The sequence below is a fragment of the Medicago truncatula genome, chromosome 2 (assembly GCF_003473485.1).
Source record: "Medicago truncatula cultivar Jemalong A17 chromosome 2, MtrunA17r5.0-ANR, whole genome shotgun sequence".
NCBI classification, from domain to species: domain Eukaryota; kingdom Viridiplantae; phylum Streptophyta; class Magnoliopsida; order Fabales; family Fabaceae; genus Medicago; species Medicago truncatula.
The window spans coordinates 1,050,832-1,122,920 of record NC_053043.1 but is presented as its reverse complement, the minus strand read 5'-3'; the positions used below and the strand labels follow the sequence as shown (position 1 = coordinate 1,122,920).

At 33.1% G+C, this 72,089-nt stretch overlaps 6 protein-coding genes across 7 annotated transcripts in view; 1 reads left to right on the top strand and 5 right to left on the bottom strand.

Annotated features, from left to right (window-relative positions):
• The window catches only part of LOC11423581 (partner of Y14 and mago), a 2,528-nt gene extending 45 nt beyond the window's left edge, over positions 1-2,483 (bottom strand). Inside the window, exons 1-4 of the mRNA XM_003593047.4 lie at positions 2,252-2,483; positions 2,018-2,137; positions 1,486-1,707; positions 1-323 (exon numbers count right to left, since the gene is read on the bottom strand). The exon at positions 1-323 is cut by the window's left edge and continues 45 nt beyond it. Coding sequence (XP_003593095.1) covers positions 180-323; positions 1,486-1,707; positions 2,018-2,137; positions 2,252-2,422 — 657 coding nt within the window. The 5' untranslated portion in view covers positions 2,423-2,483 and the 3' untranslated portion in view covers positions 1-179. The remainder of the gene's footprint in view (positions 324-1,485; positions 1,708-2,017; positions 2,138-2,251) is intronic.
• A 5,302-nt stretch (positions 2,484-7,785) lies between these two features.
• Positions 7,786-12,685, bottom strand: LOC11425126 (transmembrane protein 87B). The gene is made up of 5 exons (XM_003593045.4): positions 12,262-12,685; positions 10,122-11,043; positions 9,871-9,966; positions 8,503-8,639; positions 7,786-8,236 (listed from the first exon to the last, which is right to left on the bottom strand). Exons 1-5 carry the CDS (start codon positions 12,468-12,470, stop codon positions 8,059-8,061), a joined length of 1,542 nt encoding a protein of 513 aa, XP_003593093.1. The 5' UTR covers positions 12,471-12,685; the 3' UTR covers positions 7,786-8,058.
• Positions 12,686-30,946: 18,261 nt separating this feature from the next.
• Positions 30,947-34,854, bottom strand: LOC11430341 (protein SUPPRESSOR OF GENE SILENCING 3). Of its 2 annotated transcripts, none has more exons than XM_024777569.2 (6): positions 34,704-34,854; positions 33,385-34,467; positions 32,856-33,147; positions 32,385-32,554; positions 31,575-31,729; positions 30,947-31,426 (listed from the first exon to the last, which is right to left on the bottom strand). In XM_024777569.2, the coding sequence occupies exons 2-6, from the start codon at positions 34,435-34,437 to the stop codon at positions 31,207-31,209; spliced, it is 1,890 nt and encodes a 629-aa protein (XP_024633337.1). In that variant the 5' UTR covers positions 34,438-34,467; positions 34,704-34,854; the 3' UTR covers positions 30,947-31,206. The 2 variants fall into 2 exon arrangements, with proteins under 2 accessions (XP_024633337.1, XP_003593089.1); XM_003593041.4 differs by having other exon boundaries at positions 34,718-34,854.
• Positions 34,855-38,176: 3,322 nt separating this feature from the next.
• On the top strand, positions 38,177-40,777 carry LOC112419299 (uncharacterized). The gene is made up of 2 exons (XM_024776787.2): positions 38,177-38,633; positions 40,008-40,777. Exon 2 carries the CDS (start codon positions 40,033-40,035, stop codon positions 40,690-40,692), a length of 660 nt encoding a protein of 219 aa, XP_024632555.1. The 5' UTR covers positions 38,177-38,633; positions 40,008-40,032; the 3' UTR covers positions 40,693-40,777.
• Positions 40,778-53,729: 12,952 nt separating this feature from the next.
• Positions 53,730-58,873, bottom strand: LOC11429229 (patatin-like phospholipase domain-containing protein 2). The gene is made up of 7 exons (XM_003593039.4): positions 58,246-58,873; positions 56,870-57,013; positions 56,023-56,095; positions 55,616-55,721; positions 55,428-55,524; positions 54,514-54,609; positions 53,730-54,427 (listed from the first exon to the last, which is right to left on the bottom strand). Exons 1-7 carry the CDS (start codon positions 58,768-58,770, stop codon positions 54,266-54,268), a joined length of 1,203 nt encoding a protein of 400 aa, XP_003593087.2. The 5' UTR covers positions 58,771-58,873; the 3' UTR covers positions 53,730-54,265.
• Positions 58,874-61,945: 3,072 nt separating this feature from the next.
• Positions 61,946-65,118, bottom strand: LOC11429228 (probable plastid-lipid-associated protein 4, chloroplastic). The gene is made up of 6 exons (XM_003593038.4): positions 64,721-65,118; positions 64,493-64,606; positions 63,377-63,475; positions 62,921-62,995; positions 62,467-62,534; positions 61,946-62,226 (listed from the first exon to the last, which is right to left on the bottom strand). Exons 1-6 carry the CDS (start codon positions 65,036-65,038, stop codon positions 62,154-62,156), a joined length of 747 nt encoding a protein of 248 aa, XP_003593086.1. The 5' UTR covers positions 65,039-65,118; the 3' UTR covers positions 61,946-62,153.
• Between the last annotated feature and the right edge of the window lie 6,971 nt (positions 65,119-72,089).

Here is a 72,089-nt window from a genome sequence, read left to right as displayed (position 1 = left end):
GTTATTGATGGGTAAGGTAACTCCCGAACAGTTATATACTAAAATATTGTAGCGCAAAGTGCCAGGTAAAAAGAGACGATGAAAAGAAAATCCTTGATAGATTACTGATTTGGAGTTTATATCTAACCAAGAAACATTAAGAACTACAAATTCTTATCATCCTAATTTAAACACTTTAATCAAGCTGCCGATATTTCAGCCTTTTTATCCTCTAATTGTTTTAGCTCCTTACGCCAATCTTCCAGCTTTGCTAGCTTCTCTAACTGCTCCGGCTTTAAATCTTGCTCTGCAGTTTTCTCCTGAAGGGCTTCTGTAAGTCGAATCTACACCCAACAGTCAAATGTTAAGTAAAAATGGTACTATTTGAACCCTAGTTATTCAGCAAGATGGGGAAAATTAAAATACACATACCATGTCATCATGACTATGATAGTCATCCCCATACAATCCTATCCCATAACAAAACAAGTTAAAAAAATAACCATCAAACTATGGGCAGTCTTATAAGTCCTTTGGAATAGATACAATTCAAATGTTGGCCACAGCTTAAAGCCACTAGACAAGAAGAATATGGATGACACAAATTTTTATTTGAGCTTCCAGCTAAGCATTTAAACACAGTTATTACCTATTTGCCATGGTATCCATGCATTGTTTCTAGCAAAAACTCTAATTTGGTAGACAAGAAACAAAGAAACTGAATATGTGAATCAAGGAGTGGGGATCCTTGTTGGCTCAATCTCAACGAATGATTCGTAGCCAAATATTTGAGTGAATCCAAGAAGTTGTTTAATAAGAAGTGAATAAATAAGATCAAGACAAATTGGTAAAATATCAGGGTTTAGATGTTTAGACTGCAATATAAGTTGCATTGCAAATGAGTTCTTCTTTTGAGACCATCACAAAGATACCTATAAAGGTAAAGAGGTGTACATATCCTAACCATAATAATACTGAAATACTGGATAGACAGCATCATTTTAAGTACTTCTATACCATGATACGATGCTGATATAGAGAGACAAGTAAGCATGAGTATCTAACTACTGTGCGTCTGTGCAACCAATGGAATAATCCATAACACAACCTATACTAGAAGAGTAGAAGGACCAAATTACGTCCATTAGCCACACTAGCAAAATTGTTATTCTCTAATTGCATGCCTTATTTTAAATATAATCTGAGACCGGAAAGTTTAATCGATATCATCTGCCTCACTCTAATTTACCAATGTGAAATCCGTATAATTTAATTCAGACATCAAATTTTATGCTGAAATAATATCCTAGCTGGATTAAGTTACTAAAACGTTGTGTGGAGAACACATAAAAAAGAGGATCATCAAGGTATCTAGACATGCATAGCAAATACTACATTTTTACCAAAATAAACCTCATCAAACGCTCAAAACCAATGAATTCTTATAGAATATTTATCACGTGCATGCTTGACATATGCAGAAAGTTAAAAGCATAGTATAGGCACCTTCTTTTTTAATGCTCGAATTCTCTTGTCTAAATCTTGAGCTGACCCAATTGGCTCCGAAGCTTCCACGGAATTGGTGGTAGGAGTAACGATGGATGTATCTCCAGAAACAGCTAGTTCATTGATCTGAGAAGTTAATGAATGAACAGAATTCTCCACAATTACATTTTCTTGCTTTCTGCTATCTTCAACTACAGTTGGTTCTAAGTTAGTTTCCTTTGCCTGCAAAAAGTAAATAACTCTGGCAACTTAATTTCTTTATTCACAATCACACCAATGTGATGCAATCTCAACATATACACATACACAATAGCTTAATTTCTAATATAATCCCCCATGCTGTCAATCGCAAATCACAAAAAATAACGAAAATATCAACTGTTTGTTCAAATTTCGCTATGCTACAGTGCTAGCCACTAATTGACAATACTTTGGCCCTCTTTAATTTTCAGCTTATGCATAAGCACTTATCATATATAAACACTTATTATAAGCTATTTCCATAAGAAAAGATAAAAATAAAGTTATATACCTGAAGGCGTTTCTTTTCCTTTTTTCTTTCATTCCTCTTAACAGCTTTGGTTTTAGGTTTAGAATCCAATTGAGGGTCATAACCAGGAGGACCAATGTGTGAGGCCATTTCCTTTCTCATCTGCACAATTTATTTAAATAAATAAATAAACATTTTTGAACACAACCCATTGATGGGGTTTGAAAATTGAAGTTAAAAAATGAAACTTTAGTTAGGTTGAGAAAGATAACATACGAGGGCGGGTTTAGGTTGATAAATAGCGACTTCATCTTGAGGGGTATAACCAGCTCTGATGCGAACTGGTTTTCGGAGTGTACCATCGGGTCGACGGGTCGGGGCGAGGATCCGTTCACCATCTTTTGGTTGCTTCTGCTTCACTTGTCGTTGATCTTCACTCGTCGACATCACTCTTTCTCTGCTACTATTCCTTTTCCACTCTCACTAATCAAATTTCCAAACAATTTTTCTGCTTTTCTATTTAAACCTTAATTTTTGTCATAAAACAATACTAGCACTTAATGTTTTTTTTTTTTTTTTAATGATGACGCCCCAAAAACAAACTTGTTTTTTTTTTTTTTTAATCCATCCAATCAAAAATCGACTAATTCAGTTATGTTTTATACTATTGAGTAAGAAAAGAAGTCTCACATATATTTATTGATCAAATACATCATGACTTTCGACTCTTTTTATTACTTTAACGTTTGAAAATTATGAACAATGTTTTTTTAATGAAATTTTGATTAAAACTAAAAATATAAATGTTTGTTGCTTTCAATTATAACAAATCAAACTAACCATGAATATCTATTTCAATGACACCAACAATATAACCAAAAAAATATATAATTTGAATTCTTTTTTTCTAATGACCTAATCATTAATCTTTATTATAGAAAAAATTGTTTAAGAGTATAAATGAGATAATGAAAAAGTATGTATAAATATAATCGTTTAATTTGTTACACTTTTTAAATGATAAAGGAAACAAAAATTAGATATATATATATATATATATATATATATATATATATATTTATATCGTGTTTGTTATATTTTTTTAATATTTAAATTTATTCTTATATATTTGTTAGATGTGTTATTTGTATTGAAAATTGATGACATTTTTGGAAAGAAAAAAAAGGCAGCCCAAAAGAGCTGAAAGATGTCGTTTTCTTTATATACAGTACTCCCTCCGTCCAGTGGCGGAGCCATGAATTTTGCGGAGCCTGGGCAAAATATTTTGCCAAATACTTTTATAATATATATTAAATAGTTTTACAAGATTAAGGAGCGCGCCTATCCGCTGCAACACCATATATCATGTGATATTTTGTGGATAATATAATAATTATAGGTAAGTTTTGACTACAGTGACACCTATGGTCTCTTATGAGATCCGGGACTGAGCCCGGGCGTGTGCCAGGCTAGCTGGGTGGTAAAACCGCCCCTGCCTCCGTCCCTCAACAAATGACCTATTTGGAAATAAACATTATTGATTTAACATACTTTGACCATATTTTTCTACTAATTCACAAAGATAAATAATATCATGTAAGATGTTGTTGGATTCGTGTTGATGAATATTTTTAAAATATTTAATTTTCATAATTTTTTTAGGAATTGTAGCAACACTCTTTTTTGAGCACTCTTTCTAACATTCACTCTTTTATTGGGTGAAATCAATGTAGGACATATACTTTGGAAATGGAACCCACATAAAGTGGTGGGACATACATTGATTTCACTCAATAAAAGAGTGAGTGTTAGAGAGAATGCTCGAAAGAGAGTGTTGCTAGCATTCCTCTTAGGCCCCGTTTGGATAAACAGCTTATATAGATGCTTATAACATCAGGGCTTATAACATTAGAGCTTACATTATAAGCTCTTGTACTTGATAAGCTATTTATGTTTGGATATGTATACTAAAGAGTACTTACATAAATTGAAGCGTTTGGATGTGACATTACATAAGTAATTATTGAAATTTTAAATATTTTTAATTTAACAAAAAAATCAAAGAATCGAACCACAGTTATCAAGATTTTTTTTGATAAAATTAATCAAGATGTAAAAAATAATATTATAATATATTAATTATAATTATATATATAGTATAATCAATATTCGTCCTTAAAAAAATATCAATATTCATAAGACAAAATTAACATTCGAGGTGTAAATAAATAGTCTAAACATCATTATACATTAATATAAATAGAAACTTGAGAAATTATGATTGTAAACTTACCATATATATAGATATTAATGTACAGTTTGTTACAAAAAAAAAAAAGTCTAGTTAAGTTTGTTTTTTTATTCAGTTTCATTTTGTTACATAACAAAAAAATAATAAAAATCATCCTTAAAAAAAAATCTTAGTTACGTGTGTTACTTTAGTATGATAAGTATATAGCAATTTTATTACTCATGCACAACCAAAGATAACTAACATTATAATTAAAATATATGTTTTTTTTTCTAAAAACAAAAAAATAAAATAAAAATAAATGTTTTGAAAAAGTGGATCCAGAGAGATGAAGGAGGTTACATAATATTGGAGCCCATGTACATTGCAACGGTTATGTTGACCAAAGAAACAAGAATTCCTAATCTGTTGCAATTACATTATGTATAATTATATGCATATCTTCTGTACCATTCGGTTACCAACTTACAGCATTTTATTTATTGTAATTATTATTGTATTTATTTGCATCAATTAGCACATACATCATTCTATATATGTAAAGGCATCTCTGTCAAATAATACAAGCTTTTGAATTACAATATCACACTCTCTTATATGGTATCAGAGCTGATTGGGGTGGCAATCCCGATGATCGCACATCCACTTCAGCGTATCTTATATTTTTTGGTGGTAATCCTATCTCTTGGCTCTCAAAGAAGCAACGAACAGTAGCTCGCTCATCCACATAAGCAGAGTATCGTGCGGTAGCTACAGCTACCACTGAAATCATGTGGCTCACTAACCTTATTTCAGAACTGCACATTGCAATATCTCAACCTCCTAAGCTTTTATGTGATAATGTTGGAGCTACCTATGTTTGTTCTAATCCAATTCTACATTCAAGAATGAAACATATATCCATGGACTATCATTTTGTTCGAGAGCAGGTTCATGCCGGAAAACTTTCAGTCAGCCACGTGTCAACAAAAGATCAAATTGCAGACCTTCTCACAAAACCATTACCAACATCACGGTTTCAAGAACTTACAAGCAAGATGAAGGTCATTGATGGTACCTTCATCTTGAGGGGGCGTATTGGAGCCCATGTACATTGCAACGGTTATGTTGACCAAAGAAACAAGAATTCCTAATTTGTTGCAATTACATTATATATAATTATATGCATATCTTCAGCTGTACCATTCGGTTACCAACTTACAGCATTTTATTTATTGTAATTATTATTGTATTTATTTGCATCAATTAGCACATACATCATTCTATATATGTAAAGGCATCTCTGTCAAATAATACAAGCTTTTGAATTACAATATCACACTCTCTTATACATAAATTCATAAGCTCCTTGTTAAGTCGGAGGGTAAGCTGAAAATTTAGGCTTATTAAAATATGGCATAAGCAACTTATGAAACTATGATAAACTATTTTTATTTATTTACCCAAACACCTTTAAAAAGGCTTATGGGAGTAGATAAGCCCACATAAGCTCAAAATAAGCCATCCAAACGGGGCCTTACTGCTAAACTTATTGATTAATTGGACTCTAAGTTGGCTTTGTTAATTGTTTTTGGTTGATTACACTTGAAGTGTTAGATCAGATAACTACAAGATACAAAATTTATATCTTATCAGAAACGGCTGTAGAATGATTGTCTCTTCTAGCTGATGCTAGTGGTGTTGTGAGGATCATGGAGCAGTCTTTTTTCTTGGTTTTGTTTTCTCTTCTCGTTTTATTCTCCATCGATAAAAAAAAATATAATAACATGAGCACAGTCATGACCAACTTAAGATGGAGGCAAGATTTACTTGCCTCTCGTTATTAAATACTGTACACATTAGTGTAAATTTTACATGTAACTCTTTTTTTTATACAAAGGCATAGCTCAAGAAGAAGACAAAAATAATAAATTAAATGCACATTTCTAGGCAAGTAAAATTCAGAGATGTAGTTAAAAAGGATACTTTGAATCTCACTTGCAGAAATTTGCAAGTCAATCTTAACTTATGTTTCCTTCACAAGTACTTTTACTCAACATGCAAGTCAATCTTAACTATGTTTCCTTGACAATTATGAGTTACTTGGATATGCCCACTCAAACTCATCAGTCTTTGGATACGACAAACAAAAGTGAAGTACTTTCACTCAACGTGCACCTGTTCATAACCATATCAATGAAACCTAGAGTCGCTTTCCACACTCAATCATGAGCCATCTATCATCAAAGTTACAGAGAAGACTGCCACAGCCAGCTAGCACACCCTTGCCTTTATTGGCTCCATCCTTGTTGATCTTGAACTCCCTTATTGGAGAGGTGTTCAATCAAGCACAATCTCAAATATAATATGTTTAGGCGCACTCATAAATATAAAAAACTTTAAAAAAAAATTATTAAATGATGTTAAATATTGTGATTAAATTATTATTATTTTTATTTGTATGTGCATCCCAAACTTTTTTTTTTTAATCTAGGGTTATGATTAGATAAGACTTGCTCTTCCAGACAATGTGTATTTTATGTTGGAGTTCATATGTAAAGAATTATTATTTGTCCACATTGCACAAGAAAATTTTAATGACTAGAGGATTGTATGTTTTTTTTATAAAATGATAAATTTAATATAATATTGTGAGGGGATCAAATTGGATCATGATTGTAATAATTATAATAAAGTGGTGGGACATACATTGATTTCACCCAATAAAAGAGTGGGTGCTAGAGAGAGTGCTCAAAAGAGAGTGTTGCTAACATTGCTTTAGCAGTAATATTGGTTGCAAGTTGCAATTCGTTTTTTAGCAACGAGATAAATCATTTTGAATTTTTTTTTATAAAACATTGTTATCTTTATCCAATAAAAGGAACGTATCATGGATCATATTTTCCCCCATTCTCCTTGATAAATAAAAAAGGTCAAATGCATCTAAAGGTCTTTAAGTTTTTTCGTTTTTTTCAAAGTGGTCTTTTAAGTTTCAAAAGTCCCAAACAAGTCATTTAAGTTTCAAAAGTCCCAAACAAATCCTTTTAGTTTTTGAATCGTTTCAAACAAGTCATTTTAGAGGATGATGGTGATGATTCAGATGATAGCAACAAAGAGCATTATTCACCATTTGTCATGCCTAAAAAGATGACTAATTTTAAGTGGGTGTTAGGAGTCAGATTTGGTACCAAAGATGAGTTCAAGGAAGCAATTACCAATTATGCTATCTACAATAGGACTTATTTGAAATGATTCAAAAACTAAAAGGACTTGTTTGCAACTTTTGAAATTTAAAGGACCACTTTAGAAAAAACGAAAAAGGACCTTTAGATGCATTTGACCAATAAAAAATAAATAAGTTAGTCATGACTCATGACCGTGCTCATGTTTAAATATCATTTTGTTTTTGACCAAAAGTTTAAGTATCTTTGGAAACTTCCTCTCAAAAACAAAAAAAATATCTTTGAAAACATTGGTCAAGAAACTTCTGATTTTAAACACAAAATGAATCAATTCAAAGTTCAAATTCATACTTTATCTCTGTTAGGGATGGAGAATGTGATTTTAAATACAGACACACTTAATTCCAATAGTCAATGGGATTTCCAAGTATGCAAGGGCAAAAAGAACGCAACAATTTTGATCATCATGTGCAACAATTGTTATACACTAATTACATACATGATATAAAACAATTTGGAACAAAGAATATGATGTAGTTACTAGTTAATTTCCAGTACAAAGGAACAAAATTTTACAACACCTCCTATTGAGGGTCGGGGCAGAAGTCTTGAGACTTGAAAACCAAGCAGGGAAAACAGTACAGACGTGGTAAAAGAAAGCTGTCAAAAGCTTATTCCCTTTTATCCTCTTCTGACTCGTCATCTTCATCATCAGAAGATGCATCAGTTTGGCCATTTTTCTCTTGCCGGACTAAACTTATTTCTCCTTGGCCTTCTTGCTTTCCCTTAGTTAGAGACATGGCTTCTTCGTCATCAGATTCTTCTCCCACTTTCTCTGAGTATGCGTACCTACGTGGTTCGCAGAGGCAAATAAAACAAACGAAGTGAGACTCTATCGGAAACCATCTGGATCAGACGTTACAATATGAAATGAGTCAATGACATACTGTTTTTTGCCCTTTTTTTTTTACGGCTTTACTACTACAAGTGTATAATTAGCCTCACCCACACAACATTGTAAATTTCAAAAGCTTGTAGCTTACTAATTGATGAGATTAATTTAAAGAATCATTTTAAAATAACTAGTAATTAACGACTTGAAAAATACAATGCACCTTTGAGAACTTTGGGAAGGTGCCCAGAGATAACATATAACACAGAGTAGTGCAAATGCTAGAATGTCCCAGAATGCAGTGATGATCCAAGCACTCTGCCAGCGCTCATTAAATGGATCTGTTGCTTTGAAGTAAACCTGTAAAAGTAAAGTTAGCATATGCTGATGGCGATCAAGATAAAAAAATTGAAGGATATCAGATTACAGTATATTTCCATAACAAAACTACACTTAGTAATTTATTTGAAATAGAGACAAGAGGTTTCAGATAAGTCAAACACAAATAAAAGCAGGGATAGAAACACCTCTGGATGTTTCTTTCAAACATATCCACAAAATGAAGAATCCCAGTTAGTCATCACTTGATTCATACATTTGATCAATTTTATTTTACATGCATGTACACTTCTCGTGTTCTCCTTTGATCATGCATTTTCCTCTTGTTCATTTGGCTGATAGGTTGAGTGGCACACATTTAGTTTCCAATTTTTTGAAGTTTCCTCGACAACGTTTTTTGAGCTCCCTCTTCTCTATTAATAATTTGTTTTCTTGATATTTGATACGGCAACAATAATAACCCTTATTCTAATAGGTAGAAGGTCAGCTACATGGATCAGCATCATTGAACTCTATTAAAAATCAATTTTTTGTAAAAACATAGATTTTCTTATTATTTTCTCAGCTCTTCCTCTCCCATTTCTAATCAGAAGCCACTTAGTTTTTCTTCTTCTCACATATCCACTTGATATTTACCCAGGAAAAAAATAATAAATAATAACAGGTGCCAACAGGTGCCATTCTACAAGTTAAGATTTCTTAAAGTAACGTTAGTTCCAAATGCTAGCAATTCTACACTGCAGATAAAAACAACATAGATAAACTCTAAAGGAGTGGCCAGTTTCCGAACATGAGGGAGCTAGGACAATGACAAGCTCATTTCAGAGGCTTAAGAGCCGTTAGCTGGGACACATACAGCCATACATTGACAACTGAATGTGTTGCATGGTATTTTGGTTTCTTCCAATAAGTTATTTTCACTCATTTCTCTCTTCTCCAGATGAATCACATTACTCTATTTTTACCACTTGACCACTTGTGAGAAATAGAAAATATAAAGGAACAGGCCCGGTACCTAGATGCAAAGGTGATATGGATTGAAAATAAAGAAAGCTTGAAAAGAGAAAGTAAATTAAAGTCGAGATTGGACTTTTTAATTTTTTTGGGGTTTCTTTTCTACTGCAGCAATGTAATATAACACAGTGAAACAGGAACATCAGTTTTTTCTTGAGATAAGACAATAATTTCAGTTACTAATACAAGAGGTCCATGTTATATTGCACAAAATAAATAAATTGATTGTAAGCCTTACCTCATAACCTATCCAGACAACTGAAGAGGTAACCGTCACTAATAGTGCATTTGAGAATTTCCTGTATATATCCAATTTAACAGAGCTCCGTTTTGCCTGACAAGGAAGATACAGACAGAATACCAAACATATTTGAAAAAAAGAGGATAGTCAGAAATCCATAACAGAAAAATTTAGAGGTAGGGTGCTGTAAAATAATAGGAACTCGAGCAAAGATAATAGGCACAGGACAAGTTATGAATTATGCATACCTGTAACTGTTCTAGTGTTTTTGACAGAGAAGTAAAAATCCATAAAATCAAAAATGCATCCAAGAAAGCATCAGGAAGAACTAGAATGAGCCTTGCCCTTCCAGATACATCATTAATGGTCCCCACATATTCTGTTATATTCAGCAACTCTGATGCAAGAAAGTAAGTTACTCCAAGCAAAAGAACCTTTGATGTAAGACCGCCAAGAGTGGGTCGCACAACACCATAACCCATGGAAACAGAGAGAATGAGAAGCCGTGCTATTGTTTTTCTTATAGCCCCAACAGTGACAACCCATGTTGTAAGAATAATAGGTCTGATTCCAGTATTGTTGAAATGGGCGTACTCAAAATACCAGAGAATCATCTCAAACAATCCAAGAACAATAACCGCTGAGATACAGTGCTGAAGTAGCAATACATCATCCCAAAACCTCACATACTGAAGGAGCCAAACAATGCCAAGGCAAACATAAGCCAGCGCCATAAATACATAAAACTTCTTTAATGGGGCCATCCTACCGGGTAAAAACCCATCAGGGTTTTTCCAGATTGTCTTCCCGCTCATCACGATATCCTTGAGCTTGGGGTCACAAGCTACAAAAAACAAATTATACATTCCAGTCTTTGTGATAGAAACTTCCTTAGAATCTAAACTGATAATTCGGGATTTCCCCTTGAAATATAGATCTATAATGACTGGCCAATTAGTGTCAGTTGCAGAAGGTCTCCTGATAACCTCTCCTTGCTTACAAGCTCCCATCTTAGCTAAATCAGAGGTGCAACAGATTGCCCGTTGTCCGCCATAAACAGAACCGCCTATATCATCACGATCAGCAGCCTCAAAAATTATAATGTGCATTGGCACGGTACCACGCGCCCTGGCTGCAGATTTTCTTCTCCTAATGGTTATATTCTCAAACCTATCACCCACAAGCAGAAAAAGTCAGTGTTTTCTGTTATGTTTGACATATCATTCAAATATGAGGAAATAATATGAATTATATAAATCCATATACAATGAGATGTAACATATAAGGTTGGTTTGCTGGTTCGGATGGAGGAGATAAGGAGTGGAATGATAAAGAGGGAGATGGTTCAATTCTCATCCCTAACATAATACTCCCTCCGTTTCATAATACTTGTCCATTTGAGAGAATAATTTTGTTTCACAATACTCGTCACTTTCAAGTTTCAATGCAACATTAATTATTGTCTTGTCAATAACACCCTTGCATATTTATTGTAGAGAGAAAAAAATAAAATGAAATAATAAATGGTTAAGGGTATTATAGAAAACACACACATATTTTCATCAAAAATAACAAAATTTATTTGGTTTCTTGGTTACTGCAATTTCTCCAAAATGGACATGTATTTTGAAACGGAGGGAGTACTTAACAATACTAATATCTGCCACAAAAAAATTGTAAATTCATGTGCAATTTTAAACATTTTAAAGAATACTAAAGATACACAAGTTTTTTGTCTCATACTTCAGCAGTCCCATGGTTCATGAAGATTGCAACACGCTACATTGACAAAAAAAGCAGATAATGAATTCACCAAACAGTTAACCTAACTACTGGCCCTTGGCAGCATCATCCATAAATGAATCTAAGATTCTAACTTTTTTAATAGAATAGATTAGTTCAGAGATCATATGACGAAACATCAAGTAAGAATATTAACAGCAAACACGGTACAAAACTTCTCATTGCGCATTTCACAGTGAAAAAACTAAATCCAAACATACATGCTTTTGGTTCTGCGAGGTAAAAAATTGATTCTGGATAAAAGTGAGTTATGTTTGTCTAAAAGTGGGTTGAACAATTTGAGTCTGAAAATCACTTTTAGAATCAAAAACACCAAATTCTAGTTTTAAGTTAGAATCAAATCAGGAGGCAAAATCAATTCTACTCGAGTGCAACCAAAAATTTCAAAATAAATTTTGGCTCTTCCAAGTATTATTTTGCCTTTTCCCCTTCATTTCAGTCTACATCAAATTATACAGTTCCTAGCACAAATGTTGATAAGAATTGGCACAGCAACATTAAAAGTTAACAGTTTTATGCCACTAAATGCTAGTAATTCATAGAAATTGACAAATCCATCTAAATTGTGCATAAGTGAAGTATTACCGAATGTAAGAGTGGCCGTCATGGATGGAATCGGTATGGGAAGCGGTGGAGATGGAGGAGGCGATGCCTTCGCTGCCGCCGGAGAGAAGAAAAGCATTGCCGACATCTCGAAAAGGTTCACGGTCGTAGATGTGAATGGATGCAAATGAGGTAAAGAGAAATGAGAATAATAGGGATAATAAGAGGAGGGAAGAAGATGCGAACAACATGGATCTTGATCTTGTTTGTTAATGGTGAAACTATGATTGGATCGCCGAAAATAATGCTGAAAAGAGAAGAAGATCAAAATTCAACTCAACTCGGATCAGTCGTTGCAACTTCACTCTCTTCGGTAGATGAGATTGGAACATCAACAACTACAACACATACATACACGCGCGGATATAGCTTCTCTCTCCCCCTCTTTATACCTTACTTCACAATTTAACTAATTAACCACAAATATTACGGTAAGGAACAAACATTTTTTGTTATTAAAAAGATTACACGTCTGAAAATTATAGATGATCTTATAGTAGGAACAAACATTTTTTTTTTATATAAATGGTCTTTTAATTATGGATAAAGAGAATTGTTGTTCCCATATTTGATAAGGTTGTGCTATACTAGTAAAATATGATTTTGCTCCCTCGGCAGTTAACTGCCGATGAATTTGAAATCCGGCTGTAGTTAACTGCCGAGGAAAATGTTTCATCAGATGAAAAAGTCACCTGCTCCCCTACATACTATTTTCATCATCAACTTCATTTCCACCTCCATTCAATCCCCAAATCCAATATTTTTTTTATTAATTCTTGATCCAAAATCATTCAAGCATCAAGTATAGGAGGTATCAACACACTTTTGACGTAATAAAAACAGGTATTGTGCATTTTATTCGATTGATTTTTTGGATATGTTATGGGTTTCTACGTCAGTTACGTAGAACTCTGTCATGGAAATCCTCGGCAGTTTCGGTAGTGTAGTGCCGAGGAAAACCTCGGTAGTAAGGTGCCGAGGAACTCTTGTGAAAAATTTTCACAACGAAAAAATGGCAGCTGCTGCCATATTTTCTAAAAATAATTTCTTTTGTTTTTGTTTTTGTTTTTTGTTTTAATTCATTATGGCATTGATCTTTATGCATTAGTTAGTTGTTAATTCATATTTATGTGTTCTATAATTATAGTAATGGTAGAGAACGCGGAAGATGTTCTGGAAGAGACAAAACAAAATTTTGTCGAAATTTCTGGAGATGTCAAACCGCCTAAGGTTGAAGCGAAACCAAACATTGATGAAGCTTTCGTCCATGTTGAAGCTTCAAAGTATGTTGGCGGCTCCGGTGTCCTCCCACTTCAAGCCCACGAGGTCGACACAGCTAGGTTTTTTTCAGTCGACGTTAAGTCGAAAGATAGAGATGAATTGCTTGAGTGGGTGCGTCGTCAAGCAAATAAGGCGGGATTTACAATTGTTACACAAAGATCAAGCTTGGTCAATCCAATGTTCCGCCTAGTGTGTGAAAGGAGTGGAGCTCAGAAAGTGCCGGAAAAAAAAACCAAAGCATGTGAGAATGGGCTCAAGAAAATGTGGGTGCTTGTTCATGATTAGTGGATATCAAAGTAAGCAAACAAAGGAATGGGGATTGAACATTCTTAATGGAGTTCACAACCATGCGATGGAGCCGGCTTTAGATGGACACATTCTTGCCGATAGATTAAAGGAGGACGACAAGAAGATTGTGAAGGTGAAAAACACAAGAAGGGGGGGTTGAATTGTGTTTTCTTTTTCTCTTAAAAAATACTTCTTCTGATAAAACTTCAGAAGCAGTTTGATTGCTTCTGATGAAATGATCAGAGTCAGATTGCAGCGGAAAAGAACAGAGCAGAGAAAAGAAAGACAAAGACACAAGCAGTTATCCTGGTTCCTTCCACAACACGGAAGTAGTCCAGTCCCCCTTGCACTTCCAAGGAGATTTCACTATAATCACAAAGATTACAACTGCTCAATACTTTCTAAGTATGAGACTTCACAAAAATGCTCAAGCACACACGCAAGAGTCTTCCAATGCTCAAGCACTAAGCAAGAGACTTCTAATGCTCAAGCACGCAGGCAAGAGACTTCTAATCAAACAAAAATACAGAGAATTGAGTTTGAATTGAACACTTGATATACAATCAGTGGTGTTCACAATACAATACAGAAAAGACTCTAGACTTTGAATTTCTAAGATGTATCAAATCAGTGCAGAAATTCAGTGTGCTTTGTAGAATCAAATTGACAGAGTTTTGGCGCTTTTGAACTTATGTATCTCTATCTACAATCTTCAAGTCTTCACTCCTTTATATAGAGGCGTGAAAGAGACGTTGAGATAATCAGCACGTCTAAAGAGTCGTTTGAAATCCTTTGATTATCCACCAGTGATCCTTTGCCTGATTTGGGTGTAGTCCTTTGAAGAATAAACTTCAAATTCATTCCCATCTTGAGTGTACAAATTCTGCAGGCATGGCTGTTGTTTTGTCTTGTAGCGTAGACAGAAAACAGAGTAGTGGAGGTAGTGGTTGTACACTTGTACTTTGTCAACTCTATTAATGAGAGACAAGTGCTCAGTGCTATCCATATATCCGTTGATACCTCCCTTTCAATTCTTCGTTCTTCTTTGATAAGACTGAATTGAGAATCAGCTACTTTGAATCTTTAGTTTGATTAAAGGATCAAACATAGCTTCTGGTGAAGATATTGCTTCTGATGAAAACTTTTGCTTCTGATGACCTTCTGCTTCTGATGACGTCATCTCTTCAGAAGCAGTTTTCTTCAGATGCTCAGAATTTCTTTTTCTTTCCATTGTTCTTCCAAGACCTATTGAAATAACTTGAGTAGCCTTTGGTCCTGTACACTTGAACAATTATTAGTAATAACCAATTGACAATTTTTAATACCTTGTTATCATCAAAACTTAATAAGGTTCATTGTGAAACACATTTTGTTCCAACAGATTGTACGTGACTTGACCGAGAGCAAGATGCTTCCAAGAAATATTTTGATACATTTGAAGAACAAAAGACCACATTGCATGACAAATGTGAAGCAAGTGTACAATGAACGTCAACAAATATGGAAGGCAAATAGAGGTGACAAGAAGCCGTTGCAATATCTAATCTCGAAGTTGGAGGAGCACAACTATACTTATTATTCAAGAACACAAAGTGAAAGTACTACAACCGAAGATATCTTTTGGGCTCATCCAACATCCGTTAAGTTGTTTAACAATTTTCCAACGGTTTTGGTTATGGACTCCACCTACAAAACCAACATGTACATGATGCCAATGTTTGAGGTAGTTGGGGTCACATCGACCGATTTGACATAATCGGTTGGGTTTAGATTTGTGACACATGAGAAAGAGGAAAACTTTGTTTGGGTTTTAAAAATGTTGCGTAAACTTCTTTCGTCAAAGAGGAATATGCCTAAGGTGATTGTTACCGATAGGGAATTGTCTTTGATGAAAGCGGTTGCAAATGTTTTCCCCGAAAGTTATGCAATGAATCGTTACTTTCATGTGCAAGCAAATGTTAAACAAAGGTGTGTCTTAGATTGTAAACATCCTTTGGGAAAAAAGGATGGGAAAGAGGTGAGCAATCGCGATGTTGTCAAGAAGATAATGAGGGCATGGAAAACTATGGTTGAATCGCCCACTCAACAGTTATATGCAAATGCATTAATGGAGTTCCAAGATTCATGTAGTGATTTCCCAATTTTCAAAAATTATGTCATGACCACCTTGAATGAAGTGAAGGACAAAATTGGTAGGGCATGGATAGACCATGTGTTGCATCTTGGTTGCAGGACCACCAACAGGGTCGAATCGGCTCATGCTTTATTGAAGAAATATTTGGGGCAATTCCGAATCATTTCGTGCTTATTTATTTGAAGAATGGTTGTCCACTACCTCCATCATCTACGGAGTGGCACAATCACAAGAAAGAAGATGCGGTGACTTGGGAAGATGAGTATTTGGATCAACATGAGTTGTTCCGAAAGCTCATGGCTATTAAAAGTGGAAACAAACCGTCGAAACCACAAAAGGAGTCAATCAAAGCGGCGCCTATTTTGTTGGACACTCCCGAAAAACCAAAGCAACAATTTAAATTTATTGCGGAAGATGAGGAAGATTCTATGTCACTTGATTTTTCCAATCACTTGCCCTTTAATGAGTGATTTTTTTGTCGGTGTTAGTCCTTTTTTTTTTTGTAGAAATTACACCGACGTATATTTTGGGGTCGAAATTGTAACGCCAATTTTTTGTGGTCAATATATAATTAACATTATGTAATTTATATTGATATATATGATAAAATGACTTTTATGTGGCGAAACTAGTGCAATACTTATTTATTCGTTATTAATGTTTACACATTTGATTTATTCGTTATTACATTTCATTTAATTTTGTTCTAATCTATGATTCTTTTCTTAAAGCTTTTGTCAAGTGAAATATGTCCGAGGTTGCAAAAATTGAAGGTCGTGTTAGGTACTCTGCTTTTAAAAAGACAATTAAGGTTATCATAACGCCGACGGACTCTCTTGATGATTTGAAGGCACAACTTAACACTTATTTTGAGCATTTTGGTGAAAATCAATATACACGTCACTTGTTTGGTCAAATGTCATGCATAGACCTAGGAGAAGATAGAGACGAATACGCATGGAAAACGGCAAGTTATATGCTTGGGCTTATTTGCGACGATAGCGACGTCGAATTTATGTTTCGGAATATGGTGGAAGATAATATATTATATATGTATGTTCGTTCCATATGCAATTGCGTTGAATGTAAGTAGGGATTTAATTTAATGATATGTAATGAGTTGTTTAATTATGAACACTTAATTATGGACACTTTGTAACGTTTTGATGAATTTCAAACGTTTGTGTAGTTTGAACCAAATGTCGGTTTAATTTAATTATGGACAATTGTAAAAGATACTGTATTTATCTTGTTTATGTCCGAGTTTTAATGTTGTATGAATTATTTTGCCTTTGGAAATGCTCTGGTTTAATTACAGGTAAAAACTGGCCGAAAAAATGGCTTGGAAATGTTTAGAATTATGCATAACCCACTGTCTTCATAATCAGTTTTCCTCGGCAGTTAACTGCAGCCGGATTTCAAATTCCTCGGCAGTTAACAGCCGAGGGGGCAAAATCGTATTTTACTAGTGTGCCACAACCTTATCAAATGTGGAAACAACAATACTCATGGACAAAAGAAGTATCTAAATTAATCTTTGACAATTATATATAGAGAACGTGTTAGCCGCTTGGTTAAATTTGACAAAAATTGACTTATTAATTGATTAAGTGTAAAGTTAGTGATGGTATGATAAGAGAAATGATATTTGTACAACTTTTGTATAATTTTATCTCTCATACTCACATTATCTTCCTATTATCTCTCTTTATTTTTCTCTTTCTATTGTTTTTGACCAATAAGAAGAGAACACAACAAAATTGTCCTAAAAGTTGTATCAAAAGAGTTGTTCAAATATCACTACTCGGTATGATAATTGCTTAAGCAATAGTGTAAAAATTGATATTTGAATTATCTACATTGATCTGTAATAAATTTGCGCCAGATCAAAGTAAAGCGATCCCATCCATAGTTTCTACATTTTGGGAAGAAAAAAAATGATTTCAAAGTTGAAACCCCACCTACAATGTTTTAGAACACATTATAATTCTTAATATAGATTGATGTTGTGTTTGTTTGAAAGTAAAATGTTAAAAAGAACCACATTGCAAACTATTCATAATAAAACACATCGTTTTGCTCTCTTGTTGCAAAATATTCAGAAATAGCTAATTGATGGAATGTGATGGAATTGAATGAAGAGAAATGATATTTGTACATCCATTTTATGACAATTTTCTCTCTCATATTCATATTATGTTTTTATTTTCTCTTTTCCTTTTTCTTTCTCCATTGTTTTTGACCAATGAAAAATGTAAAAAAAGAAATTGTACCATAAATTATCTAAAATGGTTGTTCAAATTTCAGTACTCTTGAATGAAATGAGTTAATGTTCCATTGTTTGGACACTTATTAAAAAGAAGGAATAGAGTGGAACTTTTTTTTTGAAAGAAGGAATAGAATGGAAGTTAATGTTATGCATTCCATCTCATTCCATTAGTAAGTTACATACATTTTGGTTTCCATTAGTTACATACATTTTGGTTGCCCTTCAATTTGGGCGAAATGGAATGGAATCGCTAATTACTTTATTTGTACGGTTATTAAATTACAAATATAACCTCATCATCTTCTCCCAACCTTACAACTTTATTCTTCTTAGCTTCTTTGTCATGCTTTTGCGTGGCTACTGACGGGTGCGGTTATGGTGCATAAGGAAGCATAAGTTCAGAAATGGTTTTGGAGTACAACTCACAGAAACCATTTCCACAGCAAAATGGTTTTAGCATAATTGAGCTGGGATTTATGCAGAGTGCTGGAAACCATTAAGTACATCTAATGGTTTTGAAATACAACTCACAAAAATCATTTCTAAATTTATGCAGGGTGCATAAGGAAATGCATAACCTTATGCACCATAACCGCAGCCGCTACCGACTACCATTTCTTTTAATTTTTTTGAGCAACCTTTTAATTTGTTTTGCTCATTATAAATATTAATTTTTCCACTAATGGTCGTTAGAAATACTTACAATTCAACGAAACAAAAAATATCACTTATGTTAATTTATAATATATTATATTTGATTATGTTTAAATAATTGAATATAGCATCCTTCTTCCTTTATTATACACAAAAGAAGCTTTCGATAATAATACTCATATATTCCAATACCGTAAAAAAGTGGATTTATTTTGATTTTTAGTTATACTTATTTTTTTTTAAGGATAGTTATACTTATTTTTAAAACGTATACAATTCACATGAAATACATTTATTTATTTTAAATATATCTCTGTTATGAAATTCATTTTAATACATAGTACGATATAACACTGATATGTCTTGTAAATACAACCTATATGATATATATTAGAGACATATTTGCTATAGAATTGTCAATATTTAATAGAAGAATATATTTTAGTTAAGGGAAACAAAAAGGTTATAACGCATTCCATTATGTCAGCTTTCCAAACGATGGAGTGAGGAATCAGTTCCGCTCCATTGTAAAGTAACCAAACAATGGAATGGTCTCTCTACTCCATTTCAAATTGACTCATTGAATTTGGTTCATGAACCAAATGAGTCGAACTTGAGTTGAAAATTAAGCTCGTTGAATAAATGAGTCGAACTTGAGTTGAGTATGGTTCGACTCGTTTGGATCATGAACCAGCTCGATATATATAAAATATTATTTTGCATATTGTTATATAATATGTAATTTATTACAAGCTTCTTCCAATAATTATGTACTTTTTCATAGGAATTATTACTAATTTGATTAATAATCAACGATAATTATTATGATAGAGGAAAAAAGTTAATATCTTTGGAAGGCTTTTAAACAAACATTTATACACAAATAGTCCCACATGTAAAACATGGTATGCGCTACATTAGTAAGTGATATTGCCTTTCTACCTTCATTGTTTTATTTAATTTATATTTTTGTTTTTTTTTTTAAGTCAAAGACATGTATTTTTGACAAAAAAAAAAATTTGAAGAAAAAAAGCTTTTGAAGTATACGATTCGAGTAGACGAGTTGAACCTAACGAGCCGAACCGAGTAGTTCGCGAACTTTAAACGAGCCGAACTCAAGTTAAAAAAAAGGTTCGTTTCAAACTCGAGTCGAGTCGAACTCAGACAGGTTCGACTCGACTCGACTCATTTCCAGCCCTAGTTCTACTCCTTTTCAATTTATTTCATTCCCTTCAACCGTTTCCATTTTATTTCATTCCGCTCCGTTCCATTCTATTCCATCAATCCAAATAGAGCCTAAGAGATAAAAAATGTCTAAAAAAAAATCTGTGAATATTAATGGCTTATACATCTATGTTATGTTCCTCACAAAAGTTGGGGGAATCAATGAATACATTTCCTCCCTTTATGCCTCTATGTTGTAAACCAGACATACAAATTAATTTGTCATAGCAAAACTAAGACAGATAGTTGATTCACATCTACCGTTATAATGTATGAGCAATAGAGTCTATGTTTGTACCTCGTTTGTGTGAATGATAACAAATACATTTTTGCTTGCGACAACTTAAACAACCATTATTGACGAAATACAAAATCCCAATGATGAGTTATTTACTATAGATAAAATACATAGTTATGTGATATATGTACAACAAGACACATTAGTTCTTTGCGACTTCATTGTCTCTAGTGAATGGTATGGGAACATCAAGAGCTACATTACTTTGTGATGGGACTAGGACCTCATATATGCATGCATAGAATATTTTTTTAATCACATTCTTTTCCACTCACGCCCTTCCTTTCTGTTTCATATTTCTCAATAATGTGAAAATGTATCAAGACATTACTTTAATATATTTTAGGCTAAAGTGTATTTTCCCCCCTTAACTTTTAAAATGTTGCAATTGTGATTCCCTATATACAAAAATTACAATTTTAACCCGCTAAGATTTAGCCCCTTTGCAATAGTGATCCTTTTGGCAATTTTGACTGAGTCAACCCCTATGTGGCATGCCGCGTAGGTAATTAAGGAATTAAAAATAAATAAAAAATTGCATTCTATGTTTATTGAAATAAAAAAAATCAAAAAGGAAAGAAAAAAGGAAAGGTCACGTGCTTCATTCATAAACACCATCATATTCATCATCCACCCAGCAAATTCATCTTTTCACCATTAATATTCATCATTCACCAAAAACACAAAAACCACCAAACACAAACTCAGAAATCATCTTCTTAACATCTTTATCATATTCTCAACCACAATCCAAAAAATACAACAACAAAAATAAATAAAAACTGACATTCATCAAATTATAGGTTACAACACACGACTCCTCCATAATTTAGTGAGCAATTTAGTGAGCAAGGGATTTCACAAAAACAGTTAGTATCAAGGGATTGCAAATACTGAAATTTAGTGAGCAATTACTTGTAAAAAAAATAATTAGAAACCAAATTAGGGTAATTACTGAAGATTACCCCCTTCCTTTTTTGATTTTTCTTCGATCATTGTTTTTCCACAATTGTTATTCGTCTTTCTTTGTCCAAGTTCCACAATACTATAGCCTCGATAGTAGTTGCTGCAATAAGTTTAATGGAGACAAAGAAACTCATTTGAGAAAGATATACGAGGAAGGGTCGGTGGATTTGGTGGCCTGTGGTTCCAAGTATTTGAGCTTTGCTAGCCTGTAACCTCCAAGAATTAATTATGAAGAATGATAAATATCGCAGTGGAATTTCTCATATCTCTTCATCAAAATTGAAAATAAACTGCACTGGATCTGAAATTCACTTCAAAATCTTTTCGATGTCAAGCAAGAAAACGCAAAAAGAAGAGAAATCTGAAAAATTGAAGGTGAAAAATGTGAGGATTTGAGTTTGTGTGGTGGAAAGAGAGTGATTTCCAGAGAAGTGTGAGGGAGGAAGATAGAACGTGAAGGAGAGGAAGACATCACGTGTTTTTTTTTTCTTGGTTTTTTTTAGATTACCTTTGAAGAATGGTGGATAATTTACCCACCAACTAATGAAAATGAGCAATTTGTTGGTGGGGTCAAGATAGTTCATGGATACCACTTAAAAATGTGTTTATGTGGCTAATATGTATTGGTTGGGGTAAATTACCCACCATTTTTCCATGGGTACCCTAGTTGTCACCTTTTTTCTTTCCTTTTTATTTTTTCTAATTTTCTAATTCATTAAATACAAAGTGACATTTTTTATTATTTTTAATTCAGTAATTACCTACGTGGCATGCTGGCATGCCACGTAGGAGTTGACTCAATCAAAATTGACAAAAATGACCACTATTGCAAATAGGCTAAATCTTAAGGGGTCAAAATTGTAGCTTTTATACATAGAGGACCAAAATTGTAGCTTTTATACATAAGGGACCAAATTGCAACATTTTAAAAGTTAAGGGGGAGAAAATGCACTTTAACCTATATTTTAAGAAAAATGCTACTTAGTGATAATCAATTCGTGGGATACACACGAACCGTCAAATAATGATGTTCTAGTTAATTTTTCTTTATTCACACAACTAGACAAGCCTTTGACTATTATTTAAACAAAAAAAAACAAGCCTTTGACTATTATTTAAACAAAAAAAACAAGCCTTTGACTACAGTAATTATACTGAAATATATTTTGGCGAGTAAATAGGCAATTACTCCTTTGAAATTGTAAGTTTCGTTAATTATTTTTCTGAAATTCACAAAACTTCAATTACCCTCCTGAAATTGCACAACGTTAATCAATTTACCTCTTCGTCAAGTTTTTTTGTTAGTCAACATAACGTTTTGCAAATACCCACCTGAAGTTTTGCACTTATGTGCAAAATGCCCCCCGAACTTTAAAATTTATATATTTTTTTCTTATCCTTGACTCAAATGATATTAAAGACAAACAATTAACAATTAGCTTTATGTCTCCTCTTAAGTTCTTGGAATAGAATTATTGAATTTTATCAATGTCATGTGTATAATCATTGTGATTTCACCTTTGACTTATTGACCTTCCTTTACAAGTTGATTATGGTGTCATTCTCCTCTGTCCATTTGTTTATTTCCATTTGTGTTTGTTTACAATTTCCATTCATGAAGCTCATGAACATTGTTTGGATTGGATGGGGTTTTTGTGTTCCTTTTATGCATATAGATATAGATTATGTTTATGGAACATTTGAGATCAATAGTAAACAGCTACTCATCATAACATACAACAAAAATGGTTAATGAGTAGTTCAAAAATTAACAAGAATTGCTATCAAAAAAAGAAAGAAAAGAACAAATAAATTTTGATTATGGTGCAGAATAATGTGATGGGAATTGACCCAACATAAAGCTAAATGTTAATTGCTTGCCTTTAATATCTTTTGAGTCAAATACAAGGAAAAAAAATCAAGTTCAAGGGGCATTTTGCACATAAGTGCAAAACTTATTTTGACGGAGGGGGCAAATTGATTAGCGTCATGCAATTTCAGGGGGGTATTTGAAGTTTTCTTAATTTCATGGGGGTAATTGACGAAACTTACAATTTCAGGGGGGGTCATTGCCTATTTACTCATATTTTGGCATTGAGATACATGGATAAATTCATCTAAACGATTGTAATTTGCTCAAACCTGTTTGTATATTGGCAAAAGTTATGACGGTGTGCTTCGTTTATGTGATTTTTTTTACATTTATTTCTGTTTTAGAGGCAATTACAGTAAATTTCAAATGTCATTTTGGTCTCTGAATGTATAATGATTAGTTACAATAATTCCTCAATATAGCAAAATTTTAAAATAGTTTTTGATTGTACACTATATTAATTAAAATAGATTCGGACGCTAAAATAATATTTCGGTACTCACAATATTTGGACTAGCGAATGACACAATCAATGACTATTTTAAAATTTTGATACATCAAAATAACTATTATGACTATTCATTACACATTCATGAACCAAATGACTATTACTTTTTTTTTTTGTTACAATTACCCCTTGTTTCTATTGTTTAAGAACTGTAATTGGAGTTTAGTTTTACTTATGCTGTCAAACTAGAGATTAGCGGTTTGGTGTTGAAAATATTTTTTTGGGTTTTGAATATGATAGTTTAATAATAAAGAAATATAGCAAGTGTTGTATTGCATATTCAATAACACGGTCGTGTGTTTTACACGAAAAACCAATCGCACCATTTAGCACTGCTCATCACACATGTTTCTTCATTCATCCTTAACAAACATGCCAAAGGTACGAGAAAAGAGTTGAGTAACGTATACATTCTTTACCTAAAGACCAACAAAATTTTGATGTTCCTAACAATTTTCTTAAATTCATATCAAATTCATATAGTGTTCTAGTAGTGATTTAGTTCTTTGTCGCATCATACATAATGATTCAGTTGAACTGTTCATTTCTAATCAAATTACAGAGTCTTGGTCTTCCACTCCTACCCCCAGAGTCACTTAAAACATCATAATTTTGCAAATACGAATCTCATGTTAGATCACTCCTCATATAACTACTTGGTGTTTCTTTTTGCAATTACAATTAAGCAGAATTGCATGCATATGTAACATTAATAGTTCCTAACAAGACATGATTTCATCATCAGTCCAACACGAAAGAAGAGTATCTGAGTATGGGATAAAGCAAGGATATAAATATATAACTATGTTCACATACTTTTTCGACAATCATAAATCTTTCACTATTCAAACCTTTTCTTCTGTAGCATAAACTAAAAGATACAATTCATACCTGTAAACACTATGAGTTTTCTCCTTCAATCCCAATGCTCTCACTCTTACTTTCAAAACCTTTTTCCACAAACATTTTTCATAATATCTTAAAAATGTTACCAGCGGGTGATTGATCAAGGCTTCACAACGACTCTATTAACGTGCTTAAAGATCTCAACGACTCTTTCACTCCTCTATATAAAGGAGTGAAGACCTGAAGATAAAAGACACGAGACAACAAATTAAAAGCGCCAAAACTCTGCTAAATTTGTTTCACATAAAAGCACTTAGAATTTCTGTGTTCATTTGATATATCTTAGAAATTCTTAAGTCTAGAGAGTCTCTCATTTGCATTGTATTGTGAACACCATTGATTGTATATCAAGTGTTCAAACTCAAACAATTTTATGTGTAATTCTGTTTGAATAGAGGTGAAAATATGTATATACATTTCAAAACACAATGCAAAACACAATAAATTTGATCAAAATAAAATTATATTTCTAACCATTTGAGAGCTAAGTATATAATAAAAATTTGAACCAAGGCGAAAACCATTGGAACTAATCAAAATGGGGAACAATACTTTGGTGATGATAGCCCTCATCAACTCTCACTTTATACTTTCAAATTAAACTCAGGCAAAATTTACCACTTCTCTGCATGTTTTCACATGTTAACAGGACTTAAATGCCGTTTATTAATAACAGCTTTCTTCTTAAGAATGGCTTAAAGCATACTTGTTCATGAGCTGAGTTGGTTCATTTTCCAATTCCTTCTCAAGTTCAACTTGCTCTTGCAAATACTTCTTCAGAGCCAACCGTTTTTCTTCATGCATTCTTAAGATATTATCTCTCGCTGCCTAGAAAGGTGATTGAAGAAACTTTAAACTTTTTAAATCCTATTGTCAATGTTTCAAGCCTACCACCTCAAAACTTTTCAATTAAAAGTTGATAGTTTTGGGAATGCTAAAGTTGAAACAGTGTCAATTGAATTGCAATGGACAACTTTATTTAAAAGTGACATGTAAATATGTAACATATGTTACTTTATTATATAGAAAAAACTTCACACGTTATGTTTCTTTGCTAGGAATGTGGGACTAAAATACCATAAATACTCTCTAGTTCCAACTTCATAAACTTGTCACAGGTAATAATTATAGCATTACTTACTGTAGTGTTCTATGATCGAATTGTATTAACATTGTGTCTGCAAATACTTTGAATTTGAATTGTTCTTTAACTAACATTACCTCCTTTTAGGTTGATTCATTTAATTATGTTTGTGGTTCACAATATAAACCACATACATCATTAAATGAATGAATCTAAAAAGTCAATTTTGTTTTTAAAAATGGAAGGAGTATTAAATTCTTTTTAAGTTTTTCCCATGTCCATTTTATAAGGCCCTCTTTGAATTTTTCAATGAAGTTTTCAGTTGTTGCATATACTCTAAATTCAAGATATTATTTTAATATTAAATGATATTATTTTAATATCAATTTAATAAGGATTTTTGTAACTTGTGCATAGGATAAGGATAAGAAGCAATTAATGCATTTTTTTTCCCTCTCTTATTAACCTTTCTATCCCATTTATCTGTCTTATTAATTAGCTCTAAGAATTTTCACCATGATCATCCATCCACATTGTTACAATCACAGTAACCTCACAACCACAAATACCACTGTCACCCATACCTCTATGAATATCATCACCCTCAACATTCTATAGACCACCGCACTAGCAAGCTCTGACAACATCAAATCTGGCAACCGAAATATATATATCTATATATAGGGTAATGCTATAACACATCCACCTTTTTTTGTGAAGGTGTGCATTAGCAACAAACACTTTTTGCTTTGGACAAGAAAACCATTACTTTAAATTGGATTTAGAGGGTAGAAAAGTAACTTTGTTGTTGTTTTATCTCACTTCTCCATCTTCCATTGACTTCTTCTCAAACATCATCGCATCTGTGATGTTTTTTATTTTTTTAAATTGAAATTAAATTATATAAAAATTCCAAATTTCATTTTGTTTGTAGCCGCACCTCACATTGTTTGAAACCAAAAGCAAAAAATTATTCAGCTTCCTCCAACCAGCTCCTTCCCTCAATTGAACCAAGTGTCTTTGTTGCCAAACCAAGTGAACCAGCCTCTTGCTTGCATCTTCATAAAAAATTGGGTCAACATTTGTTTAATCTTGCAATTTGTAACAATAGGTGTTTAATCTTAACCTCTAGAAAATGGATCCCAGCCGTAGCATTCTTGCAGACAGTACATGAAATTAGATCAACAGAATTTCCAAAAATGGGTTCCTCTCAAATTCCTCAATTGAAAAAAATTTCTCAAAAAATTCTTCAATAAAAATCCCACAAAAACTGATTCTTGTGTTTCAATAAAAAAATCTAAAAGCAAGAGAGAGAAAATTTAATATAAGTGATGAAATGTCTTTAAAAGGCATGGATTTAATCCCAATTGTACAAAGAGGAAATGGGTATTTTTGTTCAAAACAAAAAGGTGTTTGTTGCTAATGCACACCTTCATAAAAAAAAAGGTGGGTGTGTTATAGTATTACCCATATATATATATAAATCTCTAACTAATCAAGAGACAATTTCATTGATTCATTATAATGAGTCATAGCTGAAAAACTAACTTATAGCTGATGACTGATAGTTTATGGCTTATAGTTGAAAAGTTAGCTTATTAAATTAAAAGTGTTTGGTAAAATTAGTTGTTGAAGTGACTGATAAATATTAAATGACGTAAAAGGACGTGTTTGTTTAATTTTTAATATAAATCATATATATAATTTTTATTACTTATCGTATTTCTTTTTAAAGATTTAAATATATTTCAAATTATTTTCATCTCTAAAATGATAAATGTATATATGAATTCAATTGATATTTTTTATTTAACAAAACTATTTTTTATGAATTTTATTCATCTAAATTTGCTTCACTATTTATTGTAAATTTTATATAAAATTATTATTATATGAATTATGAACAATGTCAAAAAAAAAAAAAAAAAAAGTGAACAACAAAATTTAAAAAGAAACCTTGATATATAACAACATGGGAACGTGGCCAGTTTACCACAAGAATGTGGGTGTTTTTTTTATTATAAAAAAATAAAATAAAATTAATAAAAGGTCAAAATTGGAAGAAAATATAAAAGCTACTTGAAATAGCTTCTCAAAAAACGCTATAAGCTAGTGGGAAAAGTTTTATACCAAACACATCTTATTTTATCAAAACAAGCTTATAAGTTAGTTTAACAAGCTATAAGCTAGCTTATTTGTGTTACCAAACACAGCCTAATACACACTACTAATCAAGTGAGTGATAGAGAGTGGGTGCTAACAAGCTAATTTGAAAGACGATAAAAACCTACAATTTCAACAGAAAAATAAAGAGGAAGAAGGTGATTGATGGTTTATAGAAGATTGAAGAAATTTTCAACTTTTTAAATCTCATTGTCAATGTTCCAATTTCACAAAATCAAGACCGATAATCTAATGAAAAGTTTATCGTCCAGATCAATATGAAATTGGAACAGTGTCATTGGGATAGTAATAGACACCATGCACCCATAAAGAATGAACATTTCATGTTAATGTATAGAGCAGTTCGCATATGTTATGTTTCTTTGCTAGAAATGTGGGACTAAAAGACCATATTTTAATTTATTCCTGTAGTATCCTTCATGCCTTCATGTGCAATAAAATTTCTTGATTAACTCAGGCTGAATCCTGAGGTGGAAATATGCAAATACATTTCAAGACACAGTAAATTAAATCAAAATAAAATTATATTCCTAACCATTTGAAAGCCAAGTATATAATAAAAATTGGGCTTATTAGATTGTTTGGTCCCTTATTTAATTTCATGTTTTCATTTTGGTACCACATTTAATAAAATTGGCGTTTTGGTCCCTCATTTTCCTCCGTTTGCCAAATAAATCACAACCGTTAAGTTTAATAAAAATGATGTTTATGGTGGATCATCTTTAAGAGTGGTACACCATAGATCCTATTAATTATTTTAATTTCGACCGTTTGATTTTTTAAAAAAAAAAGAGAACAATTGGATTAAGCAGGTTTATTTTATCTTACGATGTACCACCAACACCTAATTTTTTTTCTTTTCTTCATCTTCTATATTTTTCATCTTCATCAATCATATTCATACAAACATACTCAGAAAAATAATGTGTAAAAAATAACCCAGAAAAATAAATTAAAACAAGAAACCAGAAAAAAGAAAAATATCATCATCAACACTATAATCATCCTTTCTCTCTAAAAAAAAAAAAAAATTGCCCCGAACAACATCAACAACAACAATGTATCATTTAAAAACAAATCTAATTCTCTATTTTCCTCTTTGCATCAACAGAACAAGATCAACATCTATTTTCCTCTTTCCCTCTCTTCTCTTCTTTTCTCTCTTCTCTTCTCTTCCCAAACCCATAAACACAGATCTGTGCAGAAGGAACTGGCAGCTGACAGTGATGGATCTGTGGTGGTTCAAGGTCGCACGCGGTGGCAACAATGGGTTGATGGGTTGAACGGCGGTGATGGTTTTTTAGCTGCGGTGACACTTTTTCCCCTTCCTGCTTCATGAATCACATGCTTTTCATGTGGTTCTTGGATTACGTTTTTTTAGTTTGAGAACAGATGGAGATGATGATGAGAATGGATGGATTTTGGTTTGATTTTGTGTTTGTTGATGTTGTACGAATTATTTGATATGAGAAGAGATGAATCTGAATTTGTTTGAATTTCTTGTTGTTTGTGTCGAAACAAAATGTGTTTTACAATAAACCTTAATAGTTTTGATGATAACAAGGTATTAAAAATTGTCAATTGAACATTGCTAATATTTGTTCAAGTATACAGGACCAAAGACAAAGTTTGATGTTTTTAAAAGGTCTTGGAAGAACAAAAGAGAGCAAAGGAATCAGCAAGAAGAGAAGCCTAAAGCATCTGAAGAAAATTGCCTCTGAAGTTAAAGATGCTCCTGAAGTTAAAATGCTCCTAAAGACAAAGTGCACCTGACGTCATCAGAAGAGAGTTTATCAGAAGCAAGTTCAGTAGCAAGTCTATCAAAAGCTATTTCATCAGAAGCTGTATATCACCAGAAACTGTAGTTCATCAGAAGATGCAACCTAAACTTTCAAATAGCTGTTTAAAGGATTCAAACTCGTCTAAAGAAAGCGAAAGACTAAAGAAAAGGTGGCAACAGTTCATTTGAAAGGAATTGAAGGCATTAGATGCTTATCCTTCAAAGAGCGTTGACAAAGTACAAAGTGTACGACCACTACCTCCACTACTCTGTTTTTGTCTACGCTACAAGACAAGAAAAACAGCTCTGCCTGCAGAAATGTTCCTTCAGAATAGGAATGGATTTGAACGTGATCCTTCATAGGACAACAACCAAATCAGGCAAAAGATCATTGGTGATTGATCAAGGCTTCACAACGACTCTATTGACGTGCTTAAAGATCTCAACGACTCTTTCACACCTCTATATAAAGGAGTGAAGACCTGAAGATAAAAGACACAAGACAACAAATTAAAAGCGCCAAAACTCTGCTAAATTTGTTTCACATAAAAGCACTTAGAATTTCTGTGTTCATTTGATATATCTTAGAAATTCTTAAGTCTAGAGAGTCTCTCATTTGCATTGTATTGTGAACACCATTGATTGTATATCAAATGTTCAAACTCAAACAATTTTCTGTGTAATTCTGTTTGAATAGAAGTCTCTTGCTTTAGTGCTTGAGCATAGGAAGTCTCTTGCCTGCGTGCTTGAGCAAAGGAAGTCTCTTGCCTGTGTGCTTGAGCAATTTGAAGTCTCATACTAGGTGTAGTATTGAGCAGTTGTAATAAGTTGTGATTAAACTTAGTGAAACTCTCCTTGGAAGTGCAAGGGGGATAGGACTGACTTCCGGTTTGTGGAAGGAACATGTATAATTGCTTGTGTCCTTCTTTCTTTCCAAATTTTCCTTTGTTGTTGCTCGCTGGAGAAGAACAGGAAAAGAAATTGGAATTTTTAATTTGGCATTATGGGTATTTTAGGTATTTCACTTATTTACCATTATTTTATGAATATCATGAATAAGGTGAAGATCTAATGGTCCATTTTATAATAAATAGATCGAATGGTTAAAATTAACAAAATTAATAAGGTCTACAATAGACCACTTTTAAGGTTGATCCACCATAGATATTTAGAGTTAAAGTTAACACTTGGGATTTAATTGGCAAACGGAGAAAAAGATGACGGACCAAAACACCATTTTTATTAAATGTGGGACCAAAATGAAAATATGAAATTAAATAAGGGACCAAACGATATAATAAGCCTAAAAATTGTAACCAAAGCTAAAAACTATTGGAACTAGTCAAAATGGGCTACGATACTTTGGTGATGATAGCCCTCATCAACCCTCACTTTCAACTTTCAAATTAAACTCTGGCAAAATTTACCACTTCTCTGCATGTTTTCAAATGTTAACGGGACTTAAACACCGTTTAATATTAACAGCTTTCTTCTTGAGAGTGACTTAAAGCATGCTTGTTCATGAGCTGAGTTAGTTCATTTTCCAATTCCTTCTCAAGTTCAACCTGCTCTTGCCACTGCTTCTTCTTCAGAGCCAACTGTTTTTCACCATGTGTTTTTAAGATATTATCTCTCACTGCCTCAAATTGCCTCATATCCTTGTCTTGAGACTTCGTGAAACTAGAATTTTTCTCCATTCTGTTTAAAGAAAAACAAGATTGAGTTTTACATCAGAAAAGATCAAGAATTGAATCTTACATACTGCTACTTAGTTATGTATTCCGAAAGTCACAAAAAGAAAGCGAATAGGCAATTAGTGAACTATAAGGGAATATAAGAATATTACATATGATTGTCATCTTCTTTCACAGAAGAATCTCCATTGACACACATCACTTCTTGTTTTGCTTGCTGTGATTTCGTAAACTCGTCTTCCTTTGCAGCTATTGATTGATGAATGATTTGTATTTGATCAAGGAAAAACTTTTCTTGTTCGTTCATCTAAAAAAGAATATATACAATGATCAGTCTTAGAAGTTTTTTTGCATCATCATTCGGAAAGCTACTACCAGAACCAAGAAAGAAAACCAAGTTGTGAATTCATAACATCCATACCAGTTAGGAACCCAATAATTGAAAAGAATGAACAATTTTATTGAGAAAATAGGACAGAGTCTCTCTTCTAGGGGTTTCCTTTCTACTACAATAGAATCACTACTCTATTCGCAAATGTTTACTATACATTCAGTTATTCAAAGATTCCCCCTTTTACCAATTGAGGGCTATTTTAAAGACTTGCTGATAGGCTGAACAGTCACATAACAAACTAACCAACTAACTAATTAATTGCTCTGACACCCTTAACCACTATAATTCCCCTTACATCTATATACTAACAATACCAATGAAAGATCACACTCAAACAAGCAATAAATGCTCGAGCAGCTACCACAAAACGGGGACATCGGAAGACATGTACAAATAAACTAAGCTGTAAAAGCAAAACACCTTTTGCTGATTACCCTCAAAATGGAAAGCATCCTCACCAATTCTATGCACAACTTATATTAATAATAAAACAGTCGAGAATCTTCATAGACAAATCAATGGGCATTACAAGAATAATAATAATGTAACTTTAGTCTCATAACATTACCTCCTCCTTGTTTTGTAGATGATGTTCTTTAGTACGTTCTTGCACAACATGGTTTTCTTCAGTTGTTTTGCGTAACTTCTCGCTTACTTTACTGTCATCATTGATGTGCTTAATCTTGCTCTCTACCATTTCTTGATATGATCTAATTTCAAACTTTAATTTTGATTTTCCTAAACAAGTATAGATAGATCATATATCAGCAAGACAACAACATTCATTCCACTTCCAAAAATTATACAGAAAATAAGAAGGAATAACAATTGCCAAAAACCAAACAAGAACATCTAACACCATCCCTTAGTGAAATAGAGAGAAGTATGCCATCTAAGAATTCTTAAACTACCAAAGCAGTTCTCATCTTCAAATTGATCATAAATTATTTCAATCCCCGATCTTTCCACACAAGATGAAAAAAAATTGGACACAGAATATATAAAAAGGGTAATTAAAAGAGAGAGGAAAAATAACCACCAGAGTGCTTGTTGAAAACATCTAAATCTTCTCTAGAAGCCATGTAACCATAAAGTTGCCGTTTTCCTCCTGGGACAAATGGATTCTTACAACGATCCCAAGCTTCCCTATCTCTTCCTTGCTCTTTGAAATGCTTGTAGAGCTGCACAGACTCTAAATAACCTGCTACAGATGGTTCAAAAATCAAAACACTCATCCCTCGGTGCCCATGTGGACCATATGAGTGTCGAGCCTTCAATGCACCGTAATCACTGAAGCAATCAAGGAGTTCTTGATTCCCCATTCCTGTCCACTACAATTCAACTCAGTGAGGTTAAACTACAGAGGAACTTCACATTAGATAAATTAAAAGAAAATCACAAAAGGACTAAGACTCTTATAGGAGATACGAAAATTTGTTTAACAATTAATGAAGTAAAAATTCAACAACTAGCTGCAATGTGTATGCGATTTAAAAACAAATAAAAGGAAATAGACTAAGACTACATATATATTTCATCAAATTAGAAGACAAGAAAATATATTGTACCTTGTTGTTTTCATCCTGCTCGTATTTCGTATTCATAATGACAACCATTGGAGGCCAAACAATTTCACGATCCTTAACTTTGTTATCGAGACCCTCCCACAGTCCATTGGCTTCACCACCCCTTATCAATGGAGCTCCTCTCATCGAGCACTCTTCCTCCAAAGTTTCGGAAAACGCTCGATGCAATCTTGCCCTCCTTACTTTTATTGTCCTAGAATGATTCAAAAGGGGCTGCAATCCATGATACCAATCAATAGCCCCAGGACCGTCTTGGCATGCTGGGCAGTGCCACCGAGTTGCTGGTGAACTGATCTCCTCAACTGTCAGTTTATTTAAATCATTAAAGAATTTCCTGAACCACTTACTCTTCTTGCTCCCTTCGTGGCTTTTCTCTCCGGTGTCTGAGTCAGTGTCATCTAAAGAAAGATCATCATCACTATCAAACACAATATCAGTATCACTATCAACAATTTCATCATCGGCGTTTTCACATTGAGGTTTTGGGATTCCTTCGTCATCAATGTTTTCACAATTGGGTTTCGGGATTCCTTCATCCTCAATGTTTTCGCAGTTGGGTTTCGGCATTCCTTCATCATCATTCTTTTCACAATTGGGTTTCGGGATTCCTTCATCGTCATTATTTTCACAATTGGGTTTCGAGATCCCTTCGTCATCGCATTGACCATCCTTGCAATCCTTAGATGGAGCTGTATCATCTTCAACACAATGAAGTAACCTGTTGTCATCCAAAACTCCATTTTCACTTCCATTAAGAGGCTTTGGAGAATTGCTTTTCACCTGTAGGTTATTGCTTTTAAGTCCTGATCCACTATAACCCCTCTTTTTCAGCTTCTGGATCAAATTTGGTTGGCTCCATGCATTTGAACTAGAATTCGGAGAACACCAAGGCATCGGGATCACCTTGGACTCACCAGTTTGTTCTGAATTCAATTTGGCGTCCGGTAATTTCCGGCTCAACTGATTGAATTTGTAACCGGTCACTCTATACACAGTTTCCAGCGTTGGAAAAGCATCAACGCTTTCATCGGCCATAATTCAGTTTTCACTTATCTTTCACGATTTCTATCAATTCATAGAAAAAATGAGTATTAAACTATTAATCATTTGCAATGTTCAGAAGAAAAAAACACATGCAAAGATGATTCAGAATTCAATCAAAAGAATATACATCTAGTAATCAGTTTCATAAACATCTTCTATCATAGAAAAAAACTAATCGAAAATCATTAAAATCAGTACAAAATTATAAAAGAATAAAAGAAAAAACTTGAAATGTAGAGAGAGAAAAAGAGAGGTACATGCAGAGTCACACCTGATGGATGGATTTGCAGCGATGACTGATGATGGGTAATGCTGATGTTGATGTTCGATGGCTTGTTATTTATATTTGGATTGAGTGAGAGGATATAGGGACCACTCTATCTTAACTTTGTTATGGGATTGAGCGGACCCAACAAAAGATCCTGACAATTTTGTTTTGTTTTTGGGTCTTGTCAATGTTGTTGTTATTGCTTTGATTTTTGTGTCACTGCTTAAATTTCTTTGTATAATTTAGTTGTCTAAAAGGTTGTCACAAGAAATGGTTGTTCATATAACATTGCTCATAAAAGAAACTTGTTTTGTTATCATGTTTATTACTAGTACCAGTAACAAACCCAAACCCGTGCGTTAGCACGGGTACAGTAAACTTTGTTATTCGTAAAAGGTGATTAAATTTTTGTATAAGAGTTTTAATGTTAATTAATTATTTATTTATGTGAATAATTTTTATGTGTTGTCCAATTATTTGTGTATTACATGTTTGATGCTATAATAAACTAAATTGTATTGATTATATAATATATACTTCTGGGAATAAGTAGAAATCACATAATTTCAATTATAATAGTCATAAATATACTAATATAAAATAATTCACATAGTCCTATTTTAGACGAAATACATTATAAACATAACAATTATTGATCGACAATTTAAATTTGACAGTGCATGGTTGAAATTCATTGGTTCGGGCGAATTTTTTTCACTTAGGTCCAATTTGTGTATTTAGTTTGCAATCATTATTGATATGATGTTCAAAATTTGGTTTTCTCTATTGTCTCCACATAGAATTAGGATGTCGCATGCTTTAGAAAATTTGCAAATTCACATGGAAATTTCTCCATAAAAAAAAATAATCATAAAACAGCTTAAGTTAATATATTATAAATAATTATCATAGGTATAACAAAAGTTATAAATGAAAAGTTGAAAATGTAGAAGTCTAGAATACTTAACCAGTTTGGTTTGTTCCAAGTGTTTTCCCCAATAACAACTTCACTCGTGTATCATAGTTAGTTTAATCAATGACAATTTATCCCATGCATTTGAGTTACTTCTGAAATTTTACTCAATGCCCGCTTCTCCCATGCATTTTATTTATTTACGATATTTTAAACAACATCCATTTATCCCATGCATTTTATTTATTTACGATGTTTTCGTAAGAACGACTTTTTATAAATAACAACTTCTCCGTGTATCAAAGTTAATTTAGTCAGTGACAGCATATACCGTGCATTTAAGTGACTTTTGAAATTTTGTCAATGTCTGCTTCTTCTGTGCATTTTATTTAATTACGATATTTTATACAATCACACTTATCTCGTATATTTTAGTTGATGACAGTTCAATATCATTGTAGAATTGAAGCGAAGTGATATTCTAGAGTATATTTTAGTATAAACATTTTATCAGGACCAAATATTTATAAATGACGAGGGTTCAATATAATTATAGAGTTAAAATGATGTGATATCTAAATAGTATAAACATTTTATCAAGAATTGCTCTTAATATATGACAGCTTGTTCCGTGTATCAAAGCTAATTTAGTCACAGTCAACTTATCTTGTACATTTGAGTTAATTATGAAATTTAAGTCAATGCCCTTTTCTCCCATGCATTTGATATATTTATGAAATTTTAAACAACGTCCATTTATCCGCGTGTATTTTAGTTGATGAGGGTTCAATATAATCGTAGAATTAAAGTTATCTGATATTCAAAAAAGTATAAACGTTTTCGTAAGAACGAATTTTTATAAATAACAACTTCTCCCATGTATCAAAAGTTAATTTAGTCAGTGACAACTTATACCGTGCATTTGAGTTACTTTTAAAATTTTGTCAATGTTTGCTTCTTCTGTGCATTTTATTTAATTACGATATTTTATACAATCACACTTACCTCGTGTATTTTAGTTGATGACAGTTCAATATCATTGTAGAATTGAAGCGAAGTGATATTCTAGATAGTATAAACATTTTATCTGGAACAAATATTTATAAATGATGAGTATAAATATTTTATCATCTACAAATATTTACAAATGATGAGGGTTCAATATAATTACAGAGTTAAAATGATGTGATATTCTAAATAGTATAAACATTTTTCAAGAATTGCTTTTAATATATGACAGCTTGTTCCGTGTATCAAAGTTAATTTAATCAGTGTCTACTTATCTTATACATTTGAGTTAATTATGAAATTTTAGTCAATGCCCTTCTCTCCCATGCATTTATATATTTACGAAATTTTATACAACGTCTATTTATCCCCGTGTATTTTAGTTGATGAGGGTTCAATATAATTGTATAATTAAAGTTATATGATATTCTAAAAAGTATAAACGTTTTCGTAATAACAACTTTTTTAAAATAACAACTTCTCGTGTGTATCAAAGTTAATTTAGTCAGTGACAACTTATACCGTGCATTTGAGTTACTTTTGAAATTTTTGTCAATGCCCGTTTCTTCCGTTCATTTTATTTATTTACGATATTTTATACAATCTCACTATCTCTTTCATTTTAGTTGATGACAGTTCTATATCATTGTAAAATTTAAGCGAAGTGATATTATGGATAGTATAAATATTTTATCATGAACAAATTTTTATAAATGGCAACTTGTTCCAGGTATCAAAGTTAATTTAGTCGATGTCAATTTATTTTCTTGTACATTTGAGTTAATTCTAAAATTTTAGGCATTGCCCACTTCTCCCCTGCATTTTATATATTTACGAATTTTTAGACAACGTCCATTTATCTCGTGCATTTTAGTTGATGAGGGTTCAATATAATTGTAGAATTAAAGTGACGTGGTATCTATACTCCATATAAAGGAAACAATCCATTTCATCTGACTTTTTCTTCCCAAAAATCCCTCAATTTTAAATATAAATAACACACACGCATATATATATATATATATATATAATAGTGTAACAAATTAGATGATTATATTTATATTAAATTTTTCATTATTTCAATTATACCCTTAATTTATTTTTTCTATAATAAAGATCTTTGTTTGTGTCTTAAAAAAAAGGTTTTAGATTTTTTTTTTTTTTTATATTGTTGGCGTCATTGGAATAAATAATCTTGATCAACTTGGTTTGTTATAACTTGAAAGCAACAATTTATATTATTAGTTTTAATCTAAGTGAAAATTTCATAAAAAATACCATTAATAATTTTTAAATGTTAGGATAACAAAAAAAGCGGAAAGATAGATACACGATGACTCAAGATGGAGAAAGTGATGTTTAATTATTCTTTTTGTTCAAGTAAAGTGATGTTTAATTTACTTATAGATATTATTTATTGATATAATCTTTTTCATTACATATGCCATTTAAATTATTATTTTTTAAAGGCCATTTAAATTATTATAGTATTTAATTTAATTTAAATCTAATTGTAGTACACGTGCCATTTTCATTTTTTTTCTTTCGATAAGCGTCATTTTGTTAGCTTTCAATTTTATTTTATTTCTCTTACTCTCCCATATTTTCCACCGACACTCACTCACTTCATTTGGCATTTTCTTTCTCTCTTCAACAAATTAAATTTGAGAAGCTCTCCTCCCCAACAAACCCTAGCCGCCGCACACTGTTCACGGCATTTTTAGTCCATTTCCGACCACCGTTGGCCGAGTTACCCTCACAATCTTCATCTATTTGATAGACTTTTAAACATTCCAACCACCGTCTTCTCTGATAGATCTCGACCAACGTAAACAATATTTTGAAAAACCATCACCATTAAAAGACTCTCCTCAATCCCCTCTACAAAACCCACAAAAAAAATCATGTATTGAAGTACCTTCGCCGGCAACCACCGTGCCGGAAAATGCAACCTCCACCGTTAGGGTATGAAATTTATGGGTTGGTGTGTCAATAAAGGTAAAGTTGTTCACATCTTATGTCTCTATTCACCTCTTTTACTTTCTCTTCATCATTTTTTTTTACTTCCTTTCATCATTCTGCCATTTTATTTTATTTCTGATTAGAGGTTTTATTTTATTAAGAGAAGCCAAATTCAAATTTTTCTCTAATCTTGGAACGCAGTTATTATGGTAAAAAAAGTTATGATATTTCATTTTTTCTTTTATGGATTTTTTTTGTCTAAACACAGATTGAAGAGAGAATTTTAAAGAAAAAACTTACAGGAATTGAAATTGAAATACACACACAAGAAAAAACTTAATCCAAAAATAGTCAATCTCTTTACTTCCAGGATTTTTTTTTTGGCGTAAATGCTGTTTCAATATATGGTTTTCTTTTTTAAAATGTGAAGAAAAAAAAAATCAAGAATGTAAAAGGTAAAATTGTGCTATCTCACTCTTTTTTTTTTTTGTAGAGTGAAAATTTTGTTTATGTTTGTTGATGTTTTTTTTTTTTGTAGAAATTGATGTTGGAGCTTAGATGCATTATAGATATTTCTGATCAGCTTCATGCTATCCATGGTTTTGCACAGCATATACCTGATACATTACACAAGCTTTCTTTATGTTGGACAATAAAAAGAATGTTTGCATCATTTTTAAAAAATTTATATTGTATACTATACTATACTATGTATGTTATTGAAAATGTAAGTTATTTGATACATATGGTATATTTTTACTGTCATTCTTAGGCTTCATTTAACATAGTTTGTTAGAGATATTATATGGGAAAAAAATTAAAGATAATGCACAACAAAAAAAAAAAGTTCATTATCATCTTCATACCTTTGTGAAGATAAAAAGAGTTCCATTTACTTACCCGTGTTGTTCAAGAACAATCTTTCTGCAAAAGAGATGAAAATAAAATGGAGGTTAGAAAAAATTGAGAGTAAAAAAAAAAAGTAAACATAAAAACCAGTAAAAGAGAGGAGAAAGAGATAATGGTATAATAGTGAAAGAATATTGTATGATATAAGAGTATTTCAAATTTCAAAATTTCAAATTTTGCCCCTAAGAGTACAACTTGGAGCATTGGTATTGAAAGAATGTGTGATTTGTCAACCAACCAGCATAGGGTAATAATAGATTTTCCACAACATCTTCTCTTCTTATATTATTATTTTTTTATTTATTTTTTAGTCCTAAAAATTACGAGTTTTTAAGTTTAGTCCCCTATTTGGTGTTGGTTTGTATCCATTCTTAATTTCCCCTTACAATTCCAATCCATTAAAGACATCTGGAACACTAGCAAAAAGTTTACAAATTCTCAATGCAAAGTGGTTGTCTCTGCAGCTTTAGTGAACATTTTTAACTCTATTTGGTTTGCTAGGAACCAAAGAAGATTCAACAATAAGATGATTCATTGGAAAAGCTCTATAACTTCAATCATCTCAAGTACTTTCTTATCTGGTAATTACACTTCTGCATGCGACTATACAAACATCACTGATTTTGTGTTTCTTAAGAAATTCAGCATTGATATTCACCCTCCTAAAGCCCCAAAGATTATAGAAGTTTTGTGGAATCCTCCTCCCTTGCATTGGATTAAATGCAATACAGATGGCTCTTCCAACACGAACACTTCCTCTTGTGGTGGGATATTCAGAGATAGGAATGCAGATTTTTTGATGTGCTTTGCAGAAAACACTGGACATGAAAATGCTTATTTTGCAGAGTTGTCTGGTGCAATGAGGGCCATTGAGTTGGCTAAGCTTCATAACTGGCAGAGTTTGTGGCTGGAATCAGATTCTGCACTTGTTGTCAATGCTTTCAAAAACATCTCTCAAGTTCCTTGGAAATTAAGAAACAGATGGGAAAATTGCATTCTTGCAACCAGGAACATGAATTTTATTGTGTCTCATGTATTCAGGGAAGGAAATGAATGTGCAGACATGCTTGCTAACATAGGATTGAGTTTAAATTGCTTGACTATTTGGTTGGAACTTCCTGATTGTATCAAATCTATCTTTATTAAAAACAAATTAGGCTGGCCTAATAATAGATTTGTGTATTAGCATGGAGGTTTTGGCCTAGTCCCCCTCCTTTTTTTGTAATTTGCTCTTTTAATATATTTTGGTGTCCTAGTGCTTTGCTATGTCATCCTCTTTTTTTTTTAAAAAAAAAAAACTATTGTAGTTTGTTATAAGACCATTTACAATGGTAAAACAAATTCAACAACCCTCAACATCCACTTTTTCAATTTTCAACACTCCACTTCATTTTCTCTCTCTTAATTCAACACTCATTCAATTTTTACCTCTCCAATGGTTTTTTCATTCAACACTCTACCCCACCATCTTTTATTTCTTATTCTTATTTAATTTTATATTTTTGTTTTTATAATTACACAAAATTACAATTATCGATTATAATTAAATTAAAATGAAGAAACACTTAAGAATTTTTTATTTTTTTTGTAAAAACAAAATTTATTTAAATAATTTATTTATATTTTCTTAACTTAAATTTGGGGTGTTGAATTGATTGTTAGTGGGATCCATTTCACTAAATAAAGACTAAAACTTTAAAAGAAAAGCTAATAGAAAGATAATAATAAGATTAAGAGAGTGAAAAACTTGATTTTTTTCTCTGTGTCCAAATCAAATGATCCAAGTCTCTATTTATAGAGAAAAAAATCACGAATTTTAGTAAAAAAAATAAAATAAAATTATTTGCAATGAAATAATTGAGTCTAAAATATTAAGATGATAAAAATCCAAGCAGTCAATGGAAATCAAACACGTGTCCTCACTTTATCCATTTAACTTTCTCTCTCCGGTTCCATCTTAGGCCCACACGCCCTGTCGGCGCGTGTACCACACGCGCCTGCTTCAGCCAGCAGCAATGCGCCACGTGTCCCCCCGCGTCAGAATTCAACATGTTTAATATATTCATCTACTCTCACCTCTACATCATTTTCCCCCCATTTTCAACACCCCTCTTGCAATGGATTCAACATGTTGAAGGTTGGATTCAACACCCCATTGCACATAGTCTAAGAGCACTGTCCTATTCTCGGGAATGTCTCACGAATGGAAAACAACTTTGTTACAAAAAAATAGGTTCCACTTGGCAAGCAATCGGGCTGTTACAAAAATAAATGATTTTTGCTGCTACTGTGTCGTGAAGTTCTGCGAAGCTATCATTCGCTGTAAAGAGCATTCTATAGTTCTTGTTTGGAAAACTTTTCAAAATAAATTATATCTTTAATTTTCCAATAAAATTTTTGTAGAGACTATACTTGAAAGTTTATAATTTTTTAGGGACTACAAACATATTTAATTTTTTTTTTCTTTCTGATTTTATCTTTTTGCACATTCATATATACAATAATAAACTACATTTATCTTTTTGAATCATAACAAATTATATATATATTTTTTTGAACGACACCAATTATATAATAAATATAATATAAATTTTTATCCTTTTGAATAACATCATCGATATAACAATTTTATAGACAAATTTCGTTACATGTATAATTAAAAAATAAAAAATCATCACAAGACTATGTATTCCCTTAATGTATATTAAGTATAGAATAGATATATGTTTGTGACTTTTAAATTGTAACAAATCATGTTTATATTTTTCAATGACACTAACAATATAACAAATATAATATAAATTCTTATTTTTTTCTATAACGCCAACAATTTAGCATTATTATAGAAAACTTTGTTTAAGGTGTAATATAAATCTCATATTATCTTTATATCTTTTATATTTATATATATTTTTTTGGTCAAGTAGCCTAGTGGCTAGAGCACACACAATTTAATTGTGGAGAAGTGGAGTGTCCGGGGTTCGAACCCCGGCTCCTGCATATAATATACAATATCCATACCAACTGAGCTAAGCTCACGGGGATATTTTATATTTATATTTATACTATATATAAAGAAAATAACTTATTTCAGCTGGTTTCTTCTCTTTCCAAATTTAACATCAAATTTCAATACAAATAACACATGTAACAAATAGATAAGAGTAGATTCAAATGTTAAAATAAAAAACGGACGTAACAAATATGATATGTAACAAACTAGATGAATATATTTATACTTACTTCTTGTAAAAAAAAATATTTATGTTTACTTTTTCGTTATCCTAATTATACTCTTAAACAATTTTTTCTATAATAAAGATTGTTGTTGATGTCATTAAAAAAATAAGTATTTAGATTATATTTTATTGTTATATTGTTGATGTCATTGAATTAGATAATAATGATAAGTTTGATTTGTTATATAATTTAATAGAAAAAATCATTTATATTTTTACTTTTAATCAAAATCAAATTTCATAAAAGAATATCTTTCATAATTTTTAAACATTAATGCAATAAAAAGAACAGAAAAACAGGCATATGAGTGTCTGTCTTGAAGCATTGAAAATTACTTTTACTCTACTTTTGTACAAGATCAATGTTACTTGTTAAAAATGATTTATATAAGAAAAAGAAAAATGCATAAAGATAGGAAATTTTACCAATAAGATTTTACCAATAAGGTTATGGTTGATCATGGATTTAGATCTCTAAATTGAATAAAGTGTAAAGTGAAAAAATAAAGGTTTGTTATCATAACAAATTCATGATTTGTTAAGATGTATTTGCAATATCTATCTTTAATTTATGGACAATGTTAATCAGTGTCTTTGGGATACTTTTTAATAATTTAATTGATAATTTTTTAAGAAAATATGTGTAATCAATCATTGAAAATCAAAATATTTTACTTTATTATAAAATAATATATTCTTTTAGAACACTTAAAAATGTTCAGAACACTCGCTAACAAAATTCTTAATTTAATAATAACATTTTAAAGCGGGTTCATCATTTTACATGAGCTAGACCAGTTAATCATATAGGAGAGAGTGAGTGGTTATTCCTTGAAGAAGACATACAATTCAATATATATTTTGTTTTGTTAAGTAGTCTAATGACTAAAATGTATTTTTTTTAAAGATAAATAAATAAGGTGTTCGATGTTCCAACCTCAACACTTATAACAATACATGTCTCTATTAACTAAAGCACGAAAGGTACAATTCAATGTTCTACCAAAACATAGCGAAAAGAATAGTGAGGCGCAAAGAATTTCTTTATGTTACGCCACGTACAGAAGCGTATAGAATCTGTACAGATTATTATTTTTTTGGTTACAATCTGTACAGATTATATAGATTATTATAACTAATATATTCATAACAACAAGTCAACTATATATATGAAAAAAGACAATAAAATGAAAAGATTAGACGAAATGTCAAAAAATAATTTAAAATTTACTCAAAAATATTAGAAGTTATTGTAAACTCATTTGTATAAGTTAAAAAAATTTCAAACTCATTTGTATAAGTTAAAAAAGGTATTTTGATATTTATTAACTCAAATATTCATTGTTAAAGATTTTATACAATAAAAATCACTTTTTTTTTTCTTTTCTAAAAGACATCATTCAAAAATGAGTTAACTAGCCTAAACGAATCTACTAGAAAGGGAGTCAAAAATTTGATTCAGTTAATTCACGCCTCTCAATCTCTCATGCATTTTGAAGTTGCTATGAGTACTGTGAAACTGCATCTTGTTGGGTTGAACTATTTATATAGCTTTATATGCCTGCAATTGGTTTAAGCAAGCTTCACGGTCAATAGTAGAGAATTTTAAGTTGTGGGGGCAATATTTACATATCAATTTCTAACATTAAATATATTTAAAATATTACAATAATTTTGGTGTGGATTTTCTTTATTCAAAAATGAAAAAAAGAATAAAATAAGTGTTTCAAATATATATTGACTACAACTTTTTTTTTTTAGAAAGAAATGACATTTATAATTGTTATTATTATTTCAAATAATAAATAAATAAAATTTAGGTATATAACATTATAGAAGTACCGTTTTCGAAAAACGAATCTAAATAAAAGAAAGAAAGAGTAGGAAAACACATAGGAAAGAGATGCATGTATTATTAATAAAAGGAATGATATTTCGACAACCAATTGTAAATAATTTTCACCGACAACTTTTTTCTTCTCTTCTTTTTTTTTTGAAGGATTTTTTTCTTCTCTTCTTATTGAACAATAATATTTTTCCTCGCTTCTTATTGAACAATAATAATAGGGAGAAAAAATAAAAATATCAGAGAGAATTGTCATAAAAGTTATTTAAAAATGGTTATTTAAATATCAATTCTCTGTTAATAATATGTCAACTAGTTATCATATTCTATCATTATATCTATAGGTATATGTATGTGCTGGTACCGGAGATTATGATGTAGTGTTGTTAGGATGGATACAATAAAACTCAAAATTAGTGGGGGCACTGGCCTGCAAAAGAACCAATGAGCCACTGTTTACGGTGGTTTAAAAGGTGGACCTGGAAATGGAATGACGGTGTATCCTTTTTCTTTTTGATAAAACACATGGTCTATTTTGTTTTAGTTTACACTTTTTTTTTTCTGAAACAATTTTAGTTTACACATGATCTGCTTTGTTCTAGTTTATTTGATAGTAGTTATAAGTTCATAAACAACCTCTTCGCGAGATATAACATCATTCGTAATAAAATACATCGAAAAGATTACAGAGTAGACATGCAAGTTATTATCGTACCCAACCCCCAAAAATGGGAAGTATTTTGTACGAATTTGTTAAGGCCTTCAGAAGCGTGAATTCTGAAGGAGCAAAATTTTTAACGCTAAACAAATCCATTAACATCGTCATTATACCATCAGGATTCCCAAATTAAAATATCATCATTCTAAAAGTCGTACTGAACATGCAAGCAACATGAAACAGAGACCATCCTCTTATTATGAATATAATGCAGTTTGATATATAGTCAGTGTAACGCCCTAGTTATTTATTTAATTATTTTATTATGTGGAGTATATATATATTATTATATATGATGTTTGGTGATTTATGCGGAGTATATATATGCATATATTTGTGTATATGTGATTTTTGGGTGATTTATATAGTTTATTTAATAATAATTAGAATAAGTATGAAATATTAATTATTTTGGTGTTTGGGGAATTAATTGAAGTTATTAGGAGTTTGGGGGAGTTAAGTGTAATTAGGAGGGAGTTACTCTTAAGTGGGAAGTTAAGAAAATAGGAAGTGGGAGTCAGAAACAGTTTTACGTGAAACCAAGCCAAGGAAGAGAGAACCAGGAGCAAGAGAGAAGAACCAGAGGAACCCTTTTTGCTGTGCATTTTTCATTCTGAACTAAGGTAAGGGTGGGATTTACTTCAAGAATGTAGTTATTGAATTCTGATTTTGTGTTTAACAGAGTTTTGGTGAGAATTTGGGAAATTGGGTTTTTATGATAAAATGATGATTTTGAAGTTGTAAGCATGATTTTGGGGTTAGAATTAGTTTCTGGTTGCGTAGAACACTTAATTATGTATCTGTAAACTGATTTGGGGAGTGATTGGAAGAAAAATGGGATTTTTGGGTAAAACCAGTTTTCTGCCCGTACAGAAGTTCATCGCTCGCCTCGCGAGTAGCTGTGCTCGCCATGGCGAGTGAGCAACTTCATAGCTCGCCTCGCGAGCAATCCAACTCGCCATGGCGAGTAAGCCCAGACAAAACTTGATTTTTGAAAAATTGTTATAAGATGTTTTGGGGATGGTTTAAGGTACCTAGATGATAATAAAGATGAATGGTGAAAGTTTTAGGTTAAAAAGATGAATAGGGAGCTTAGAATTGGAGTTTGAGTGAGAAAATGTCACTTTTCCCGAGAGTACCTGATTTTCACTCGCCTTGAGTTCGCCTTGAACTCGCCACGGCGAGCTACTGTTTTCGTGAACTCGCCATGGCGAGCAGATGTGCTCGCGAGGCGAGTTGCACAGTTCCTGAGTGCTAACTTGCCTGTATGATTTGTAGTGGTTGAGATTGTTGGATTTGAGCATAGTTTTATTTAATTGTGCATTATTATGGATTGATGAATTGCTGGTTGTTGTTATTGCTGATGGCTATGATGTATGATTATTTATTAAACCATACATGTTGTATTAATTGGAGTCACATGGAGTTGCATTGCATGGTCAGTTGTATGTAGATATACACAAGTAGGTCCATTGCATATGCATAAAACAGCGGTGAGGGCTTCGGTCCTGGAGTACTAGTTGCTCAACAGCGGTGAGGGCTTCGGTCCTGATGAATGCTTTAACCATTCCAAAGCGGTGAGGGCCTCGGTCCTGATTGGTACCACATGCATAATGCATTTCATTAAGAAGTCTAAGATGGTGTCTTAGCAGTGGTCATGTCATTTGCATGAGTCTTGGTTGTTGTTTCAGGTTTATCTGATGTTGATGTCGATGTTGAATATACATTTATTTATATATATTCATTGTGATCTTGATGTGTTGTTGATGTTATTGGTAATATGTACATTGTATACATACTTGCTAAATGGATTATTATGGTGATGTTGTTGTGACTTGTGAATTAAATATTGATATTTGCAAGATTATTATATTTGAAGTTTTAGGGTGTTAGATTCATTTGATGATTTTAATATCTATATTTATTGTTGTGAATCTCACCCCTTCTGCTTGAAAACGTTGCCCTTCCTATGGGTAACTTGCAGGTGATCCTGAGTAGTAGGTGGTGGCTCAAAGTCGTGTCTAGGGCTCTGATACGTGGGATGGGAATTATCATTTTTGTTATTGTTGCTTTTCCTTTCCATGTATCAAATTTTGGAACTTATGGTGTGGAGCCTTTTGCTATCTTTGAACTATGATGTTGAATTATGTTAAGGCCTTTAATGCCTTAGACTATTGTTGGATGTTCATGAGATTATGGATTTTGAAAACTATTCCGCTGCTATGTTTTCATATATATAAGTTGATTTGATTAAATAGTTTTATTTTCTATTTAAGAATTTTGAAATGACGTGTAGCATGCCCGTTGTGGAATTACTCTGATGTTTATATGTTATTTTATTGCTTTTGGGTAACGGGGTGTTACAATTTGGTATCAGAGCAGGTTGGTCCGTCCGACCAAGTAGTAGAGTCGTGTTGAGCCACCTAGGATAGAGTGTCAATTTTAATGTTGCTTTTTGTTGTTGTCCTGTTGGTTGTTTGTTGTGTCTTGGTATGAACTGGTTGGAGAATAACCATGTTCATATCAATTGCTTTAGTAAGACGGTGTACTTTCCTTCTGCCGGAGAAGAGAGTAAAGCTGAGTTTGTGACTACAAAGCAGTTGTAGGAGTTGTTGAATGAAGGTACTTCAGTGGTTGCTTTGACGGCGTCTTTGTCGGTGGAAAATCAAGCTGTGATTGATGGGTTACCCGTAGTGAATGAATTTCCGGAAGTGTTTCCTGAAGAGATTCCTGATGTGCCACCAGAGAGGGAGGTTGAATTTTCAATTGATGTTGTTCCAGGAACTAAGCCGGTGTCGATGGCACCGTACCGTATGTCAGCTTCTGAGTTAGCTGAGTTGAAGAAGCAGTTGGAGGACCTGTTAGATAAGAAGTTTGTAAGACCCAGTGTTTCGCCTTGGGGAGCACCGGTGTTGTTGGTAAAGAAGAAGGATGGTAGTATGAGACTGTGTATAGATTACCGTCAGTTGAACAAAGTTACGATCAAGAACAGGTATCCGCTTCCTAGAATTGACGACTTGATGGATCAGTTGGTTGGTGCTAAGATTTTCAGTAAGATTGATTTGAGGTCTGGTTATCATCAGATAAAGGTGAAGGATGAAGATATGCAGAAGACGGCCTTTAGGACACGTTATGGTCATTACGAGTACAAAGTGATGCCTTTCGGTGTTACTAATGCGCCTGGTGTTTTTATGGAGTACATGAATCGAATCTTCCATGCTTTTCTGGATAAGTTTGTGGTGGTATTTATTGATGATATTTTAATCTATTCCAAGAATGAGGAGGAGCATGCAGAGCATCTGAGAATAGTGTTGCAAGTGTTGAAGGAAAAGAGGTTGTATGCTAAGTTATCAAAATGTGAGTTCTGATTAAATGAAGTAAGTTTTCTGGGTCACATTATTTCTGGTAGTGGTATTGCAGTGGATCCTTCAAAGGTTGATGCGGTATCACAATGGGAGACTCCGAAGTCGGTAACTGAGATCAGAAGTTTTCTGGGTTTGGCTGGTTATTACCGCAGGTTCATAGAAGGGTTTTCGAAATTGGCTCTTCCGTTGACACAGTTGACCTGTAAGGGTAAGTCTTTTGTGTGGGATGCTCAGTGTGAGAGTAGTTTCAATGAGTTGAAGCGAAGATTGACAACAGCTCCTGTTTTGATTTTGCCTAAACCAGAAGAACCGTTTGTTGTGTACTGTGATGCATCTAAGCTGGGCTTAGGTGGTGTTCTGATGCAAGATGGTAAGGTAGTAGCGTATGCTTCTAGGCAGTTGCGTGTACATGAGAAGAATTATCCTACACATGACCTGGAGTTAGCTGCAGTGGTTTTTGTTTTGAAAATTTGGAGACATTATTTGTACGGTTCCAGATTTGAGGTGTTCAGTGATCATAAAAGTTTGAAGTATTTATTTGACCAGAAGGAACTGAACATGAGGCAGAGGAGGTGGTTAGAGTTACTGAAGGATTTTGATTTTGGCTTGAATTACCATCCTGGTAAGGCCAATGTGGTTGCTGATGCTTTGAGTAGGAAAACGTTGCACATGTCTGCTTTGATGGTGAAAGAGTTTGAGTTGTTAGAACAGTTCAGAGATATGAGTCTTGTCTGTGAATTGTCACCCCAGAGTATACAGTTGGGAATGTTGAAAATTGATAGTGATTTCTTGAACAGTATTCGAGAAGCTCAGAAAGAGGATTTGAAGTTTGTTGATTTGATGACTTCAGGTAATGACACTGAGGATAGTGATTTCAAAGTTGATGATCAGGGTGTACTGAGGTTCAGAGGTAGAGTTTGTATTCCTAACAATGAAGAGTTGAAGAAGTTGATTCTTGAGGAGAGTCACAAGAGTAGTTTGAGTATTCACCCGGGGGCTACAAAGATGTACCATGATTTGAAGAAACTGTTTTGGTGGTCCGGTTTGAAAAGGGATGTTGCTCAGTTTGTTTATGCCTGTTTGGTTTGTCAGAAGTCCAAGGTTGAGCATCAGAAGCCTGCAGGGTTGTTGACACCGTTAGATGTACCGGAGTGGAAGTGGGACAGTATCTCTATGGATTTTGTGACGAGTTTACCGAACACTCCGAGAGGGCATGACGCTATTTGGGTTGTTGTCGACCGGTTGACGAAGTCGGCACACTTCATTCCTATCAATATCAGTTATCCGGTAGCGCAGTTGGCAGAGATTTACATTCACAGTGTGGTGAAACTTCATGGTGTTCCGTCTAGTATTGTGTCGGATAGAGATCCGAGGTTCACTTCTAGGTTCTGGAAGAGTTTACAGGACGCCTTGGGTTCGAAATTGAAGTTGAGTTCGGCTTATCATCCTCAAACAGATGGTCAGTCGGAGAGGACAATTCAATCATGGGAAGATTTGTTGAGAGTGTGTGTGCTTGAGCAAGGTGGAGCTTGGGACAGTCACTTGCCTTTGATTGAGTTTACTTATAACAACAGCTATCATTCAAGTATTGGTATGGCACCGTTCGAAGCCTTGTATGGTCGGAGGTGTAGGACTCCTTTATGCTGGTTTGAGTCGTGTGAGAGTGTTGTGTTGGGACCAGATTTGGTACATGAGACTACTGAGAAAGTAAGGTTGATAAGAGAAAAGATGAGAGCTTCGCAGAGTCGACAGAAGAGTTACCATGACAAGCGAAGAAAGGATCTTGAGTTTCAGGAGGGTGATCATGTTTTTCTGAGGGTCACTCCTTTGACGGGTGTTGGTCGGGCTTTGAAGTCGAGAAAGTTGACTCCTAAGTTCATTGGTCCGTATCAGATTTCAGAGAGAATTGGTACTGTGGCATATAGAGTTGCTTTGCCACCACATCTTTCGAACTTGCACGATGTGTTTCATGTTTCTCAGCTTCGGAAGTATGTTGCGGATCCTTCTCATGTGATTCCGAGGGATGATGATGTGCAGGTTAGGGACAACCTGACAGTTGAGACTATGCCATTGAGGATTGATGACAGAAAAGTGAAATCCTTGAGAGGTAAAGAGATACCTCTTGTGAGAGTCGTTTGGGGTGGAGCGACTGGTGAAAGTTTGACTTGGGAGCTGGAGAGTAAGATGCGGGAGTCGTATCCGGAGTTGTTTGCTTGAGGTAAGATTTCGAGGACGAAATTCTGTGATTTGGGGAGAGTTGTAACGCCCTAGTTATTTATTTAATTATTTTATTATGTGGAGTATATATATTATTATTATATATGATGTTTGGTGATTTATGCGGAGTATATATATGCATATATTTGTGTATATGTGATTTTTGGGTGATTTATATAGTTTATTTAATAATAATTAGAATAAGTATGAAATATTAATTATTTTGGTGTTTGGGGAATTAATTGGAGTTATTAGGAGTTTGGGGGAGTTAAGTGTAATTAGGAGGGAGTTACTCTTAAGTGGGAAGTTAAGAAAATAGGAAGTGGGAGTCAGAAACAGTTTTACGTGAAACCAAGCCAAGGAAGAGAGAACCAGGAGCAAGAGAGAAGAACCAGAGGAACCCTTTTTGCTGTGCATTTTTCATTCTGAACTAAGGTAAGGGTGGGATTTACTTCAAGAATGTAGTTATTGAATTCTGATTTTGTGTTTAACAGAGTTTTGGTGAGAATTTGGGAAATTGGGTTTTTATGATAAAATGATGATTTTGAAGTTGTAAGCATGATTTTGGGGTTAGAATTAGTTTCTGGTTGCGTAGAACACTTAATTATGTATCTGTAAACTGATTTGGGGAGTGATTGGAAGAAAAATGGGATTTTTGGGTAAAACCAGTTTTCTGCCCGTACAGAAGTTCATCGCTCGCCTCGCGAGTAGCTGTGCTCGCTATGGCGAGTGAGCAACTTCATAGCTCGCCTCGTGAGCAATCCAACTCGCCATGGCGAGTAAGCCCAGACAAAACTTGATTTTTGAAAAGTTGTTATAAGATGTTTTGGGGATGGTTTAAGGTACCTAGATGATAATAAAGATGAATGGTGAAAGTTTTAGGTTAAAAAGATGAATAGGGAGCTTAGAATTGGAGTTTGAGTGAGAAAATGTCACTTTTCCCGAGAGTACCTGATTTTCACTCGCCTTGAACTCGCCACGGCGAGCTACTGTTTTCGTGAACTCGCCATGGCGAGCAGATGTGCTCGCGAGGCGAGTTGCACAGTTCCTGAGTGCTAACTTGCCTGTATGATTTGTAGTGGTTGAGATTATTGGATTTGAGCATAGTTTTATTTAATTGTGCATTATTATGGATTGATGAATTGCTGGTTGTTGTTATTGCTGATGGCTATGATGTATGATTATTTATTAAACCATACATGTTGTATTAATTGGAGTCACATGGAGTTGCATTGCATGGTCAGTTGTATGTAGATATACACAAGTAGGTCCATTGCATATGCATAAAACAGCGATGAGGGCTTCGGTCCTGGAGTAGTAGTTGCTCAACAGCGGTGAGGGCTTCGGTCCTGATGAATGCTTTAACCATTCCAAAGCGGTGAGGGCCTCGGTCCTGATTGGTACCACATGCATAATGCATTTCATTAAGAAGTCTAAGATGGTGTCTTAGCAGTGGTCATGTCATTTGCATGAGTCTTGGTTGTTGTTTCAGGTTTATCTGATGTTGATGTCGATGTTGAATATACATTTATTTATATATATTCATTGTGATCTTGATGTGTTGTTGATGTTATTGGTAATATGTACATTGTATACATACTTGCTAAATGGATTATTATGGTGATGTTGTTGTGACTTGTGAATTAAATATTGATATTTGCAAGATTATTATATTTGAAGTTTTAGGGTGTTAGATTCATTTGATGATTTTAATATCTATATTTATTGTTGTGAATCTCACCCCTTCTGCTTGAAAACGTTGCCCTTCCTATGGGTAACTTGCAGGTGATCCTGAGTAGTAGGTGGTGGCTCAAAGTCGTGTCTAGGGCTCTGATACGTGGGATGGGAATTATCATTTTTGTTATTGTTGCTTTTCCTTTCCATGTATCAAATTTTGGAACTTATGGTGTGGAGCCTTTTGCTATCTTTGAACTATGATGTTGAATTATGTTAAGGCCTTTAATGCCTTAGACTATTGTTGGATGTTCATGAGATTATGGATTTTGAAAACTATTCCGCTGCTATGTTTTCATATATATAAGTTGATTTGATTAAATAGTTTTATTTTCTATTTAAGAATTTTGAAATGACGTGTAGCATGCCCGTTGTGGAATTACTCTGATGTTTATATGTTATTTTATTGCTTTTGGGTAACGGGGTGTTACAGTCAGCGTGTGTCTCATTTGAATGAATAGATTTGCAAGCTTGTTTTTTATTTGGAAAGGGGATTTGTAAGCATGTTGATTATAGGGTTAATGGTGCTTTACCCCCCGTAATATAAGTCATTTTTAATTTTCCCTTCTGTAAAATATTTTTTACTCGTTTTTTAATGACCTATTAGGGGAGTATTCCATTTTTTTTTTTACAGGAGGTAAATCAAAAAAAAAATTTACAGGGGGGAAAGCGCCATTAACCCTTGATTATAATATAATTTAGGTTTAAATAAATCCACTTATAAGTGAATTGAAAGAAGAAAAAAATTGAGGCCAACATTACTTTCACTTCACGGAAACTCGAAATCACAACTTCAAGCTAGAATTCATTTTGAGGCACAATCACTCAAAAACACCTAAACATTCAAATAATGATTCAAAAAATGGTTAAAAATCACTTTTACCTATCACAAAACTAAATTCAAACATGCACTCAAATAGCACAACAAGATCCTAAATCCAAACATGCACTCAAATAGCACAACAAGACCCATTTATGCTTTATGTGGAGCCACTTCTGGTACACCCACTCGTTTGCATTCTCCTTTGTTAAATAAGAGAAGATGGAAGTGGAGGTGAATTCTTCATAAACTTTATATAAGCAATGCTATATTGAGAAAATAACTTATGAACATACCATAATACTCTTTTATAAGTGCTTCCAAATGATTACACAAGTGTTTTATATCATAAGATAAATCCAAATAACTATTCCAAACGTCTCCTTAATTTACAATTTTCCCCAAATACAAAGTCAAGAAGCAAAGAAACTTCAATTTGTTTCTGAATATCACAGGACATCAGTTCTAAGAAAACTCAAATGCCATATCTTGGTCATTCATAGGGAAATTAGCTATAAATTCTAATTTATTTTGTAATCCAAAAAAAAATCTGAGATTTCAAACTATATGACCACCCTATTTTGTAAATTTTAAATAAAATGTTTCTGCTTTCTTTTTCTTCCCCTCTTCTCATCCACAGCAAGAATTCTATCGCAATGTACAATAAATACATGAAATAAATGAGATTTATAGTTTTATACCCTTAGAAGTTACGAACTGCGGACCTCCCTCCAATGGTAATTAAGGTGATGTCCATTTAAAGGGTAGCATAATTGAATTCAATTTGTTATTTCCTCATGCATCTTCAATCCATAATGCGTTATTGTACAATGCTATTTCCGAATGCAGGAGCAGTAGTATCATCTTGAACTAGTTTTTCAACTGGGTTTTCCTTTGCCCAGACAGCAGCATCAAGATATCCAAACTCAAAGAGTCGGTCAAGAATTACATCTTCTGCTGGCTCAAGTGCCCAATTCAAAAGCTGAAATGATTTCATCCAAAATACTCATCAGTCGTCTACTAGTCGTTAAGAAGATTAATATGCTAACTCACAAAATTCAGGGATACCTGACGGGGGCTAGATGCGTTCTCGGGATTACAATCTGGACTAATCCCTATCCCTTGCAATCCCATACGACCTGCTGGAAAAGCACAAACACGTACCTGTACAGCGATAAATGTTTATCGAGGTTAAAATGTGATAACAAATTAGATAGATCTTAAATCTTTTTAATCACAACAGAATTGAAGCAAACCGATCACAGTGCATGAATAGTTTGAATAGTTTGCTTATCTAAACATACTTAGCTTTCTCTTGCTTGTCAATTTCTTCAATAAAAGCAAAAATACACTAATCACTTCTCAGATATCCTGAGAAAGTTAGAATTATTTTCTTAACCATCAATTTATCTTTAATACCTCCAATTAGCTGTTGAACAGAATCACACAGTTTCAATGTTTTAAATACTATAAAGGAATATACCAAAAATTCACTTTGAAACTGAAAAGTACATCATAAAAATGAATAACCTAAAAAAGCATTTTCCACCCTGAAGTTTACTCTTCATCAATAATTGGTAGATTATCTAAATATTGTATGGGAATATTATTCAAAAACCATCTCAATCTTTGTATAACACCAAGCCCTCAATATGAAACCATATAACTAGTGACCAAACATGCAATCGTCATTTACTCGCAAATTAGAATGATTAAGTTCTTGATCGTGAACAGGGCCTAGATACCATCCAGTAGATGGATGAATACTCACTGGAAAAAAGTATTCCAATGAAAGAATTCCATCTTAAATGATAAGCATAGAACTAAATTAATGGAAAATACAAGCTTAAATTAATAAAGTCCAAAAAAAGTTTTATAAGGCATTCAAACAAATGTAACCAAAAAAAAAAAAAACAGATGTTTCACTAAATAGTCAATCAATTGGGTTTATAATAGTCTAACTAGTAACTAAATAAAAGTACCGTTTGCGCTGCAGATGTCGGTGGCATAAACAACGTCAAACCCCCATCAATGCATAAACGATTTCGAAACATTGTAGCTGGCTTTGGTGCAAGATATCTGGAGGGAGTGAGGTTAGAAATTGACTTAATCCTCTAGAAAGAGTAAAATCATCACATGAAACTGAGGTAATATTATACTAACAAATCACCCTGGAATAAAGGAAGAAGTAAAAACTGCATTGATGAGATCTTCCTTGGAATCAAACTGATCCACCAACAAACCCCTGGGTCTCCAAAGAAGCTGTGTTACAGCAACTGCAACAGAAGTACATATTACGACACGGCAGGACTTGAAAAACTTCTTCAGTTACAAATAAGACAACTCTGAAGTTCAGAAACAGAATCCTTATTTTCTTTTTGTTTAATTTAATAAGTTAATAAACCATGCAATTATAAATGTAACTTAATAACTAAAATAACAAATATGTTTTTTCTCATGAAGTGTGGGCTTCTTCCGGTAATAAATAATAAGGAGAAGATTTTCAAGTTCAATTCTTTCTTTCTACAAGCCAGTTCTATAATGAAAATAACTAAAGTGCAGAACATTCAATATTACCTCGAACTCTCCCATTAGATCTTATATGAACGTCATCTGGCAAAAACTTCTGAAGAATATCACGCAGAACAGCCTATGAAGAGAAAACAATTATATCACAAAATGAAATTATATATATCTCGCAAGGAACACCACACTATGAGATTAGAACATTCTTTTATCTATTAAAAAGAAGTTAAAAAGCACATGCATATTATCACAACTAAAGAAAATCTCAGCTTTCCACTGTGGATAATAACTTAGTTACATTTTCACAGACCTCTGCACATCATATAAGCTCCTATTTGGTTTCAAAAACAGTTATGTCGATTAACAGAAATATCATCAATATTTATAGCCCCAAAACAGTTATATCTTGTAAAAATGCTAGAGGTTTTTTGTTTTTAACATTCACTAATAACTGGTACTTAATAACTTTCAATATAGGTTCTACCATTCTGAATTCCAATAGAATCCAAAAAAAAAAAAGTGGCATTGCTTAAAAGGAGAAAAGAGTGGAGAGGTAACCACTTATCACATGAACTCGCACCCACCCATCAAGACTTCTTTGGGTCCCAAAAGTCACAAGGATCTTATTTCAGTTCTTTCTCCAAGGTTCTTGTCAGCAATGTAATATAAAAAAAAAAATAGCTAAGGTTTTTTGGGATAGTTTGTGACCTAGAAATTGACCTATGTTTGCTCCAATAAAAGTTAAAATTCAAGTTTCAACACAGGGTAAACTGGACTGTAGATTAACCACACTTGAAGCTCAAAGGATAAGGGACCATGAGCAAACAAGCATTGACAACTAAAATTGAGTGCGAGACCAACTACGTGAAGTACTTTCAGGCCAAGTATAGAGGCATACCCCCAGCCGAAATGCAGTCCCCCCCTTCCGACAATCTTCAGCCAATATTTTAGTAGCTATCAAAGCTTCTTCCATGCTAGCTCCAGAAGCAACTACAGCACAGACTATAGCTCCAGCAGAAGAACCAGCTAATGGCGTGGTTTCCTGGAAATGTATCACAAAACTAACATTATGACCTCAAGATGCCTCATACCAAAAATTCACAAATAGAAGTGTTTTCAAAATAATAGATTACATAACTTGCAGCACAAGCATAGTATACCAACAAGAAAATACAGAGTCAATAGTGCCTACAAGCTATACTGTGCACAAGCATAACCAGCTAGGTGCTTTGCTAGCACCTAGCAAAGCAGATTTCAATATTACACTTAACAAAACATAAAAATCACTCCAGAATGAACAAGATACATAGTGAATGAACTCCAGATAACCAATGACAACTAATTACATGAGCACCCAATTGGAATCCATAGATAAACTTAAACATACAATGATACAAACCTTATCAACAATTCCAGTTCTATTTCAATAACAAAAACATTCAATTGGAATCCCTGGATAAACATACAATGATACAAACTTGATACGAGAGAATAGACTACGGCCCTGTTTTGATAAAAACCTCAATTAATCGTTTATAACATGGGCGCTTATTATGTAAGTTCTTATGTGTAAGCTAATATTACAACAAAAGATAAAATAAATACAAATTTTTTCATATAACCTGTAAGCTATTTTCATAAGCTATCTTGAAGAGTTTATAGAAATAAGCTGAAAATAGATTATGACAACGCCATGAGTTGTTTTCATAGGCTCTCCCAAACTGCTTCACAAGTGGTTTTACAATTACGCCCCTGTTTGAATAAATAACTTTTTTTGCAGCTTATAGCATAACTGCTTGTCATATAAGCACCAAGATAAAATAAATTCTAACTATTTTTGTATATTCTACAAGTTGTTTTCACAAGCTCTCATGTAGAGCTTATGAAAACAAGCTGAAAACAACTAATGAACATGTCATAAGTTGTTTTCACAAAGAGTGTCACAAGCTCTGTAGCACCGACACTTCTAATTGAAGGTGTATCCGGTGTTAGACATGACACTGACACATATTCAATTGGGTCATTTTCATAAATTACTACGGGTGTCGTCAATGTGTTAATGTTGGTGTCTGTATCATTGTTTCATAGGTCACAAGTACGACACTCTAGATGAGCATAAGCTTAAATTACTACCGGTGTCTGTACGACACTAACGCAAGTAGAGAAGGTTAAATGAGTCAATTCACACAGACCCTTGATAAGCATAAGCTTACATAAATAAATCCAATCCAAACAAGTCCTTAATAGTTATGAATTAAAAAAAGGAGGATAGACCTTAATGTAACCATTCTGAATAAGAAAATGAGCGACACCAAGATGATAAGGAAAGAGAAGACCAGCAGCAGAGAAACTAAAACCAGGAGTAGTTACAACTCTTCTACTCCGTTCCGCTTCAATATCTTTCACTCTCTGTTCCCAAATCACATCAGATTGAATCTCATCTTTCATAACAGCACCAATTCTCTCTTTCTCATCGTACATTACCGTTGAGTTCGAATTCGAATTCTCGAACATCACCACCGGAGTCGATTCGCGGCTGTTGATGAGACGTGAAGCTATACCTAAGAAAAGCTCGCCGGTGGCAACGGCGAAGGATTTCTTTTCTTCCGGCGGAGGAGGAGAAGGAGTTGTGGAGTGTTGTTGAACGCGTGGTGGATAATTGAATTGAGTGCGCGTGGGGAGAAGAGTGAGGTTAACGTCGTTAGTGGAACGGAAACGGAAAGTGTGACGGTAACGGTGAGCTTGAGAGGGTGAGATGAAGAAGGAGGAGATGGATGGAGTTGGAGCCATGCACCCCATTTGCGTGAACGGAGAAGAGGACACGATAGTACTTTTACTTCTCTAACCTCTCTTCTTTTCTTTTGTGATTGGTTTCTTTATTATTTATTATTAGTTATTAGTTTTCGTTATTTCGATTTCCACGATGACGACTTTCCCTCGTTTTAGACGGAGGTCGCTATTTGAACCCTTTTTTTAGGTAATACACCCACATTTCTTTTCATTCGGTAAATATCTAATTGCGGTTATACTTGCTCTCGTGGACGCTACGGTACTCAAGTTTTGTTTTTTTAAAACAATATAAAGAATCTTTCCACAAGGACATTAAATTTGATGTGAATATTCATGAATGTTTATGGGTGAGGTCTAAGTTAGGTCTAAGTTACTCTCTCATGATTATATCAACCAATTAAAATGTAATATACATAGGTAACATTAAATGTCAAATAAATGAGTAAATTTTTTCTAAAAATAAATGAGTTAATTTTAATTTTTTTTTTAAGGAAAGTTAATCTTAATCATAATAGACCTGCATCACTATCAACAAAAGCTTTTAAGTCCAAACAAAAGAACAAAAGCTCATCAAATAACCATTTCAGCAGCAACCAAATAAATGCTAGCAAACTCCCACAACATCACAGCGGCAACATCTGCTAGCAGCCCTCAAAATACAACGGATGACTTACTCAATTGTTATAATTAACTACCTCACAACCAAGAAAAATAAAATCAAAAAGAAAAATCAAGTCACCATACCTTACGTGGTACTGGAAATAACGGCAATTCTCATCATATTTGAAATCAAACGAACGACGACGATTCTCACGAAAATTGAAAAATGCAGCAGTTGGGAACGACAGAATTGAACAATCAAAATGGAAAGAAGAAATTTTATGAATATAACTGATAAATTCAAGGACATTCAGATGAAAGAAATTTGATGTGAAATTTTAATTGTTCTAAGTCAGTCATTTAGTGTAAATTAATTAAGATTGAACACCTAAATATAATTAATGCAATATTACATCATGAGTCTTTTATCTTATTTATTTGTAACACTTTGGTCCTTTGTCTTTATTTTTTCCCGTTTAGGTCCTTTATCTCTCTTAAAAGCACATATACATCTTTTTTCGCATTTTTTTTATTAAAAAATACATAATTTTATTTTTAAAAATATATTTTTATTAAAACTGAAAAAAAATCCAAAAATATGATGAAGATGTTCATCATCTTCATCTTCTTCCTTTGAATCTTCATCATCTTCTTTAAATAAATAAAAAATCTATTAAAATATATCTCCAAATATCGTGAATTAATCTTATATTCACCTCAAATCTTCTTTTAAACACAAAAATCAAAACCTTAATTTCACAAATGTTGCAGGGCGGATGGTGGAGGCTTAGTCACTGGCGGAAGAGTTAGGCTTTACGAAAGTTAAGATTGTTCTGGAAACAACAAAATTGATGTGCAAAGCTGCTCTCAATTTTGGGGTTATTTTTATGCCGGACTTGAATATTGAGTTAGAAAATAATAATAATAATATACAGCACGACAATTTATATAAATAAATCTATTTTTTTTGTGATGAAACTAAATCTCTTTCTCTATAGGGTTTTGATTTTTGTGTTTAAAAGAAGATTTGAGGTGAATTAATTCATATGATATTTGCAGATATATTTGTGTAAATTTTTTTTTGATTCAATGAAGATGATGAAGATTCTAAGGAAGAAGATGAAGATGATGAACATCTTTATCATATTTCTGGATTTGTTTCATTTTTAATAAAAATATATCTTAAAAAATAAAATTATGTATTTTTTTAATAAAAAAATGAGAAAAAGGATGTATATGTGCTTTTATAAGAGATAAAAGACATAAACGGAAAAAAAATAAAGATAAAGGACTCAAATGTAACAAAGAAATAAGATAAAGGACCTCAAATGTAATCATGACTATGATTAAATAAAAATTAAAAGTATTAAAAGTTACCTTATGATTATAATTGATTCTTTTTTTAGAAAAAAATTGACTCATTTATGACATTTAATGTTGCCAATATATATTACATTTTGATTTGTTGATATCATGAGAGGGTAAATACCCTCTAAACAAGAGAGAGTAATCTAGAAAAAACCATGTTTCTGTCGATGATAATCCATAAACTAACTCATACCACTTACATGTACATTTGATAGATTTGAACGCAAGTTTAAAGTATACAACAAATAACACTTTGTTTTTTTGTCAAGAAAAAAAAAACTTTGTTTTGGGTGTATTTGGATTGAGAGTTTAGGAGCGGGAAAGGAGAGGAGAGCTCACTTTTATTTTTTAAATTACGAACAATGTAAAATGTTTTTTTTTAAATAAATTAAATGTTTTTGAAATATTATACGATCATTTATCATGTTGTTAATTCAATTTTCTAAAAATTATTTTATAATATCGATAATTTAAAAAAAGAAAAGTAAATCTTCCCCTCCATTCTCCTCCTAAACCCTTTCTTTTCTTCATATATGAGTTTTGCTGCTGGATTATTTGGTAAACTAATAGTCGATAAGGGAATAACGTGAAAAGAATAAATAAATAAATAAATAAAAGAAATGGTCATAAAGTAGAACTCAATTGGTAATGTTGAGCTTATTTGTCGTCACAATCTGGATTCAAACTTCAGATATCTCTTTTGTATGCGTGAATTTATTAAGAGAAATGATATTTGTACAACCATTTTTTAACAACTTTTAGACAACTTTATCTCTCATATTCACATTATATTCTTACTCTCTCTCTCTCTCTTTCTTTTTCTCTCTCCATTATTTTTGACTAATAAGAAGAGAGAAAAATGAGGTTGTCATTAAAGTTGTTAGCAAATGGTTGTTAAAATATCATTGTTCATTTATTAATGGTTGTATGTGAGTTTTTCGGTGGTGTTTACAGCTTTCCCTTAAAAAAAAAAAAACATGAAGAGATACTTTGACAGAACACATCCATGTATTGCTGTGACTTAAATTAAAATTCAATTTGAATATCTTAATGCACACTTGTGTGACTTTCAAAAGTATACATACTGACGTATTAAGAAAACAATATTTCAACATTGGTTGCATAGGACCAAACAGATAATGAGGCAGACATTCACAATCACATGGCCCTTCTAGAATTGAATTTGAATTAAATAATTTAGGCAACAATAAAAAAATTGTTGGGTCATGGATACTTATTTATTATGGCAAATGCTAACATGTTACATGTGCCCCAAGCATTTAACTAATTAAAACTGTATTACAAAATTTTAATATTTTCGTGAAAAAAATATATAAAACAGAGAGGTTTGAATTTGTTTATAAAGGAAAATGTAAGTTAAAGCCATCCACAACCAGCAGCAAATCTTGGAACACTCACTCACATCAAAGAGGGACTCTATAGGATGGATCTACCATTTTCAAGATAAACAAGTTGCCTCTATTACCTCTTGATATTCTGTCAGGTTCAGGCAAAAGAAAGATATTCATACTTAATCACCATGGAATTCAAACCCTGATCACTTATTAATAATGAAAGATATATTATGTACTACTTTGATTTGTGCTTGACAAAACTAGTATTTAACCATATAGTATACTACTGATTTTGAAGTCCATACCATGTTGAATTCCAGAAACAAATGAGCTGTGAACATGTGAGAAAGGACAACTAATTCTATTAGTACCGACGACTCACCTTAAATCTTCATCCAAATAGGTGATTTCTAATTGGCCACGACCACTCCCAGATGATTTTATAGGTATCTGTAATACACTCATTTGTCAGGAAAACATATTTTTCAGGGATTTGGATTTTATGCAGTCACAAATCTCACACATTCACGCAGTCGGCATATTGATGGCAGATGGATCAAAGATCAGACGGTTCTGGTTCCAGGCTTGATATTTTATAGCATAAGAAAAATAAAATGTACATTTTTGTACTGTTAGATTTCAATACAACAGTCACCATTGTGTTAACTCCGTGAATGTGTGGATTTGTGATTAGATACAATCCAAATCCATTCTCCATGACACAAACCATGATGTAGCCAGTAATTAACAACAACTCAAATGCATATCATCTATTAAAAGACGACGACAAATAGGCTAAATATGAAAACTGAAAAGTAAATACAGGCAGTATATACCAAACTAGCAATTTTGAAGAAGTCAAACTTGACAGCCACCCTTCTTGAGTTAAGTGGCACTAAATTGGCAGTGGCCTGCGAAAATAGTGAAAATTTGAGGGCTACGGAACATTATGAATTTGATGAAGTTAGCTTACCAAATTACAAATAATCAATTACTTAGGTTCATTCACCTATATATAATTAACATGTATCGAAAAGCTTTAAAATGGTCTTCAACACATCATGTTACGACAAGACTTTGCTTCTTACTTTTGCGTGGTCATTTTCATCTCAAAATCATATTAGCATAAGTTTCTATTGCGACATTAAAACCCGCCAACCCCAAGGTTTCTTGAATTCTTCTATTGAACAACTCATATCAAAGCAAGATTTTTAATTTTCAAATATTTCAACTACATAGATTTACACAATGTAAACATATACTTAAACCAATGGTCAGAACTGTTGTTGTACCTGGTTGTAAAACGGCCAAGTTTCTATATTTTGAGCTCTCAATGTATCTGTATTAATTGCCTGGTAGATCTTTCCATTTGGTCGCAGGAATTTTGGTCTCTAGGACAGTTTACAATCAATCAATCATCACTTTACAAGGGCAAATGAATATAAATATAAAAATGACATCTCAAAATCAATCGTGTTATAATTAAAACAACAAAAAGAGAATTAGAATGAGTCCTATGTACAATTCTTGTTTGAATCGAGATCAACTGGTAAAGTAATGTAGGTCAAGCAAACTGTCTTGCTCATTATTGATGGGACTCAACCTATGCCAACTCTAAATCATTAGATTTTCCATATGTATGTTGGTAAGTCGTCAAATTAGTTTCTGTCAAAAAAAGAGTAACCAAAATAGACAATTTGAACCCTTTAGACCACACAAAGGAGTAGTTTTATAATGAGAAACAACTCAAGTCTCACAGTGATTTTGGCATAGATAGAGCTTATAAAGCTGGACAATCCTCATCTTGCATGTCTATTTTACCAAAAACTTAAGAGTCTGTTTTGTTATTAAAAGAAAAAAGGGAAGTGGTAATATGGGAAAGTACAGCTAATTTCCACATTTTGATGATGTTAATTAAACTGCAAACAGAATTGTCTATATCAGTTATGACTTATGATATGTGCCAACTGAATCCGTAATACATATAAAATGGCTAAATCAACATTTTGGCACTCGAAACTGTAAGGGTCCAGCAATTGAATCTCTGAAATTTACGAAATAGCAAAGTAGTCCTTTAAATTAAGGAATATCAATCAATTTAGTCTTTTGTAAACATCCCATCAAAACCGATTAAAGATATAGTACTAAATATCGACTTAAATAGTCTTTTGTTGTAGCCATATGCTTTAAAATTGAGGTGCAAACTTTGAAGAAAAAAAAATGCTAAATTGATTGATATTTTTCGATTTAAGGGACTAAATTGATAGGAACTTACAATTTCAAGGATTAAAATGTTTGTTTACTTCATATAAAAGTCATAAATACGAACCTATAACTGGAATTTGGATATCAGAGAAACTGTAATGCATTAGCATCTGGAGTTGTAAACCTTTACTTTGGAGACAAACCTGTGTTTGCAAAATTGATTGAGATGTAGTATATAAAAGCTCCCATTTTCCATTAAGCAAATCAGAGTTGAGAGGCTCCTTAACAGAGTTCATAGCCTCAAGTTTACGAGCAATCTAGACAAGATCCACATAAAATCAATCACAAAGTAATACAATAAAACAAAACAACCTAAGCCTAAACAATTATGCATGTAACATGTTAGTGTTTGTACTTTTAATAACTTTAACCTTGTCCACACGTTGTTGGTCCTCAGGGGTAGCCTCAGCACCACGTTCAAGTGGCTCAATTGTTTCATAGAGCTCAACTTTAAGACTCTCAACATCATTTCCTCTTCCTCCAGTTAGAAAACCTTGGAAGATTGAAACCATGTTCCTCCATTTTGCAGAATCAGCAGCTACTGATGATGGTAATATGATGTTGGTGGTGTTGAATTTTGGTCGTGGGGGTGCAAAAAGAAGATTTGGTTGTGAAGGATGGGAATCAATTCTACATCTGAATGGCAGAGTAGAAGTTGGAGTGGAGAGAACTGCTGAGAGATAAGTCATGCTTATGCACTAATTGCCTCTTGTTAACATTCTCTTGTAGGTAAAGTTATCTTTATAGATTGTTATAAGGTTTTGATTAACCATTATCTCTTGTTTTGAATACAAACTTACAAAAACTCAAAGTCAAGCAAATATTTTCCATGGACTATTTATCTCTTGTCCCCACCACAGACTTTATGTTTTTATACCGCAATCATATTAGTAAATAAAAATGTAGAAAATATATTTTTTAATTCCTCTATATGTAGTCTCTTCGAAACACTTGTTCAAATTTTGGTTCCTATAAATTTTTTGTTATCAATTTTAGTCTTTGTTTGACTAATCATTATGTTGAAGGCAAATTAATACCATAAACATAAAGTCTTTAAACTATTTGGAAGGACAATCACATGGTAAATCTTCCAATGAGAATCAAAGCAAATGCAGTTTTTGCTGCTGACAAATAAGAAATCGGGAATATACCAAGACATATTTCAAATCTTTACCTACAAAATTAGGTTGGAAGGAAGTAGAAACTAATCACATAGAGTATGCATTTTCCAAGCCGGTTATTACCCCATTATCCGTTGCAATTGACTAGTGACAACTAGGGACATGTAAGTAAGTAAACATTGCCATATATGTCACATTTAGTACTGATCATCAAACGGAGTGCATATGATATCTAGATGGAGAAAAATATACTGGAGTCTGCGTTGAACAGCAAGATTGACCCATTTAGTGATATTAGGAAAGCCAAAGCGACTGACATGACGTTTTTGAAGGAATAGAATCTCGAGGTGGAATCCGTTGATGAAATGAGAACCAGCGGCGTCTCAAGATGCCATAACGTAGTACAAAAACTCATTAAAACAAATAATAGATTGAATGAATGGTATCAAGTTTGATGGTGAAGTGGATATTGGGAACAGAAAGAGATGTTATTTGTCGATAATGGTATCAAACTTAGAATAGATTGAATAAGGCTGGGAATGATTACTTCAGAGTGTTACTACCAAGATATTTCTCTTTCAGAAATGATATTTGTTGATTATCTCCCAACTCATTGTTAACATTTTGGAAGAGAACCAATGTGTCCCATTTTGAGGCTAATGATCCATATCTAAAAGTAATACATAACAAATTTTATTCCGTTTTCATCTGACCTTACACATATTATTCTAATTTCTAACTAACCTAGTTAATATTCAGTAACTCTGTCTTTCCACCCTACAAAAACGTGATATTTAGTTTATTTTTCCAGTTAATAAATAAGCATTCAAATTCAATTGAAGGCTTCCTTCCAACACAGCTTGAGATTGTGAGTGGCCGTGGATATGATGATTGTTGTGTTGTGTTGTGTGATCGTTAGTCATTTTACCTTATCTACCAATTAGATTTCGCTAGACTAATGAGGGATCCTGTGATTCTATCATCAGGGCACACTTATGATAGAATTTCAATTCCAGAGTGTATAGACTCTGGTCAACACACTTGTCTTGAAAGTGAACAAAGACTAATCCACAATGCTTTAATACCAAATTATGTATTAAAGAGCCTTGTTCACCAATGGTGATAGGAAAATAATGTCTCAGTGAATGAGGCAACCACTAAAAACAACAGTAGCACCAAGAGGCACAAGAATGAGAATGCTATTTCTGGTTGGAAAATTGACAACTGGTTCAATTGATATCCAATGACAACAGGCATACGAGATTCGGTTACTCGAAACAACCGGAATGATTTCTTGTAACACTTTAACATCTAAAGATTCAAGAATCCACAAACATGTTTTGACTGCATTTTTCAAACTATCTATCTATAACAAGATTTTGATCATGGCAGCAAAAGCAGTCGACAACATATTTGAAGTACTTGAATCAGGAAAGACTATGGAAGCAAGAACAAATGTTACAGCAGAAATATATAGCTTATGTATGATAGGTGATTGCAAAGTGCAAATTGGAGTAAGTTCTAAGGCATTGTCTGCTCTAGTTGGCATATTAAAAGAAAGTGCACCAATTGGTAAAATAGATGCTGCTACTGCATTATTCAATCTTGTGGTTTATAATCCTAATAAGGTAAGTATTGTAAAATCTCTATTATTGAAAACAGAGTGTCTCACTCATGAAATTAAACAAGTCAAAATTAGTACAGAGGCAAATCCTATTCCATCTTCAATCTTTTTTTCAATTGTGTGGTAAAGATATCTGTATGGTGTTTATACTATTAGCATAACACTAGAAACCTATGAAATTGGGCATTCCACTATATAAATGGTGTTTCTAATCAGTGTTGCAGTAGAGCTCATATGAAATGTATTCTTGCCTAAAGATTTTGACAAAAGTATTTAAACTCATCCACAAAATCACGCTTCACTGCCAAATCCTCAAGAGCCGATCTTTCACCTTTCAAGCAACCACCAAGAAAGACTCAACTATCTCCGGAGGCCTAAAGCTGCATGCAAAATAAAAATAAAAAATATGTAATATGTTAGTTGAATTGCATAAACTCGATAACTTTTAAGTCAATTTTCCCATATAAATTTGGCATCCAACACAGACAATATAGTACTTGTTTCTCTAACTTATAAATTGTTCTGTGATTAAAGTAGAACCATCTTAAAGTTATTTGAACACTGCAAAAAATTAATAATATATAAATATGGGTGGACCATGGTACACCTTATATGTGTCCCTCATTACATATATATATTAGATAAAAGTAAAGAGCGCTGATACACATACCACCATAGGTGGCATACACAATTATACCACCATATATAATTGTGACATTTGGTACGTGGTTCCCACATATAAAAAATTCAGCATTTTTGTTTCTCACTCTCTCTCTTCTATCTCTTTCCTTCACCATCTCTTCTCCCTCTTTTCCTCACCACCGTCAGCCAAAACCCCACCCACCTCTCTCATGACCATCCACCGACCGGTGACCACCCACCTCCACCGTCGCCACCGTCGTTTGCAACCACTACAACCTACCTCTTCCTTCTTTCTTTCAGTGAAACATTCTGTAAGTAGTCAGAACAAAATGAAAGCACAACCACGTGAAGGGAACGGACAGATGGCTCCAGATCCTAGCATCAGGGAACCACGACGTGGAATGAGAGTAAAAATTACCAACAGAAGTTCACCACAGACTTTGGTAAATAGGCCACTGATTGACAATGATAGGTGTGGAATATTTTGGATGAAAATCAAGTCTCTTTATCTCTCTGAGCTTAGTGTTTTCTTCTTAGTCTATTTGTACCTTCATTCTTCAATTGGCTCTGCCAAATTCATGTATTAGCATTCCATTTTTCAATTGTACTGTTAAATTTCAATTGTACTGTTAAATTGAAGAAATTAAGTACAATTTGCTTATCAATTACCCAATTACTTCCCTGTTTGTTTTTCTGATTTTCTAAAACATAACACATTCACGTCATCTTTCCCCTTCCACCTACCTCTTCCTTCTTTCTCTTACCACCCACCGCCACCGCCGTGTCCATCCTCACTCACCATAGCCACCGTTGTTTTGCAATCCATTTATGTCTCTGTTCCGATTTGCAGATTTGTGTTACTTTTGTTGTGGATTTACATTCTTTTTTACAAATCTAATGTGTGAAAGGGATGGCCGGAGAAGAAATGGGTAGAGAGAGGGAGACTCTGGCGACGGCGACAAGGTGGAGTGGGGCGGAGAAGAAACAAAGTTTTGTGAGTGAGAAAGTTGAGAGAGCGTCTTTTTTGTAAAGAGAGAAAAAGAGTTAAGTAAAAAAAAATAAAAAAATAATGCCACGTGGGCAGTGGTATAAAGGGTGGATGGAAATGGGTTGTCAACGTATATTTTTCTTAAAAGGAGTAAATGACTATTAATCATTGACGGTGAGAACAATGTAGAAATCAGCATTAGCCATTAGCTAATATAAAAAAATTACCAAGTGTTGTTACTAGAAAGGTAAAACTTATTATTCCTGTTTATAGAGAACTGAAACAGTAAAAGGATGCGAAGTAGGAAAACAAACTATGTCAACAAAATCTATTATTCCTGTTTATTCCTGGTGAAGCTTACTTCCTAGTAACCTAAGTCAGCAAAGCCAAATCTTCAAAAAGATGATTAAGAATTAGATCTAAGTCTTCTTTAATGGGCTACTCACATTATATGATATCAAAAGACAGACAAGGATTCCATTAAGAAAACAACTACTTGTAAAATCTTCATATTCACCTGTTGCCCTATAGTTATGAATCAAAATTGAGTTTAGCATACAAGTGGCCATAAATGGATAAGCACTGATCTTACTACAGTCATAAACAAGTTTAATATATATGTGTGTGTGTGTGTTGCAGGTAGATAAATATTAACTAAATCATTTAAAGGTGATTTTTCCTTAACTTGTGCAGCAAGACAAAGTCATGACTTTAATAATAGCTCCTAGTTCAAAGTTCAAACCACCATATTAAGCAACATCAAGTGGGATAAAGAAACTACTACTTACATAGTCCGTATCTTTTAGGCAAACTGAAAGTTGACATGTTGCAGAGGCCTTAGGACATTGGGACAACTTTCTTTCTATTTTCAGCGGCTCTCTTTTGCACTTGATTGTCGTAGTTTGTAAATTGTATGCATTTCTCAAAATATATTCTGCCAACAGAAGCTCATTTTGCAGGCCTAAGAAGTGCAGAATATTGTAAGTTGTAAGGCACGATAAAAGGCATTGCGGGACATATTCTGGTTCCCCCCAACTTTCTTCATCATCTTCTCCATCCCAGTTTTCCACGAAACATTGCTATTAATAGAAAACATAATTGCGTGTTAACAAAATACAAACCAAATATGATTCTTAAACCTCAACAAACCTCACAAAGTTTGAGATTTTGAAGTTTAGGGCATAGGTGGAGCACAGGTATTGCCGTTTCCCAAAAATCGTGAATCTCCAAATGTGTCAAATTACGAAAGATATAAATGTCATCATAAGGACGCTGCAACTGATTCACCTAAATTATGTAGAAAGATGCACTATCAAATAACATTTCTGCTGTGTTTTCTATCACATTCCATGAATGTATTCTATTCAATTATGGTCAACGAAACAAGGACAGGGGACACAACACTAACTTATCAAGTAATCATTTGAAAAAAAAAATGGAATTATTGAACAAAAATTGTAATCACATGAGTCAGTGACAAGTGTTGTATTCGATATCAGGTGTCGATGCTACAAATATTGAGGTAGAATGCATCATATTCATATTAAAACGGACCTCGTGATTTGTATACAGTTTTGAATTAATGTTGATAGACTCCAAATTAGAAAGTACTTTCACCGGAAAATCATGTTGTAAAATTAGTCATAAGAATTATCTACAAAAAATAATCATCATATATAAATAGAAGCATCAATAAAATATAGCTATAAGAGAAAACAATAAACTTATCTGTGGGGATTTGATGTCAGCAAAATTGAAGTAAACAAACACGGAACCGTGAAGGTGATAACCTGCCAAGAGAGTAAACCATTACACTCAGGGGCGGATGGTAGTAGTAGGCAGGGGTAGCCCTTGCTACCCCAAATTTTTTTTTTTTTTTGAGCGAGTAGGTATATTTTTATATTTAGCTACCCCTAATAATATTTATTTGGCTACCCCAAGTTTAATTTTAAGTGAAATAATTTTTACTATCTTTATTTAACTTCCGGTCGAACTTCAAATTTATATGTGGCCACCTCATAGAATTATTGCTAGCTTCGCCGCTGATTACACTGTCCTTGAGGATTTTATCCGTCTCATAGGCGCATATCCTCCCAGGATACAACCGTTCTTCCCGTTATGAATCATAATCGGGGGTGACAGAACAGGTCAAATTCATCTCAAAGATAACAGGAGATGTATAACCCAATAAACTCAATATTTTTGAGACGAGAGAAAACCAATTTTTGTTTATGTTTTTGGGAGAGAGTGTTTTTCCATCGTGTACTACTGTATATATGCTCATTCCTTTTCTATTGCTCAAAGCAATGAATAAATACACTAAAACATGACAGTTTCTAATTAATTAAACAGAAATGATAACTGAACACACAAATTATGACACAAATACAACACCATGGGCAATTTTGTAATTTCCATTAAAATGCAAAGACAAAATTGAATTTTCAGCACAACATGAAGGGCAATTCTGTAAACTCGCTCTTCTCTCTTCTCTGTTTTCTCTTCCCTCTACCTCGTATCCTCCTCTTCTCTTCCCATCTTCTTTCTTTGGCCACCGCTGCACCCTCCCCTCCGCTCTTCGCCGCCGATGTATTTATCACCACCTCCTTCCATCTTTTTTTATTCTAGTTTTCCTATTCATCTGTCTTTCCGGTAATTTGCGTTTGGTTATCGGCGACGGCGAGTTTAACGACGACGACAGAGAACGGAGGTGTGAGATCTGGTCTTTAAGAGAGCGAAGCAGATCTTAACAACGTCGGCGAGATTATTTGGGAGTAATGAAGGGGATAGAAAGAAAAGGGATAGTGGTGATGGTGGTGTGATAGATCCGAGTGGATCAGAGAAGAGGGATGATGGTGGTGGCGCGAAATGAGAAGGTTGATGGTGGTGGTCGCCGGTGGTCGATGGCCGGAGAGAAGGAGGTACAGTGGGTTGTTGGTTGGTGGAAGATGAGAGAGAAAGGAAGCAGTGGGAGAGGGAGAGAAGAAAGAGAAAGAAAAAAATTCAGAAATGATAACTGAACACACAAATTATGACACAAATATAACACCATGGGCAATTTTGTAATTTCCATTAAAATGCAAAGACAAAATTGAATTTTCAGCACAACATGAAGGGCAATTCTGTAAACTCGCTCTTCTCTCTTCTCTGTTTTCTCTTCCCTCTACGTCGTATCCTCCTCTTCTCTTCCCATCTTCTTTCTTTGGCCACCGCTGCACCCTCCCCAAATTTGATTCTACAAAGCACTTTGAATTTCTGCACTGATTTGATACATCTTAGAAATTCTTAAGTCTAGAGTCTTTATTGCATTGTATTGTGAACACCACTGATTGTATATCAAGTGTTCAAAGTCAAACTTTTTCTGT

Bases quoted from the DNA above. Each gene is read 5' to 3' on its own strand.
- LOC11430341 (XM_024777569.2), bottom strand. From the start codon at position 34,437: ATGGCCGATGAAAGCGTTGATGCTTTTCCAACGCTGGAAACTGTGTAT. The intron at 33,148-33,384 runs GTACAATATATT...GTTGAATTGTAG, and splicing joins AGCAGGATGAAAACAACAAG to TGGACAGGAATGGGGAATCA. The intron at 31,730-32,384 runs GTAATGTTATGA...ATTCTTTTTTAG, and splicing joins ATCTACAAAACAAGGAGGAG to ATGAACGAACAAGAAAAGTT.
- LOC11429228 (XM_003593038.4), bottom strand. From the start codon at position 65,038: ATGACTTATCTCTCAGCAGTTCTCTCCACTCCAACTTCTACTCTGCCA. The intron at 63,476-64,492 runs GTTTGTCTCCAA...AAACTGTCCTAG, and splicing joins AATCAATTTTGCAAACACAG to AGACCAAAATTCCTGCGACC. The intron at 62,535-62,920 runs GTATATACTGCC...AGTGTATTACAG, and splicing joins TCTTCAAAATTGCTAGTTTG to ATACCTATAAAATCATCTGG.
- LOC11425126 (XM_003593045.4), bottom strand. From the start codon at position 12,470: ATGTTGTTCGCATCTTCTTCCCTCCTCTTATTATCCCTATTATTCTCA. The intron at 11,044-12,261 runs GTAATACTTCAC...TGTGGGTGATAG, and splicing joins GACGGCCACTCTTACATTCG to GTTTGAGAATATAACCATTA. The intron at 9,967-10,121 runs GTATGCATAATT...CTTCCTTGTCAG, and splicing joins AAACACTAGAACAGTTACAG to GCAAAACGGAGCTCTGTTAA.
- LOC112419299 (XM_024776787.2), top strand. From the start codon at position 40,033: ATGATTCATTGGAAAAGCTCTATAACTTCAATCATCTCAAGTACTTTC.
- LOC11429229 (XM_003593039.4), bottom strand. From the start codon at position 58,770: ATGGGGTGCATGGCTCCAACTCCATCCATCTCCTCCTTCTTCATCTCA. The intron at 56,096-56,869 runs GTATGCCTCTAT...TTCTCTTCATAG, and splicing joins GGACTGCATTTCGGCTGGGG to GCTGTTCTGCGTGATATTCT. The intron at 55,722-56,022 runs GTAATATTGAAT...CTTCTGTTGCAG, and splicing joins ATCTAATGGGAGAGTTCGAG to TTGCTGTAACACAGCTTCTT.